Source organism: Amblyomma americanum, chromosome 7 (genome assembly GCF_052857255.1).
Source record: "Amblyomma americanum isolate KBUSLIRL-KWMA chromosome 7, ASM5285725v1, whole genome shotgun sequence".
NCBI classification, from domain to species: Eukaryota; Metazoa; Arthropoda; class Arachnida; order Ixodida; family Ixodidae; genus Amblyomma; species Amblyomma americanum.
The window spans coordinates 75,277,875-75,349,375 of record NC_135503.1 but is presented as its reverse complement, the minus strand read 5'-3'; the positions used below and the strand labels follow the sequence as shown (position 1 = coordinate 75,349,375).

The 71,501-nt window shown below is 45.9% G+C and overlaps 2 protein-coding genes and 1 long non-coding RNA gene across 6 annotated transcripts; all 3 read left to right on the top strand.

Annotated features, from left to right (window-relative positions):
• The first annotated feature begins 1,429 nt into the window (after positions 1 to 1,429).
• On the top strand, positions 1,430 to 34,828 carry LOC144099317 (venom serine carboxypeptidase-like). 4 transcript variants are annotated; one of them, XM_077632533.1, is made up of 7 exons: positions 1,452 to 1,637; positions 15,068 to 15,206; positions 16,313 to 16,424; positions 19,856 to 20,033; positions 28,021 to 28,362; positions 29,252 to 29,499; positions 32,519 to 34,828. In XM_077632533.1, the coding sequence occupies exons 3-7, from the start codon at positions 16,324 to 16,326 to the stop codon at positions 33,075 to 33,077; spliced, it is 1,428 nt and encodes a 475-aa protein (XP_077488659.1). In that variant the 5' UTR covers positions 1,452 to 1,637; positions 15,068 to 15,206; positions 16,313 to 16,323; the 3' UTR covers positions 33,078 to 34,828. The 4 variants fall into 4 exon arrangements, with proteins under 4 accessions (XP_077488658.1, XP_077488659.1, XP_077488661.1 ...); XM_077632535.1 differs by having other exon boundaries at positions 1,466 to 1,637; positions 15,111 to 15,206; XM_077632534.1 differs by having other exon boundaries at positions 1,466 to 1,637; positions 15,097 to 15,206.
• A 6,038-nt stretch (positions 34,829 to 40,866) lies between these two features.
• On the top strand, positions 40,867 to 44,462 carry LOC144097230 (uncharacterized). The gene is made up of 3 exons (XR_013306959.1): positions 40,867 to 40,932; positions 41,045 to 41,094; positions 44,384 to 44,462. It is a non-coding gene; the product is annotated as an uncharacterized LOC144097230 (long non-coding RNA).
• Positions 44,463 to 49,364: 4,902 nt separating this feature from the next.
• On the top strand, positions 49,365 to 69,846 carry LOC144097227 (uncharacterized). The gene is made up of 6 exons (XM_077629973.1): positions 49,365 to 49,447; positions 51,356 to 51,472; positions 54,729 to 54,788; positions 61,531 to 61,572; positions 65,689 to 65,742; positions 69,584 to 69,846. Exons 1-6 carry the CDS (start codon positions 49,391 to 49,393, stop codon positions 69,659 to 69,661), a joined length of 408 nt encoding a protein of 135 aa, XP_077486099.1. The 5' UTR covers positions 49,365 to 49,390; the 3' UTR covers positions 69,662 to 69,846.
• Positions 69,847 to 71,501: the final 1,655 nt, after the last annotated feature.

Below are 71,501 nucleotides of genomic sequence, written 5' to 3'. Positions count from 1 at the left end.
CGGCACGTGCTAACTTATGTATAAAGTACTTGCTAATTTTCGCTAGGTAAGGCGTGACAAGAGTGTGATCGCCGATGTCTGCTCAGTAATATTATGGCCGGGACCGTACCTTCGACTGATAGTGGCACAAAATATGCCTAGTCTGAGCCCAATTGAAGAAATCCGTGCTTTGTCGAATAGTCAACTGGAATGAATAAATTTCGTCTGAACTGCTACATCGTCTGAACGTTGGGCAAGCGCGCGAGAAAAAAATAGAGCCATAATTTAGCGTGGTCGAAGCTATTTTGGATGAGAAATCATTCTTCAATATTACCATAAATGTCCTGCAAATATGATTGAAGGATTGACGAAAAGTAAGTAGGTATGGGAGGTCTCACTTTCCTTCAATATCACTCTGCGCACTGATGTACATGAAACGTCGCGAATATGTCGCTCTCTTTTTTCTCAATAAATGTTAGTAAGCCAGATACTTGAAAGATGAGGCCTATGGGCGTAGACATTTAAACTTCATCGGGACGTCGTTGGGAGGTGTGCGGTTTGCTTAGGGGCGAGATGCATGCACGTACACCCGCAAAATGAAGTAGTGCTTGAGAAGGCGAGGTATCTCTTATGGATGCCGTCATCGCACTCTTCGCTTTGGTGGCTTGTCGATGGCTGTGGCGACGCCATCTTTTGAGGATCATCTCTTAACCTCAGCAACAAGGACTGTCGCCGACGGAATTTCGTCTAATGGGGCTAGTAAGTCTTTCGCCTTTAGAATACAGCTCGCAATGAAGAGAGTTCCAGCGTCTGAACGAGGCATTGATTTCACGGGACACTGCCATGTCTTTCGTCGTGTCTATATTGCAGTTGACTTCTCCGAATGCATTGCCTAGTGACGCCTAAAACACAGATTTCATGTAATTGTCGGAACAATTACTTTTCTCTACGTGCTCAGTAGCACAGCCTGGCAGGAGTGAAATTGGTGGAGCTCTACTTTTTTCCTTACCATAAGATGTAACGAACTTCCACAACCGTTTGGTATTGTGAAGGTTTCCGATCGCTTCGTCAATGTGATAGTGTCTACATTCGAGAAACTTTCCGCAAAGAAAACGGTGACAGTGTCGTATTACGTCGTAACGAGAAACTCCCCTCCCCATTCCGCACTGTTCACAGCTGTCAAGGCGATCAGCGAGAATGCGCCATGCAATGTTGCCACACATGGCAATCATAAATTACCGAACCGATGCTGTAAAAAACACCCGCCGGTTTAACCGCTATACTATAGTAACCGCGTTGACTGACTGCGGGGTTATTCGCACCGTGGGCGAAAGGGCGAGAGTGTCGACGTCGTGCGCGGTCGGTGTTGTCGGTTGCAATGCCCTTGCGAACCGCGACGCAGCTGCGTGGCTGTAGAATACCAAAGGGCATCCCCAGCGGTTGGGGAACGGGAGTGCAGCTGCTCGCCGCATAATACACGCCTGCCAGCAAAGGCACGGCTGCGCAGCTACGCAGTATACGGCTCCTCGAGTGCTGCGTGTGCTATACCCACGGGCTTCAGGACGCCCCCATACCGACGCTGTGTAAATCCCCCAACCCCTCTTCAGCAAGAAGCGTCATCAGATCAACGTCTCAGAGTTCTCTGCTTGGGGAAATGAGTGAGTGCAATTCATTTATATAGTTAGACGCAATACGTTTTGCTAGTCAATTATGTATGAGGAAAAGTGAAGAGAAGGTAATGGGCCTATGGTACATAATCTAAAGCGAACGGCAGATATATCTTCTTGTAAATTTGCTGCCATGTAGTGGATGGGCGGCTGGCCCAAAAAAGGGAGTTGACTGTAGACTTATGAGAGAGGCGTTTTGTTCGACAGTGTACAGCGCTGCTGTTGATGGTGGTTCTAGTTTCGCCCGCCTTCAGCTGCCATATGTTGCCGGACGTTCAGAGGACACGGGATCAGTTGCAGCCAAAGGAGTGCACATTCTCAAAGTAAAGCGCAATCTCTCCGCGCCTTCCCATTCATTTCCACCAAATCCTGGAAAAATTAAGGACATTAAACTTTTTGAGCGGACTCCCGCAAACTCAGTTATTGCAAGCTCGGTCTCAAAGTCTGCAAGACACATCCGAGTATCATGCGTACAAATAGAATTTCTTGGAATGCTCTCATGAGAGGGCTTGTACTGGTTGCTATCTTGGGAAGATGTTTTGCGAGTAATTGTGTGAAAACAAAAATTGTCTGTATGCTAACAGTGTCGTCAAAAATGATACAACCAATGACTGAGCGTTCCTTTTCCTATTCATTTTCTCCTTTTCTTAGCGTACAAAGTAGCACGCCAAAGCCTGTTGGGACGACCGACGTGTCCGCGTTTCATCACGTTAAAAAATATTTCTCTTCAAAACAGCCAAAACAAAAAAAAACCTTTGCCAAACTTTTCTGACAGTTAGGTTTCTTAACCTTCATGTGTGTCCACCCTCCGTTCATCAGAGTAGTGCAACTTGTTCTTAGAATCCCATCTCCCCGTTCGGTTCTTAATACACACTCCGTGTAAGAAGAGTTCCAACCCAGTTTCTTTCTTACAACAGCCGCGGATCTCCGCACTGAATAATTCGTTGTCCTCACCTTAATGTTGCAGGCTCGTGCGATAACGAATGCGTAACTCAGCGTCCACCGATAAGTTACGAGCATTTAGTTTCACTAGCGCATGCTGCTGAGTTGCTGTTCGCGAAGAGTTGGATTCAAGAGCCCGCGCTGCTTTTTAGATGGGTGCTTATAAGCCAAATTCTAAAAATAAACGAGAGAGGCAAGAAAGGAAAGCCTATAAAGCAGGACTCGAACTAAGGTTCACTGCACTGTTGATTAAACGAACTAATGCGCAGGAAGCAGAAATAAGAAGAGAGCTTTTACAGCATGCAACGCGCATATCAACAGTAGACTACATCACTCAAACAGTGCGTTTATAATTCGCTTGCAGACAGCGAAGAGCGCGCTTCTGGGCTATTTAAAATTCGCCATACTTCGCCAAATCCACCTGCCCAACCCTTAATGCGTTTAATGCAGACAACTACATCACGTGGCTGGCTCGCGCGAATTTTTTTTTTTTCTCCTTCTTCTTGGTCTGTTGGGATAACAGAACTGCGCAGACTGAAATATCAATGCGATGAGGTAGCTTTGTGTTATTATTGTAACCTCATAAGTTCATGGCTGTTTCTCCGTGTGAACAACCTACGCTAAAGAAAAAAAAATTAAAATACACAAAGAGCTGAGTGTTTCCAAGCCTACAGGTAAACAAGGAAGTTTAGAGTCTAGCCCAATCTGACTTCGCTATTAAACATTCAGGACCGAAGCCGCGTCGACAGCTGGCCATGCGGAGGCGACGTTTAAAACGGTCAAAAATATTACAGCCTTGTCAGACGCCCGCAAGAAATTATATTAAGGGCTGGAAGTCTCAAATTTGATAAAGATTTTTTTCCCTATAACGGCCGGTGCCACACGGTGTGAATTTAATGCCATTGGTAGTTATGACTTTAACGCCAGGAACGTATCCAATGTTATTGAGATGCGCCGTTTAATTCACGTTAAAGAGAATTAATTTTTGTTGTCAGCAAATCGCAAAAGTACCAGAAAAATTACGCGTTCGCAGACACGCCGAAGTTTGTTTCATGTTTCGATAAATCTAGCGCCTGTTTCACGCATGATTTCATTACGATGCATCTAATAACGAGATAAAGCTAGTTACTTGATAAAGCGTTCTGGTTGGGTTTTCAACGCAAAAAAAAAAAAAATGTAGACGAGAATATACTTTTCGTTAGAAAATGAATTATGGTTGGCTAATGGCACTGTAAACGGTAATGATACAAATGACGATAAGTTCTTTCATGCAGAACTGCACGGACGACATCAAAATGTGCTGCATGCGTGCGTAATATCATTTCTGGGCTGTCTCTAAAATTACCCGGCACAGTTCTTTGTAAAGCTCTGCCATCACAACAAGCATATGCTGCTGCTTGTAAAATTACAGGGTTGCGAGGTGCGAAGAAAAATCAAAAAGGAAAAATGATTAATTAGTGTGCAGTGTTGATTCTGCTAACTTTTCAAGACTGCGGAAATCCGGTCTGGGAAGGCGCTCAGAAATTAAACTTCCAGCCGCACCGTGTCCTCACACCGGCGGCGTCGCCAGGCCGCGACAACATGTGTTGTCTCGACTGCCACTCGGATCTGTTCATTCTGCCCCCCCCCCCCCCCCCAATGAAAATAAAACAAAGAAATATAAAGAGAGAAAACATATGTTACATTGAAAGTGGATCCATTTGTCTCACTCAGTGCTTGCCGAGGCTTTATTTTTCTGCTGCACGCCTGACGTCCGCGCAGCAGGAGAAGCAGGTGCTCTCGGCAGCACGCGTCGCGAGCGAGTAATTGCGCAGTCTCAAGCTATTAATTATCGTTATGGTTCTTCGTCGCTGCTTCCGTTCGGGGGACGCCTCACTCACTCGCTTCAACGAGTGCTTTCCGTTCCTCGAAAGCCTCGCGACTATAAGAGCTAACAGAATCTTTTTTTTTTTTTCTGGGGGGGGGGGGGGGGGGGGGGGCAGCTGGGCACACGCCATTTCCAGCCGTCCAACTTTGCTCTCTCTCCCACTGGCTCCTTCGCCTTTCTCGATGAAAACACGTCTTTTCTTTTGCTATACGTTCCCTCCTGCTTCGTGTCCAGCTGTGCGACATCGGTGTGGTCGGATGGATCGCCGTCGAAATCGAAGAACAATCGTTCGCGTTCAAGCGCAAAACCGGACAAGTTTTTTGGTGATCCTAGATTTGCATTATTTTCTTTTTTTTAATTGCGTTTCTTTCTCTGATTAAAAGCTGTTTCTGCGCTAGGAAAAGGAAATGTACGCGAATGTCGAAAATGTCGAAAATGGGGACCCAACGAGGGTGGTGTAAAAGTGGCCAGTGGCCAAAAGCGACGCATACAATACTTGTGCTTATGTCATGCTCCCGAACCCGCAAGAAACACGTTTGGCAAAGAAATTAGGGAATGCCGGATGGTGATGGTGGTGGTGGTGGTGGTGAAAACGTGGCTGATATTGACGCCTATGGACCTCCTTTGATACGGGTTCTTGTAAGCGGCTACGTCGCTCTTAATGCTTCTTCCACTTTTTCTGTTGTTTATTGTTTTATGAGACGCGACTATTGTCGCATACCAGATGTCGACTATGGTCAGCTTTTAAGTGCGAAGAGCTCCGAGACCAAACTGATTGAACGAACAAAGCAACGAATATAATTACTTTCGAGCCTGTTGTTTTAGTAATAATAATAATTGGTTTTGGGGGAAAGGAAATGGCGAAAGTATCTGTCTCATATATCGTTGGACACCTGAACCGCGCCATAAGGGAAGGGATAAAGGAGGGAGTGAAAGACGAAAGGAAGAAGAGGTGCCGTAATGGAGGGCTCCGGAATAATTTCGACCACCTGGGGATCTTTAACGTGCACTGGCATCGCACAGCACACGGGCCTGTTGTTTTAGTATTACTTCTTTCGTCATTTCGGAAAAACTAAACTCCACATGACTGCGGTGCATACATCACCTGAAATATATGCAGTATATCTAATGCCCCTATTCATGAGGCTCGATAATCTCCGATTTAGTCCCAAATAATGCTGCCTAGAGAGAGTAATGGATGCCGCTTTCCGTTAAGAAAGGTTAAAAAATATTTTTGTCGGAAAATTTTTTACTCTAGCGCGATTTGCTCTGCTTCGATTCGACCTGCCTCGCAAGAAGCAAATTAACTTGTGCTCAGAAACTTTTTTCGGAAAAATATGTGCTGTGCTTTGCTTCCAGGGTCACTTTTTACCCTCCTTGCAATCAGTCTATAGAGACTCCATTCGCATAACCGGAAGCAATTTAATGCGACAAGAATCATTTCTGCATTTTTTCACCGCTTTTTAATATCGCGAAAATAACTTATGTTTGGGGATGCACAAGAAAGTTTTGGCTTTCTTCGCCAGTTGGCTTTAAGATTTTTATTTAAATTGCCCACAAGATATACATTTTGTTGAAAGTCTTTTTATGTTATGATAGCGCATGCCGGAGCGAGCAGGTTGCGAGGAAAGAAGTTAATATTCTCCTATGTTTACCCTTTTAGTCGGCATGAGATGATTATCGAAGCAAAAAATATGTGAACGGAAATATTTACGCAGAATTTGGCACTCACAAACTTTGGCCGTTTATTTCTCCTAAGCGAAAAGAATCAAGTTTTTCATAAGTTTTTTGATAAGTTTCAAGTGTTCCGTTTTCTGTGCAAAGAATCTAAGCGGGCGACGAAAACCACGCAGATATATATAGTTTCCAGCTGAGAGAAGTGATTTGTATAGTTAAATTTCATCGTTGATATGTCATTTTAAAAAATAAAAATAATTTGCAGTCTTGTCCGGCATAACACAGAACATGGCCACACCAGGAATGTATTATTAGCACTCTGAGAAGCTTGCGTCGAAACGGGTCCAGCTTTCTCGGGCAAAAAATTTGAAAATTGAAAAAGTGTAAGACACTGCCATGAAAATATTGAAGGTAATGGTCCATTAATCAGATATGTAGCAAAATCTTTCTTTTAAAGTGTTTCCATCGATCGCGTCCAGCAGTTAAGACTGCCCTAGAAAACCAATGGCGCACGCTTTTGACGATATCAAAAACGTGAATAAAAAGAAACAAGACTGCCATCGGGTGATCTGGGGCTACATCGATTTTTATAGTGAAATTTTACATTATCTGAAAAAATGCGTTCATAAACAGTTCCTTGCTTAAAAATGCTTTTGTCCAGAAATGCTGGGTATGTCCCACAGAAGCCGATTGTCATTGTTGTTGTCCTCACAACAAATGTCACATACCCACACTGTGGGATCGGCCAGGAATCGGGAGGAATCCGTGAATACATCGAGGATATCTTCTCCTGTCTTTTTTCTTATGTTCATTTGAGGCCATCTGCATAATTTTTGTATTCTGCCTTCTCTAAGTGTGCTCGGACATGAAACCGCGAAGGAACGGATGATGATGATGATGATGAAAACATCTTAATTGGGACTAATGCAAGTAGTCGGTCCTCCTATTACGGGACTCTATTGGACCTTGCAGCTGCTCTTGCCTCTTCGGTCAGCTCCTGCTTAGCTTTCTTCTCGGAGCTGGACAGCATTCCACCCACCGTTCAATCGCCGGTTACTTTATCGTTTCTATTACTGCGTTGTCTTGGCAGGCCCATACCATACCATGTGGTATAGGTCCGCCTCTATGCCACAGTGTGCGCATTGGGGCTTATAGAGTTCTCGGTAGATTGCGCGAACATCCAGTTTCGCGTATTATTTTCTGTCTAGCCTCTAGTGTTGCAGAGTTTCTGAGTATGTGGTCGGCATTTCCGAGCCGTGAAGTGATGAATCATGACGTTTTTCCTCTGTTTTTCTTTGTCTGCTGTTCTTCTACTTCACTTGATACCGCTTTCCCTCCCTCCAAGCTCTCCTAGACACCACGCATAACGTATCTTCCCACGTATACCTGGCCGTGTATGCGGGTCATGCTGATAAAAGCATGGGTGCTGTTTATTTTTAACCAGGCGAGATTGGACACTGATTCTTATCAGCGTTAAATTTATTTCCATGCAATTACGCTGCCCGTCTGCCCAGGGACTAAATAAGAAAAAAAATAAATGAACGGACTTTTAAAAGCTGAAAAAGCAGACGTATAAAGCATTCTGGCATTACGATGGTCGACGCTGTAGCTGGGTCGCAGCAGGCGCCTTTAGACGGTCTCACGACTTGTTCGACTGTCAGCGAAAGTCAGAGCAATACAGTATGCGGCACCATAGAGTGTGCATGAAGTTATTGGCGCTGCTTATTTCAGAATTACTGAGTCGGCACGTCTTGTACGGGCTACAGATATCACGACCGAAGTTAACCAGCAAACATGCAGGAGCCGCCAGGCGTGGCACTGGAGCTCGCCCGGCGACTTCAGGCGGCTTGATAGTGCAGCTCCGCCTCACAGCATGCAGAGAGTGGACGTGCGAGATAAGGCGCCATGTTCTCTTCCTCCCCTACTCTCGTGTCAATTATCAGTCGCTACCTATTGTCGCTCTTGGCCGTGACTGCCGATAACGGGCCTGGAAAATAGCAAGCCGTCTCTCCATAATATCTCGGTCTGTGGTTCATTGCCGACCTGCTTTAGTAGCCAAATCCAGGCCTACAACGCGCACCTGAACAGGGGTGAACTTCAACCGGCACTGTTTGCAGCCTGTTTGAAGCTTTGTCATACGGGTACTCTACTGTAATCGCGCTGCAAAATCAGCGGAAACGCAATAAATTTAGTCGTTTTCCTTACCGATGATACAGAGGGAGCTGGAAGCCTGTGACGCTCCTGTACTGAATCCCATCGGCATTTATTTCAGCTTCGTCGTTTCGAACTCTACCCGAGCACTGGTACCACTGCTGCCATCTATGTCGTCACTGAATTCGACCGCCAACTGATCTCGTTCTTCTGGTAATCCAGGTTACCAGCATAATATTTCTAAATACTATTTGTTTTCTACATCATCGTCAATCGTTTAGTCTTACGTAACTACTATACGAGCTCCGTCCGTCATGCCGTCACTCCTGAGAAACAGAAGGTGTAAAGCTTACGGTTACAGCAAAAATTTTAAATCTGCCGCAAGGTTTCCATGACCAGACTTTAATCAAACTCGCGCATTTGTACCTCTGTCTTCGAACAAACCGTATACAGGTCACTCGCCGTTCATGCTGGTGCGGAAACGGTTGTGATGGAAATCGGTAGAAATGAATCGGCTTAGAAGCGTCCGACGAGTTTGCGTAGCTGTTCGTGCCGCCAACAACACAGCACGTCTGCCTAGACTTCATTTCACCGGACATACTCACGCAGAACACCACCTAAACATTAAGAGCACCGAAGCAAACTCCACAGACACCAACGATACACTGCGCACTCGAATGCGCCGGCTGTCGCCGGCCCATTCCGGAAACGAAGGAAATGCCGAGAGGCGGCGACACCCGTCCAGCTGTCCGGTCCCTATACCATACTCACTGAACGACATAAGATGCAGAGGGATATACTTAAGCAGCAGCGCTACCATTTAATACCATAGGTGTGCACGGGTATCTCGATACGTCGAGATGGGGCGAAGTTCATGGGGGCGAAGCGCTTCATCATCTTCTGGCGGGGGGGTGGATAGTATGGGACAAAACTTTGCACCCCCTTCCCTCCTCCCCCTCTCTGTTTTGCTCTCTGTGCACACATACGCTTAGCGATAAGTCATTTGGAGCGCACTACAGCGCAGCACGGTGGTCATGGACGCAGTGCTACCGTCTGTGCTGTTATCTTTTGCTCCTGCTTTTGTTTTACTGACGCCCTGAGGGCGATCACGATAACACGAGGGCAACACATGAGGAACTTATCTTTACTATCAGCAACAAATGAAACGCGAACATATTAGCTCATGGAGAGGAAATACAAGCGAGCTTCATTAACAGTTCTGAACGTCAGTGTTCGCGCCTATACGAAATGCCACTAGCCTGCTCTAAACTCGGACAGAAGTCAAGAAAAAAGCGGCTCTTCCCCGTCGAAGGCTCCCCTTCCAGCCAATGGCGTCTGTCGATTCTCATAACCTGCTGGTGTGACAATGCAGGTAGTGGAAGATTAAAGGGATAGCCTCCACCCTGCATTGTCGGGGATAGTTGCCTCCCTGCTTTGTCACGCCACTCCCTGCATTGTCACACTATCAAGTTGATGTTAACCGGCCGACGTCATTGGCTGGAAGGGGGTTTTTAGCGGGGAAAAGCCGCTTTTTTCTTGATTTTTATGCTGTTAAGCTTGCTCCGGTTTAATTGCTGTTCCTGTTTAGCTGCCTTATTCGCGTTTCATAGGTTGCTTATAGTACAGTCCTCACTGCGGAAGCAAACCTAGGTTGGTCTTTTTTTGCGTCGCGGAAAACGGCAGTGCCACAAAATGCGCTGGCAACAGAATCAACAGGAGGCAGGCTATATCTCCACGAGGCTCTTGCACCAAAGCTCGTAAGAAGGTTGGCTCTCGAGAAATGGTTCCAGCCCATGTGCTACAAGCCCGGAAACGCATTTTTTTCTTCACTTTTGCGGCAGCGCAGCACCTTCTGTGTTACGCGGTCACGAAAACCTCTCCTGAGTGCCAGGAGGCTTAAGCGCGCAAACTAGGGGCTTAGAAACCTCTTGCTAGCCTTAAGGTGCGTGCGAAACCAAACACCTCTGCTCGGATCAAATCTTGCTGCTATTAATATTTATCGACTTTCAAGGGCGCTCGGACAGCACTACACGGCGTGAAGGAGATAGGAAAAGACAGCACAGGGATGGATTGATTCGAGTGAAAAGTAAAACATGGAGCGCTTGATTCTTTTCTCCTTTCTTTTTTCTTTCTTCGCTCACTTTTTGCCTCACCGGAATGTCTAAACAACCGTTACAGACTGCTGTTGAGCAGTTTGGGGCTCGATTGCCCGCTGTGGCATTAGCATTTTGATAAACGCGAGGTCCAACACACGTGTTACACATATGCACCCATAGTTGTTACAAGTGGCACCTGCATCACCTGCAGGACTTAACCAGCCCATATTGATGCATCGCATTAGCATGAGCAGCGTGCTCCCGTGCACCTAGCAATGTAAAAATAAAGTCCATTTCGGAGCACTGAATAGGTAATAACATGTCTCGGCTTAGTTCCCGCTGGTTAACTAATGACCCGAGGCAGTCGAAAAGGTCTCAGTCTTTGAACTACTAAATTTTTTGTTGCACAGATGCAGCGTAGGCGGGCAAAAATATATTGCAGTCAATACCTTGATCGATAAAGGGATTTTCAGTTCGTACGCCTGGAGGTATATATATCTAGTATTTGCCGAAATATTCTGACGAGGTGGTGAGAACCGTAGGTTAGGCCGGCAGGAAAACGAGAAAATGCTTCAAGAGAGGTGAACTCGCACCCTCATGTTCGGAAACAAAATAGCCGTCGCTCTCGGTTGTGCTCAATTTAAAGGTGACCACAAATTTTCCAGATATGAGGCCTCTAACACACCTACGGCAATGTCGAACATCGTAGGAGTAGCTTGTCTACAATGATTTCTAGGTCGCCTCCTGGAATGAACAACAAATTGACAGAACCGCGTACAGGCCTCTTTGAAAAAATAACACGAAAAAAGAAAATTATATAGCCTCGGCGCATTATGAGTACACCAGCATTCTTCCATTGCACCTCCTTTGAAAAGCGGGCACTGGGCCTGAATTGAACTTGGGAACTCGTGTTTGTGCTAAGCATTCGAACGTAAAGACAATGAGCTGTCGTAGTGGAATTAAATGCATTAAGCTTCAAAAACGAGATCAGTGGGCGTCAGTACTACTCACAACTGCACCGAAATAGGGGACGCAGAAATTTCACACTCAAAAACTCAATTGCCCAAGATGAAAAAAAAAGGAAAAATGATCGAAAGTTTGTTTTCGAGAGAAGCTCTTCTCTTCACTGTAATACAGCAGTCCTACGGGGTGAAGAAGCCATCCGTGTACTGGGCCTTAGGTGGGCCCAAACATACCCATGTATTTCAGGATTTAACACCTGTTTTCCCACCAGTAATTTTGTGTTTGTTTTATACTGAACTAGAATAACGATTTTGAAGTCATGGACATTTTTATTGTTACATTTTTTTCGGTACCATAACTGTTTTTTGGCTTTGAAAGACTATCTCGCTTCTAGAATGGCGTATACTGCGTTGATATGCGCCATTTTGATTCAGTAACTTTGCGTGTTTGTGCCAATAAAGCTCTAAAATTTTAGCCTTCTATTTCTTCTAGTTTTATTATAATAATGTGTCAAATGTAACAAGCGAAATTTTAAGGTCATCATCCTCAGTCTGACTATGCCCAGCGCAAGGCCTCTCTCATATCGCTGCAATTAACCCTGTCCTGTGTCAGTTGCGGCCACCCTATCCTCGCAAACTTCCTAATCTCATCCACCCACCCAACTTTCAGCCGCCCCCTGCTACGCTTGCCTTCTCTTGGAACTCAGTCCGTTACGCTTGACGACCATCAGATACCGTGCTTTTGCATTACATGTCCTGCCCAAGCACATAACTTCTGCTTGGTTTCGACTAAGATGTCATTAACCCGCGTTTGTTCACTGACCCTGCATGTCTCTTAATATTGCACCTATTATTTTCCTTTCCATAGCTCACTGCGTTGTCTCTAGTTAAAGTTGAACCCTTTCATTAGCCTCCATGTTTCCGCCTCATAGGTTAGCACCGTTAATATACAAGTTTTAAATACATCTATTGAGGGATATTGGTAAACTGATATTTACGATCCGAGAGAACCTGGCAAATGCTCTCAAGGCCATTCTTATTCTTAGGTATTTCACTCTAGTCACCCAGATCTACAGTCACTACCTGCCCTAAGCATACGTATGCCCTTACCACTTCCAGCACCTCGCAAGTAATTGTAAGCTGCTGTTCCATTCCGAGACTGTTGAACATTACTTTGGTTTTCTGCATAATATTTTCGTACCAACCGTTCTGCTCTGCTGTCTAATTCATTGATCATGCTTCGCAGTACATTCTATTAGTGAAGTAACAAGGCAATGTCATCAGCGAATCGTAGATTAATAAGGTATTCTCTGTTAACTCTTATTCCCAACTGTTCCTAATTCAGGTCTTTGAATACCTCTTGCAAACAGGCGGTGAAAGGCGTGGGAGAGAATGTGTCTCGCTGCCTCACGCATTTCCTTATTGTAATTTTATTGCTGACTTTGGAGGACTATGGTGCCTGCGCAGCCGTTATAGATATCTTCAAATATTTTTGACATAAGGAACTTCTACACCCTGATTACGCAATGCCTGTATGACTGCTGAGGTTCCCACTGCGTCGAATGCTTTTTCGTAATCAATGAAGGCTATATATACCGGTTGGTTATATTCTGCGCATTTCTCCATCACCTGATTGATAGTGTGAATATAGTCTATTTATATAGTATATGGTTGTCCTGATTCTACTAACGATTACTTTTGTAAATACTTCGTCGCAACGGTGAGTAAGCTGATCGGTCTGTCATTTTTCAATTCCTTGACGGCTTCCTAATTATGGACTAACGCGATGTCAGCGTTCTTCCATGCTTCCAGTACGCCCGAGGTCATCAGGCATTGCGCGCGCAGGGTGGCTAGTCTTTCTGCGTCCTTCAACAGATATGCTGTTACGTGGTCCTCAACAGCTGCTTTTTCCCTTTGCATTGCTCCTAAGGCTTTCTTTAGCTTACTTCGTAGTTCGTTGCTGGTGAGATGTCCCTTTGTTGTGCGCTACTGCCACTCTCATCAACGCCCTAATTACATTGGCTATTTTATATATCTATGTAAAACTCTTTGACTACTTTAACTACCTTATCTATATTGATAATGACAATGCCTCTTTGTCTCTTAAAGCATATATATGGCTTTTACCTATGCCTAGTTTCCTCTTCACCGCTTTTAGACTACCTTCTTTCTTTAGAGCATGCTCGATTCTCTCCACATTTAACTTCTTTATGTCGGCTACCATACGCTTATTTCTTCTATATCTTCTAAAGCTCTGCCAGTTCTATTCTGTCTGTGCGGTTATAGGCTTTCATGCTCTGGTGTTTCTTAATCAGATCTTTAGTCTCCTGAGATAGCTTGCCGGTATCCTGTCTTACCAACCTACCGCCTACTTCTACGGTGCACTCCGTACTGATAGCTGTGACATTATAGTTAATTGCTCGAACACCAATGTCGCCGTCCTCAGATAAAGCCGAATATCTGTTCTGCAGTGATGTCGCGAATTCTTCTACATTCACTCTTACGGATAACTCGTTGATGAGCGTCGGCCTAACAAGTTATCGTTCTTTCTTTTCCTCCTTTCTGTCATATTTTGCAATATTTAAGGTTAAAGGCAAAATGTGTACCGTCTTTGCCAAATGTAACCAGGCTGCCCGGTTTGCTTCTCACTTGTATAGCGGAACCGTTATCGCACCCATCAAGCTATAAATCACTGCGTGCTAAGGAGAGCCCTTTCCCTCACCTTCCAATACCTTTTTGGTTTTTAGGGAAGCCCTAGGGGCTCCACTATATTAGAGAGAAGCAAACCATGTAGCCTGGTGACTTTTGGCCAAGATTGCAGTTACATTTAAGTCTCGGAAGAGACAAATTTCGCTGAAACATATTTTTATTAGCCACCAGCCATGCAGTAAATAGCAGTGACACATTTACGCATATTTCCTTGTCAGTTTGCTTCTATGGCCACTTCGTGATCTCTCCAAGTGAGGTCAACCGAGCACTCAGGTAGTCAACCGAACTTCGTAAATTTAGCCTCATCGGTCAACTAGCACGACTTCACATTGCCCCCAAAAGCAAGCAGAAAGCGACATCATCACGATGAAAGTACAGCGCCGCTGTCTTCCTCACTTGTAACCCGATTCTTCTCTCCCCTGCTACTCCTCACTCGCCACCGTCACAGACGAACGCCACCGGCGCCACATTTACCGTGAACATGTATCGCACGCAACTGTCGAAGTAATGCCAGCGTTAGGACATTATGAAGCAGACATTAAGGCGTAGTTGGTGTTACATCAACGAAGGGAACTGCACTTGTACAACGGCTGATTCCATAAATCTATCGTTAGAGATTTAACGTAATAAAAATTTAAGCCCCTTTCGGCCCTACTTCGCACAACCTTGATCCGCTCTCTCAAACTACGGGAATACATACTCTCGGGGTGTTCCTCGCAGAGGTATGTTATACTATTAAGTTAGTGTCAAAGTCTTCAGACGGCACGCATGCCAGCAGCTGGGCTGTTCAGCGGCCTTTTCTTGTCTTCAGGCTCAGGGCACCGCAAGCAAGCGCCATCTGTGGAGAGTAATCTCCGGAATGTATTGTTCTCCGAGGCTTCTAAACGCCTGTACCTCCCGCACGCTGCGAAGAATCGTGCCTTTTTCTTTGTTTGTGAATCCGATGAGCGGCTGATATCCCCAGTGTTATTTTCCTTCGCTCTAATCATTCCTATCTTTGTCTTCTTGTTTTCGCAGTTCTCCCGGCATAATGAACAAGAGAACAGGTTTCAATTAACAGGCTGGAAGCGTACGCGGAAGCCTTTTCGACGGATGGTTGCTCCGCTCACCATGGCATTAAGAAGACTGAACGCGCTTCGTCAGTGATGCAGAACAAGTAAGTTTGAAGCCCCGGCTCCCTCGCGCCAGACGTCTTTGTTCGCCGAAGTTTGCAGAGCTCTGAAAGGGCCGTACTGGAATGATGTCGTCGCCTGATTTGCCACGCGGTCGGTTGATTGAACTCCTTCAGCACTGCTATGTTCCGCATGTGTTCTTCACTAATGTATGCTGATTGAATTTACTCTCCTGGGTTAACGTATCATGAAAGTTGTGCTGAGGAAATAAAGCACTAGCGACACGCTATTATCGTGCAAATTAAAAACGCCGAGCCCTAGCGCTTGGTGTCAGACTCTATCTCTCGTCGTAAAACAAAGTAAGATTTAAGAAGGCACATGCTGTAAGCATTCTCTTCACACCTCTTTTTATTAAAGCCCTCTAAAGATGACGATCAGTCTTTGAAAGAGGAATACAGCTAGGCTGAGGCGCGAGCAGAACACTTTTGCAAAGTGCGTTACCATGATAATGACTCAAAGTGTTTTATGTTTTTTGTACGCAGAACTGGTTGGCAATACGAGTGCATGAACTCGGCTAACTAAATGCGATGGACTGCCCGGATCCATCCATTGTGCCCTGAAAAAATTTGTAGTAAAGCGCGAGATGGGACGGTGGGTGAGCGAGATGCTTGATTAAGAGCGCAAAACACACATAAAAACGATCTATGTGCGCCACACGGTAATAATGGGTCCTTTAAACAACCCAAAAGACGCGGACGCAGAAGGGACACACCCTTCAGCGTCCGCGTGTTTTGGGCTGTTTAAAAGAAGTATGAACCACCAACTAGCCCGCACGTCTACCGTTGTAATAATATGATGTTAAAAATCTAAGCACTAGTAGCGCCAGAAAAATCGTTCGGCTTATTTCCTCTCATCATTCTGAACCCTTCGTATTATTTTAGCAATAACATTGTTCATCAACAAACTAAGCCTATTAGAATATTGTGACAAGCCGTACTGTGCCGCGCAGCTCTGAAAACCTCCATTTCGCTTCCTTCCCCCCCCCCCCCCCCCCTCTCAATATCTTGGCTGCTTCCTCCTGCATAAATCTTCGTGATTTTTTTTTTCGTCTCACTGTTCTGCTTTGTTCTTACACTTCTCGTCTCTACAGCCCTTAGTGAGATGAACACCATATTCCTGCTTCTGTTTGTCGTCTGGACGGTGCTGTTCACAACACGCCACGTGACGCGTCGAAAGGACTCGCTCACCGAGGAGGAAAGCCGGTATGTAAGGATGCAGCGCCTGCTTTCCTGTACACGAACTCCTTTCATTGATGTAACGTAGAACGAACGGAGCTTGCTTGAAAGGAAAACAAAACTTTTATCAAAGTAGCGAAACTTGTTGATTGCGCAGGGATGCCGCGAGTAGAATCTCCTAATGCAAAGAATATTTTTCAGTCTCCATGTGAGACACCGGAACTATTAAGTAGAACGATTTGTTTCTGAGCTAGTTGGTAGTTCATGATGCAAGAGAAATACAACCGACAAATAAACGCCGCACAGTAAAGAACACACACACACAATGCTGACATGCCTTGTGTACGTATCTTCTTGACTGTGGGTCGCTTATTTCTCGGCTGTAGTTCATTTAACAACAAAAAATTGGCTTCTTAAAGCCTAGGAGGTTTCCAACCTCCTCTTGTCATACCGCGAGCGGTCAGAAATTGAGCATGTGCTGCTACTACCAGGTGCTGGCGACGCTCAGCCGAGGGACGGGGCTTGAGCTAACTTCCCTCTATTTTTTTTACAATGGTTTATTTTTTCTTCCTGTCTTCTCTCACTTCCTTCTTCCATTTTTCCTTGTCTCTCTCTATGGTTATTACTTAATAACAATAATAATAATAATAATATTAATAATAATATTAATAATAATAATAATAATAATAATAATAATAATAATAATAATAATAATAATAATAATAATAATAATAATAATAATAATAATAATAATAATAATAATAATAATTGGTCTTGGGGGAAAGGAAATGGCGCAGTATCTGTCTCATATATCGTTGGACACCTGAACCGCGCCGTAAGGGAAGGGATAAAGGAGGGAGTGAAAGAAGAAAGGAAGAAAGAGGTGCCGTAGTGGAGGGCTTCGGAATAATTTCGACCACCTGGGGATCTTTAACGTGCACTGACATCGCACAGCATACGGGCGCCTTAGTGTTTTTCAGCCATAAGAACGCAGCCACCGTTTTTATGGAGGAAAAACGCTAAGGCGTCCGTGTGCTGTGCTGTTTCTAATTTTTCTTGCCTTCCCTTTAGCTGAGCTTTTTTTCCTCTTACATCTTTCTGACTCTCCTCCCCCTTTGGTGGCGCAGTAGCTCTTGACAGCCGCGGCCGTCGCCGCCAGACTATAACTGCACAAGAAAGGTATCGACGATGAAATTGCGGATAATTACGGGTAAACAATGCACCCTGGGACAGTAATTCATTCGCACACGTAACCAGTTTTAAGTGTCCCTGTACAATTTTTCGCTATGACAGTCCTTCGTTCGAAACTCTTTCGCAAACTAACCTCCAATTTGACTGTCACATGTGAACTATATGCAACGAGAAATCGTATGACACCACCCGAAATGCTATACAGCAAATGGTTCCGTCCCAATTTTGGTACGAATGTCGTGAAAACTGGTGCCACAAGGAGGTCGGCCAGTGGATACTATATATAGACTAACGGCATGTATAGGATTGCCTGCAGTGGGGGATCTCGGCTTGCTGTGTGCATCATACGGCCGCTCGATGACGTGATGCTATTTTTCTTGCAATCGCTGGGGTTTTCTATACCATCTCGAGTAACGCACACTCACACGCCGCTGGCCTTTCTCTTAATGGGACTAGTAATGCGTTCGCATGTATAAACGCTATGGGCAATATAACGGCGCACAACGTCGCATCGGGTTTCACCAAACTCGGCGCCTTTCTCCTATAGTATAGTAATGCCGAAAGTTAGGTGAGTTCGTTATTCGCTTTTTGGAACTTTGCACCAGCGTCAAGAACGCAGACATAGAAGTTATATAGCCCATAAGAGAACCGCAGGACATCAACTAGTTCTTTACTGCAGAATGAGACACATATAAAGAAACACAAGCAACAGCATGGAAAATAGGAGTTGTTACGATGTTCCACTCTCGTGCAGAAATTGCTGCGTGGTCTAAATTAGTGGCAGGTGCCTGAACGATAGGTTTCGAAAGCACCGCGATGCAGTGCAAGACTATAGGGGCGGCTGGCCACCTAGCTGAACATTGCGAAAAATGCCGGATATTTCAGACACAGTTTAACGCCACACTGATCTGTGCAAAGGGAAGCGCACAGCTAAGTAGAGAGATTTTGGAATCATCTTGGGACAAAAAACAAGCTGATAACTGTACTGCTTCTCTGGCGCTATCAAGGAAAGAAACTGCATGTTTAGGTACCTCTTGGTGCGGTGGGCACTTGGGCTAGCCAGCCACTCACGTTGCCCCTTATTCGTCACCACCCCACATTGCGTTTTTGTTTTTTCGTTCGGTAAAGAACCGATTGATAACCAGAGATTTTGGTTGGCTGCCCTCAAATAAAGTTGGCACACACCCACTGCGCGGGAGTGGACAAGACACGGGTGGTGAACTGCAGGAAACAGGAGCCTTTTTTAGAGGGGAAGAAAGGAGTAATAATAAGGTTTTTCTGTGAGTTAAATTTCTTCATCTTTGTCGTCGTCTTTCACGCTGGGGCAAAGTCTGGGGGCCTTTATCCTCTCGATGCGCGCATACCTCCTCGAGAGTCTTAAAAGTCTCTTTAACAGGCTTAAAGAGCCTGTATATTGTAGTCAAGAAGGCAGGAAGACATTGAAGACAGGTAAGGCAAGTCAAGCATGTACGTATTGTCACGAAGCTCATCATTTCTACGCATACACCGCTCCTTCATCACAGGGTGAAAAGTTTTCGGCGCATGCACATTAAACATATCTCTCGCAAACAACTGCATTTTTTTTTTCTGAAGGAGCCTGCCTGAAACAAATTGTACAGGAGGCAAAAACCAGCAAGTGAAATGAAGAATTCCGCTTTAAATCTTGCTTTTGGCATTCTTGCAGACGAGTGGCTCCATCGCAGTAACAGCGGTATCGGCGGATGTTTCTTTAATCACTGCCGACTTCCATGAAGAACAGAGTTTTAAAACTTGCCCACGATGCTGAGAAATAGAACGAGCGCTGTCGTTGTCGTAAATTACTTATAAGTGAACATAATGCACACTGACAAGTATACAGGTTTCTTGACGTAAAAGGGGCCAAAATAAAATGCCATTCTTTTTCATTCTTTATCAAAAAGATGTGAGGAAGTAGTAGTGCCAGACTCCTTTCTCTAGAGAGTATCGCTTTCTGACGGAAGATTGGGCTCTTGCCATTCAGTTGCGATCCTTAACAAGCAAAACAAGCTCAGCTATTTCACAAGGCACAAAAAGACTGTTCAAAGTTCAAACCAGAAGTGAACCAATATTATGCTGTCGTGGGCGCCCGACAAGTCCTTCTACTATGCAGGAATTCTTTTCCGCTAAACGCTGGTCTTAGAGCGGGTATTCCTGTCCACATGTACGGCTTCGCTCAGTGTCGTCAACAGTTGAATGCTTATGGAGATTCATTTTCTCTTCCTTTTCTCCAACTTGCTCTTCTTGTGCAGGAAGCTCGATGAACCCCTGTTCTTGACACCGCTTCTGGAGAGCAACGGCACGGAGCAGGCGCGGCGCCTGAGTAGGGTCACTCTCTTCGAAGAGTACGGCGTCGAAGCGCACTCGGGCTACGTCACGGTCGACAAGGGCTACGGCAGCCATCTTTTCTTTCTCCTGACAAAGGCGAAGGTATGCGTCTTCGACCTGGCACAACGACGAACGCTCGCTGCCTGGCACAGTGGGGAAGGGAGTGCGGTTTTATTTTCTAGAGGTGCACTCATGCCAGTGAACTTTTGCACGTAGCATAAGCTTGAGTTGACTCATTGTTCGGGCGTCGAGCACGGGCAGTGCTGGAGCCGATCGCCGGTTTTTGTGCCAGATAAGTATCTATAGGACTTAAAACAAGGAGAGAAATTGGTACATGCATGCAACTCTAATGATCTTCACAGCGAAAATGGCACCGCTGTTTGCGATTAACTAGCTCCAAGAGAAATATATGTACTTCTCGCCATGTTTGATCATGAATTCGCCACCCGGCACAACAAAAAAAAAACAGATAAGCTCATGTTCTAACTACGGGGCCGATCAGTCATTCGGAAATTGACTAAATCGTTTGTTTGTTTTTATTTCTTTAGGGAAACGGTTTTATGAAGGCAGCGATATTCACCACAGGAATTGTGTGAAGGCTCCTTACTGAAAAACAAAAAGAAACCTATCATAAACGATCGTTCAGGTGTTGGCAATGCAAAACTGAAGACGGGAACGAAAGGTGAAATTTGTGAACGATGATAAGTTTCGAAACAATGTGCTGTAGTCAAAACATTATTGTCGTTATATTTGAAGTTCAAGCGCTAGAAAAGTAGTTTTTGCATGAATGAAATCATGTAACTCAGTGCTTAATAACTTGATTCACCGATTTGTTGCGAACTAAAGGGCTGAAAATGCAAGTGAGGACGATACAGTGCGTTGTAGGGGATGGCATAAAGTTATGTAGGGGGTTCAAATTAAGAAGTTTGCGGGGATACGGTGGGCGCAGCAGGCAAAGGACGGGATTAATTGGAAAGACACGGAAGAGGCCTTTGCCCTACAGTAGACTGCGTATTCATGATGATGATTATGATGATTTCATTGTTCAGTTTACGCAAAAAGAGCCCCAATAATTTTCAAAGAAACAGCTGTTGATATGGCCAACTTTCAGATAAGTTTCTGCCACTCCCTCTGTTGCGTGGTGAAAGAATCGAGGGTGCATAGCAGATCGAGGCAACATAACTTGCTTGCAAGAGAGCTTAACGTCGCCAACTATTCAAAGATAAGATAGTCTTGCCAATCTATCGAAGCCCATCCAACAGCCAACGAGGGACTGACTGCGCAGGAAAGACGGTTCAGAGGGCCTTCCCCTAAACGACTTCAAGGAATACCTGAAAGCTTAGCGAGGATCAGCGGTGAGTCCGATGCTCAATAATGCGGAGGGCCCTCGTCCGCTCGTCTACGGTGGCGCCACCTGGTCGCATCAGCTGCCACTGCGACGCCCGTGTACTTACCTTATAGTATGCTTCCGTCTGCAACAGATCGACATCAGTTTTGTTTAGATGAGCGAAAAAGGGCAAAGTTTTATTCTGTTTTTTGAGGTTAAGCATATTGCGGAGAAAAAATTCCAGCTAGGGGCTGAATATTTACACGACGTAATTACTGGCGCAAAAAAAAAGAAATACATCAACCACGGAACCAGACCGACAGGACGTGGGGTAGACGTCGACTCGTATGTCCTGTCGCTCTCTCGTTACTTGATCCATGATCTGGCAATTATGTCGTGTGGTTCTGATTATCAGCAAGTCTAGCTCTCTCCTTTGAGAGAATCTTCGCCGTATACGGTCATCAATTGTTACCACAATGACCTCGCATTCTTCACGATCCGTAGGCCACATTTACGATCCATAGGCGAACATTTACAAGTATGAGTTTATATAAATGCTTCCGTAATCTTCAGCTTACGTTAAACCTCAGACCATTCACCATTTCTCTCATCTATTTATTCTGTAATGAATGCACCCTCTCCATTCATCCGTTTATTATGATATTTGGAATGTTGACGGTTAGGCGCATTCTGGCACATGACAATAGTTTCCAGATAATAATGCACTGCCGGCTCGGCGTTATAATACATAAAGCAATGCGCAATTCGGGTACAAATATCCCCGATCGTCGTATTAAGTCCTCTACAATTTATAAAAAAGAAATGACGAGTTTAGACAAAGGTTGTTTTTGCCCGTATATTATCCTGCCAAACGTACACAAAGTGAGGATATTATTGTTGTCAATATCTTAAATACCTAATGTCAATAACAACTTTTCAAACCCAGCAGTTGGTATCGTGTCCAACATTTCTAGACAAAAATTTTTAATATTGAAAAATTATAAAGTGCTGTTATAGAAATACTGAAGGTCCATTCTTCCGATGTGTAGCAAAAACTTTATTTTAAATGTTTTCTTCGCTCGCATGGAGCAGTTAAGACTGCCATAGAAATCCAATGGGGAGCGCTTTTGCTATTAGAAAAAACGTTTGTAGCACCCTCTCTTGGGCGGTGCCGACAACCCGGCTAGCGCGCGCCACCCTGCGAAGAGAATAAAGACGGCACCTGGTCGAGGCTCGTGCAGCCACGGCTGGCAGTTCTGTTCTGGTGTCGGTTCGTAGCAGTGGTCTCGTTTCTTTCACTATTGAGGCGTTAAGCCTACATTGGTGACCTAGGACGAGCCATGACCGATCCCGCAACATCCACGCAGCAGGATTCGCGTCCGCAGGACGTCTCGTCGCTGCAGGTTCGCCTTCCACCTTTCTGGCCCCAGAACCCGCAAGTTTGGTTCCACCAGGTTGAGGCGCAATTTTGCCTAGCCCGCATCACGTCGGAGACGACGCTCTACTACCATGTTGCCTAAAGCCTGCCTCCTGACGTTTCCGGTGAGCTCTCCGACGTTCTCTCCGCCCCCATGGGTGCTACACCATATCAGCACCTGAAAACCAAGGTGCTGGAGAGATTTATGCCGTCAGACCGCACCTGCCTCCAGCAGCTCCTTACCAGGGAAGACCTTGGCGCCCCTCCCAGCTTCTGCGCCGCATGCAACAGCTTCTCGGGGAGCGCGACATCACCAACCCCTCCGCGTTGCTTCGAGAGCTTTTCCTCCAACGCCTTCCCCAGCCCATCCGCCTCGTACTTGCGGCGGCCGGTGAAGTCATCCTCGACCGCCTGGCTGAGCTCGCCGATAACGTTCATGAGGCCACCTCCCCGTCCGTCACTGCTGTTTTGCCGCCAAGAGACCTAGCGATTTCGCGCCTTGAAGCCCGTCTCGAGGAGCTTGCCGCCTCAGTCGCCTCATTCCGGAGCCGACCTCTGGAGACCCGTCCGTCTCGTCTTGATCATCGCACTCTTTCGCGCTCACGTCAAGCTCGGAGTCCCAGCCCTACATCTCTCTGCTGGTACCACAGGCGTTTTCGCCACCGGGCCACGAAGTGTACACCGCCCTGTTCGTGGCCGGGAAACGCCCGCCGGGATCACTAACGGCGGCGTGTGGCTCCCCCAGTCATTCGAGCCGCCTGTTCATGGTCACTGACAAGTTCTCCGGCACCCGGTTTCTTATCGACACGGGCGCGGAAATTAGCGTGGTTCCACCGACTAAGGCAGATCGTTCCAAGCCATCAGGACTGTCGCTCCGTGCTGCCAACGCCTCGTCTATACCCACGTATGGGCTACGATCTCTCACCCTCGACTTCGGCCTACGCCGCACTTTTCGATGGGTCTTCGTCATCGCAGACGTGGTTCGCCCGATCATCGGCTCAGACTTCCTCTCCTACTTCGACTAAGACGTCAGCGTGCGGCATCGTCGCCTTACCGACGGTCTGACTCATCTCTCCATCTCGGGAGTCTCGTCCGACCTTGCTCCCATGGGCATTCGCACGCTGATACTTTCCTCTCAGTTCGAAAAAGTGTTGGCGGATTTCCCGGAGCTCACTAAGCCATGCAACCTCACTCAGGCGCCTAAACATACTGTGACACACCACATCGTCACCCGGGGTCCACCCGCAGCTGCTCGACCGCGCCGCTTGTTTGGAGACCGTCTAGCAATCTCCAAACGAGAGTTTGACCACATGCTGGAGCTCGGCATTATTCGCCCGTCGTCCAGCGCGTGGGCGTCTCCGCTGCATCTAGTGCGCAAACGTGATCCCGGTGACTGGCGTCCCTGCGGCGACTATCGGGCGTTGAATGCCAACACTGTCCACGACAGCTATCCGCTGCCCCACATCCAGGACTTGACATCGAGCCTCGCCGGCTGCGCCATTTTTAGCAAAGTTGACCTGGTTAAGGCGTATCACCAAATTCCCATTGAACCCGTCGACATACCTAAGACCGCCATCACGACGCCCTTTGGTTTGTTTGAGTACGTCCAGATGGCTTTAGGACTACGCAATTCGGCTCAAACCTTCCAGCGGTTCATGGCTGAGGTCACGCGGGGCCTACCGAGTGTATTCGCGTACCTCATGATCATGAGCAAGACCTACGTGCTTTGTTCAAGCGTCTACAGCACTACGGCCTGGTTGTGAATGCCTCCAAGTGTGTTTTCGGTGCTTCTGAGCTCGAGTTTTTGGGTCATCACATATCCTCAGTGGGTATCCGCCCTCTCGCGTCCCACGTCCAGATCATCGAGAATTTCCCCTGCCCACAACCCTGCGCCTCCTGCGACAATTCCTGGGGCTGGTGAATTTCTCCCGCCGCTTTATCCCGCACTGTGCAGAGCTACTTCGCCCGCTCACCGACCTCCTCCGGTCAACCGCTGGCCCGTCCTCCGCAATCTCTTGGTCATCAGAAGCCCAGGCCGTCTTTACTGCCGCGAAGCAAGCTGTCGCTAACGCCGTGCTTCTAGTCCATCCGCGCAACGACGCCCCTACGAGATTGATGGTGGATGCCTCCAGCGTGGCCATCGAAGCCGTCTTACAGCAGTACATTAACTCCGAGTGGACACCATTGTCTTTTTACTCTCGGAAGCTACTTCCTGCTGAGACCCGCTACAGCGTCTTCGGTCGAGAGCTCCTAGCCATCTACTCCGCTATCCAGCACTTTCGGCATTTTGTAGAAGAATGCAAGTTTCACGTGCTAACCGATCATAAACCGCTGGCATATGTGTTCCGGACCAACTCATCGAAGTACGTGTCACGTGAACTCCGTCAGCTCGCTTATATCTCGGAGTTTACTACCGACATCCGGCATGTGAAAGGTGCAGCCAATACCACCGCTGACGCCCTCTCTCGTATAGTCGCGGTAGACGCTCCATCTTCCACCGTCGACTGGTCCGCATTCTCTTCTGCCCAGCAGAATGACGATGAGCTCGCCGCTCTTCGAGCGAACCCTCGTTCTCTCCGATTACGGCTTGTGCCCCATCATTGCTCGCCTGAGCCCTTGTGGTGCGATGTTTCAACGGACTTTCCTCGCCCTTTTGTTCCAGCTTCACTACGTCGCCCTATCTTCCATTCTCTCCATGACATATGCCATCCAGGCATTCGGGCTACTCAGCGCCTTCTCACCCAGCGCTATGTTTGGCCCGGAATCAACGCTAATGTGCGTGCTTGGACGCGCCGGTGCCTACCCTGTCAGTTGACCAAGATCTGTCGACATACCAAGACACTTTCCCAGGCCTTTCTACCCCCTGGCCGTCGTTTCGACCATGTTCATCTCGACATCGTGGGCCCTCTACCCATCTCTCGAGGCTACCGCTATATCTTGACCATAGTCGACCGCTTCACTCGCTGGCCGGAGACAGTCCCCATTCCTGATATCACCGCAGAGACTGTTTCACGCGCCTTCATTTCTGCGTGGGTATCTCGATTTGGTTTTCCTGGCACTGTGACAACCGACCGTGCACGCCAGTTTGAGTCCTCCCTGTTTGCTTCACTTAATAATATTCTCGGCGCCAGGCATTGCCGTACCGCTGCATATCACCCGTGTGCTAACGGCATGGTGGAACGCCTTCACCACCAATTGAAGGCCGCCCTCACTGCCCGCCTCAATTGCGCCTCCTGGGTCGACTGCTTGCCCCTTGCGCTGCTTGGTCTAAGGGCCGTCATCCGAGAAGACTTACAGTGCTCAGCTGCAGAGCTCGTGTATGGAAGTGATTTGCGTCTTCCAAGCGACTTCTTTACATCCCAGCAGCTTCCAGCCCAGCCCCAAGAATTCCTCCAACGTTTTCTGGACTGCGTTAAACACCTCCGGCCTACTCCCCCACGTCCGTCCCGCCACCATACCATTTTCGTACACCCCGACCTGGCCACTTCGACCCACGTTTTTGTGCGCCGCGACGCTGTCCGAGCTCCACTCACACCAGCTTATGACGGACCTTTCCGCGTTCTCCGCCGCACCCCGAAAACTGCCACCATCCTCCAAAACGGCCGCGAAGAGACCGTCAGTCTAGACCGCCTTAAACCGGCTTACATGGAGACGGCCCTGGAACGACTCCCAGCGCCGCCTGAACTAGTGCTCGAGTGCTATCGCCGGTCCTCCGTCCGTTTAGACTTCCAGTCTAGGCGGAGGGCCCTGTAGCACCCTCTCTTGGGCGGCGCCGACAACCCGGCTAGCGCGCGCCACCCTGCGAAGAGAATAAAGACGGCACCTGGTCGTGGCTCGTGCAGCTACGGCTGGCAGTTCTGTTCCGGTGTCGGCTCGTAGCAGTGGTCTCGTTTCCTTCGCGCCTGAGGCGTTAAGCCTACACGTTAATAGCAAAAAGATGCAAGCCTGTGGACGGATGATCTGTGGGTATATACATTGTTGTAGTGAAATCTTATATGTAAAATTTGCGTTCATATAAACTCTTCATCGTTCCAAAATGCTTTTTTCACAACTGTTTGGTATGCATGTTTATATTTTCTGCTTAGACGTGGGCGTATTTCCAGAGTTTTTAATTAGAATTTTCGCAGCGCGCCTGCGTGCGAGAGGACGTGTTTCAGTCAATCCAAATTCTCGACCCATTGCGCGCATTCGAGCACGGAAGACAGAGACGGCTGGCGCCAAACGTCTCCTCTGTCAACTGCGAAGAGCAACAAACAGCAACTTCAATATCTGTTCATGAAATCGAAGAAGCACTGCACGCAGCATCTACGGCACACTAAGCATTATAGTTTCGCGTCACTCATCGCGGTTTTACACGCGTAATTACTGGAGCCACGGCAGAAATTCAAGACGGATAGCACTGAACAGAAAAGTGCTACGACAATTCTTTCACATGCAGTGGTCTGTACAAATGCTACTGCCTGTGAGCTTGCAATGAAAGAATGCACGCCAAACGCACTGACTAAAACGTTCATTAATTTGAGCTAAATGATGAAACTGAAGGCAACAATTACAGACTCGCTTTGTGCCCGGTTGATTGCATAACCTAAACTAAAAACTGTTGTAATGCATTACTGGCGTAAGTTTATTTTTAATCGGGTAAGCCTAATATTGAGCACTCTGCATATCATGAAATGTAATCATGCTACATAAAATGTAATAGCCCGGACGATGTATGAGCCGTTATTCGGTTTAAAATTATAACAAGTGACGTAAAAAAATTCAGGGGGGTACTTTATTGACCTAAAGTGCAGGGAGGCGAAAGCCTTTAGCGCGGTGTTGCTGCTTGTGTCACTGATGTGTGGTTAAGATCTTAATTAAGTACACAATCGTTCGTGAATCTTAAATGCTGGAGACACTGGACGGGGTTTGGGAGGCATCCGTCTGATTCGACGCCTTTCCGCACTCTCCAGCGTCCTAGACAAGAACTACATATGCGTTGGCAGGAAGTAGCTATTTGTTAGCACGCTCGGCTGCGGAACGGAAAGGTGGTGGTACGGATCCAATCGAGCATAGAGTTTTTTTTCTTATCGAGTTGAAGAGCGTAACGGACGGACGGACGCGAGCATGAGCCATTAAAGGCTTTCACCATAACATGTGCTTTAATTGGAGTATGCATTAAATCCACATGCACTCAGGCCTGCCTCTTAGGCTGCCTCTTAAACCTGCGTATCCCAATGGGTTTGAGGGGCAACAGTTTCTGTGAATGCTAACGCGTCACATTAGGACTAAGCCTAACAATCAAAAGGTTGCTGCTTGAATCTCAGAAAGAATGCTGTTCAGCCACATCGTTCGCTCCCGCGCAGCACCAGCCCGACACGGCGCCCCTGATCCTGTGGACTTTCGGCGGTCCCGGCGTGTCTTCGTTGCTCGGGCCTCTCCTCTTCAACGGCCCCGCGGTCGTAGATGCGCTGGGACAACTGAGAGCTGCCCCGGGCGGCTGCATGCAGTCCTTTGCGCACGTCCTCTACCTGGACCACCCCGTGGGCAGCGGCTACAGCTTCGCCGAGCACGAAGAAGATGACAGGCCTTTCGCCAAGAGCGTGGACGATGCCGTCGACGGCGTGGACGAGTTCCTGCGCCAGTTCGAGATGCTGTTCCCGGAGTTCCGGGGCCGCCAGTTCTATTTCGCCGGGGATCGTATTCGGGTTAGCCGCCACAGTTTAAACTTTTCAACAAGTATGTTTGCAGGCAGGGCGGATGGCCGGACAGTGCTGGAATACCGGCCGTGGTTCTGACGCGATTGATGCAATTGATTTTTGATCAATAAGCATCTTCCTTGCCTTCCGTTTGGCGTACCGGCAGCGGGATTGCAAGGGGTGGCTTAGCGTTGTGATCTTTGCGTATATTTACTCAAGGTTAGCAATATCTTCACACCATTTCATTAACACGAAACAACAGAAGTGCCAGCTTTGACACACTTGTTTTTTTTAATAACTGCGCTTAGTAACTGCAAGACGAGTGAACGCACGACATAGCCTTGAAATGAAGCTAATAGTTGGGAAGTCATTCATTTATCAAAGAGACATGCAGTGCACTCAGAAAAGATCCCGCTTCCTAAATTTTCTGCACTGCTTCGCGAAAACGAGAAGGGCCCAGTCCTTCAGACGGCGCCGATAAAAGATTTATAATCTTTTTAAATCTTTTATTATGCGATGATGATGATTACGAATTTTTATCTATGGCCAAAGAGCACCATAGAACGATGCATTTTCAACTTCTCAAGGTGGGGTCAAAGACCCATTTCCCAAGCATTTTACCCTAAGCGAGCCGAGCACCAGACCAGGGGAAAGCTTATAATTGTACCCATTGTATAGCCGGTGGGTATATATACCATTCGGCACTGGGAATCCAACCCCGCAACTCCCGCATGAGAGGTGGATGCTCAGACGACTAGGACACCGCTGCGGCGATTATCAGAATACATTATGGTGATGTTCCTGAAGGACTTTTTTACTATGGCGATTATTGCTTACTGCGAGCTGGGCATATTCGGCGTCCGTCTGCTTCACATCACGTCCTCGGTCGGCCTCGCAGCACGGGACGCCTTCGGCTATGCCCACCGGTACCCACATCACGGGAACGAGGACGAGCATGAAGTTGGCCGGAGTCATGAGCGGCGCCGGCTTCATCGCGCCGCTTCTGAGGACGGCGAACCCGGCCAAATTCCTCCTCAAACTCGGCCTCATCGACACCGAGGGGCGCCGACTGCTGGACGAGAAGTTTGGCCAAATGAAAGAGTCCGTGGAGGACCAAGAGATACTCGTGGCACTGCTGCTGCTTAGGTGAGAGGGAGCATTAATACATTCACTTCTCGCTGCGGTCTTCCATCGACGGGATATATTGCTCGACAGTCGGTGATTGATTGATTGATTGATTGATTGATTGATTGGTTGATTGATTGATTGATTGATTGATTGATTGAATGATTGATTGGGTGGGTGGCTGATCGATCGGTAGATTGATTGACTGATTGATTGATGTAGCAGTCTTTCAACTGCCACGTCCTTTATATCACACTGACTAACGCAGCAGTCATGTAAATAAACAAACGCTTGTAATGTTTCTCCTCACTGTAATATTTAAATTGAATCGGGCGAACAAGCATAACGGCACGAATCGAAAAGAGAAAAAACTGCATAATTTATGCACTGGCTTGCTCGATACAATTGACTGACAAAATGCTAACAATTTTGCGAAGCTACCTGGGTTCCACCAGAACGTAGCTGTTACGCAGCTTTCACAGCTAATTAAGAAGCTTCCATCAAGCCTGACTTTGTCAGGCGCTTTGCCACGTTCTGGCATCGCAAGAAAAAAAAATGTGGCTCCCGACTCTCTCTGGCGCACGAATTTGCGTGTTTTTAGACTTAGGGTGCGAAATCTGCCGTTGTGGTGCAAAACATAGCCGAAAATGAAATCCCGGCACGGTTGGAAAGAAGCATGCACCTAAAGCGTTTTAGCGCTATCATGAAGCTGCTTAAATTCTGGTTTCTTTTTCTGGGTCCAGAAAAACGAAGGTTTGGTTTAGGGTTTGGTTTAGGGGGTTTAACGTCCCAAAGCGACTCAGGCTATGAGAGACGCCGTAGTGAAGGGCTCCGGAAATTTCGACCACCTGGGGTTCTTTAACGTGCACTGACATCGCACAGTACACGGGCCTCTAGAATTTCGCCTCCCATCGAAATTCGACCGCCGCGGCCGGGACCGAACCCGCGTCTTTCGGGCCGGCAGCCGAGCGCCGTAACTACTCAGCCACCGCGGCGGCTTAGAAAAAACGAAGGTCGTTTTGCGAGCAGGCACTTATTGGCGCGGTGATCGTATTAAGTTTTTTTTTAATATTTCCTTGCAGCGTCTCAACTCGCCCGAGATATCGCAAATCCATAAATGTCGGCTGTCCTGTCAAATAGACCTGTTTTGGCGCAGTGGTTTAGATAGCTGTTGAAGAACCGCCTTTCAGGCACGCAGCCAGAAATTTTTTTCGGAGGGGCCCGAGGCAGTTGAATAGGACGAAGCCCAGGAGGGGCGGGCCCATGCCTGACAAGAACACTGCGGGGGGGGGGGGGGGTTATGCGCGATTTTGGGGGGTGGCCGGGCACCCTTGCACCCCCCCCCCCCCTCCCCCCCCCCCCCCCCCCCCCCTGGATACATCCTTGCCGCCTTTGCAAAAGAGAGACATAACATGGTCACTGGTAGCACATTGTATTTCCTGCCACGACAGGTTTGAAAGATTTCTTTGCTGACCAGACGAGGCGCACTCTTTGTGCGTTGAACGTGTTACAGTCTTGTTTGCTTTTTGGGGTCAAAGGTCAAGAAAGAGCTCAAAATAGTTCGTAAAAGGTGGCATATATTATATTTTTATAGCAACGAATAGGACAAACAGCTTTAAAAGTACAAACTCGTTTTCTGACTCTACCTCTACCCGAAATGCGGTCTGCACTATGCCTACTAACCCAATTGCAACATGGCCCAAGGATTTAAAAACAAACTTGCATATGTTACTGCATTGAAATCATCCGCATTTTTGCAGTCGAGCAGAGGCAGAATAGGCTTTTTTCTTAAGAGTAATGCAATTGACTAGCTTGATGAAACACCCTAACTCTGCTGAGACAGATTCATTCTGAGCGTTTTTTTTTTTCAAACGGAAGAATGCGAAAGAAATTAAAATAATGAAAATTTATTTTGAGGAAAAGGAAGACGCAGTAGTTGCCTCATTCTCTTTGGACATCTCGGCCACACCATCATGGGAAGGAATGAAAGAGAGAATGAAAGAAGGAAGAGAGAATGAGGAGCCGTTGTAGAAGACTCCGAAATAACTTGTACCCACCTGGGAATCTTAAATTTGCATTAACTTCGCATAAATTCCTGCAATAGCACTGTACTCCTATAAGGATGGCGGGAGTAGTGCAAAGGAAATGCGCGCCAACTGCCTCACTCCGGATGAGGGCCTGAATGGTGGCGTGAACTAACGAAGGAGGGTTGTGAAAGAAGGGAGAGAGAGAGAGGAAAGTACTAATACATACGGTGGCGCCTCCACGAGTGATCCATTCACACACGTTCACGAGCAACCACAAAGACCTGAAAGCTTATCGCTCACGCTCGATGCTTTCGTTTCATTCCCACAGAAAGTAATCACAGCGGTAAGTATATAATCACTTCTGTGGCGCGAAAGGGGGCACGCCATGTCAGCGCCCACCTAGGTGGGATGTTCCAGGCTACGAGGGTGTCCAAAACATGAACTATGGCCGTAGACATTTATGATTTCGAGGCATTTTGTTAAAAGCATAGGAGAGACACAATGATGACACAGCTACGATAAATTAATTATAGGTAGTTTGTCTAACGCACTCCACCTTTTCTGATTGATATTTATAGACTAGGCCATATGAGTAAAAATTGATTAACTACCTTCAACATATTAATTTCATTACCTCGAATCAAATTTGACTTTGCTCTTTTGACCGCCCGCTAACCACCCTGTTTTAGTTTTAAGTGTCGCTATCGGCACCTGTGCCAGACGGTGTCGAAAGGCTGTCACTTTTTGCCCCCTTTCAGCGGGTGAAAAGCTGCATAAGCTCGACCTTTCATTTCATTTCGTTTTATTCCAGCATCAACGTTTCAGATGCTGAGGCCCGTGAACAAAAGCCTCTAGCACGGCTTGATGTGCTCCACAGTCCCTAAATATGACATTTGCAACAAACGAGGATACAAAAACAACGTATCAGACATGCTTATCTTCTTATGCTTATCTTCTGGTGCTTATTTGATGCTTATCTTCCGCGTAACGCTGTTTTCTTCTTCACTTCCCAGGGAGGTCTTTTTCGGGACCGAAACGGGAACCCCTTCCCTGTTCCAGGAGCTCACGGGGTTCCAACACCGGGGGTCTGCACTCCGTTCGACGGAGCCTGCGGAGTTCGCTGCCTATCGCAGTACGTCGCCAGCGGACGACTTCAAGAGGGCCGTACACGCCGGCGTCAACGCAACTCCGGAGCGACAGCGTAGCTTCGTCACCCACAGCCTGTACGCGTACGACGCCTTCAAGGACATCACGGATATGGTACAAACAGTGCTGGACCACCATCGCGTGCTCCTGTACGGAGGAAACATGGACGTCGTCTACCCGTCCGACGCAATGTACCGTTTCCTGCCGGTCCCTTCACTGGAGTGGCGACAGAGAGTTCGCGAAAGCGAGGCGAAGGCCGTACACAAACTTTTCGGGCACGGGAGAAGTGGTGGCTACCAGTTGCAGGTTCGCAACCTCAGCTACGCTTTGCTCGTGAATGCGGGCCACTACGTGTCCTTCGACAATCGCCGGGCCGTCGCCGACCTGTACAAAGACTTCGTGCGCGCTAACGTGACCCCTACTTAACCAGCGTCGCTTGTGATTAATTGCTTATTGCATGGTCGAATGATTGTTACTAAACGGGCGGAAAAACCGCTCACGTTGTCTTGAAAATTGGACACTTGTGGTGTGTATAGGGATGTGTGAAGTGTTGACCTTTTAACGCGCTAATTAATTCGTCGCCCATTTAGTTTTAGACACGTTATGTTACGATGTGCATGTAAACTTCCGTCGTACACCGAGGACGCTGTGGTCAAGTGTCTGCACGTATTAAATACCAATGACAACCACAGTCCCCCCTATCCCCCGCTATCCACGTATTACTAAGAGAATCCCCTGTTTTAAGTGCGTGATAACTTAGGTGGGCGGGATAGCCTGTTTGGTAGAGGCGGCACTTTGTTAAAGGTCAAATGTTTTAGGGGAATCCCCCAAGGTTGAGTAGATTTGTAATAAGGGAGTAAGTGCTCATTTGCATCCACCCAAGAATACTACATAATGTGCAATGAATAACTATATTTCAATATTTTTCCATCTAATAATTTACAAGGTTGTAATACTGAATCAGTAAAATACTAGAGGAAACCTTTTTTAAGCAGTGTTAAACTCAGAAGCGTTTATGTTCAACAAATGTTTAATTTAGACTGCCAACGGTTGTCTGACCTGCACGTGCAGTATACTGCTTAATTTCGTTTTTTTTAATTGTTTAATTCCAACTTCCTGTTTATTGCAAGTAACATTTGATCATCTTCACATCACATTCTTTTTATTGGGCTCCGCCTAATTCAGATTACGCATAAGTCGAACAGGATTGAATAACCGAACTTTGACGACACAATGTACTGCGGTTGTTTCTCAATATAGTCATGAGAAAAATGATGTATAAATTTGCAGTTCTGTGTTGTTGTGTGTGTTTGATAAAGAAGTAGTTATACAACTGAGATTTTTTTTAGTATTTGACGAATGTTTACCCAAATATAGTAGGAGTATATACATAATACGACCCGGCCACAGTGCTTCAGATAAAATTTTTATTGCCTTGTTGGTAAAAATCATAACACCATAATTTATAAACGTTTATAATACAGTGTACAATTTTCATTTCGTCAGACCTGAAATTCGGGCCCGGATCTGAGCGAATTCATGCGTAGTCAATCCCGGGAGGGTACGTACAAGTGGGAACGTTTGTCAACATGAGGGTCCACCTTCATGTTCGTAAACAAACACACCTGTATGTGTTTTATAGTTTTTATTCTATGCGACCTGGCTATGAGGTCTTAATTCCCGGTTGTTGAAGTATGAGTTAATCCAAGTGAGCAGGACTATACCAAGGGCTGTTCAAAAACGTTTATCATATGGCAGAACATTAGGTGCGTTTCGCTTTGTAATGACACTTTTGGGGCATAGTAATAGCTACGACATATGGTGGAAGGTGATAGATGAGAGAAACAACTCGATATATTTTTTTCTTTTGTAAATAAGAAACCAATAAGAAGAACCCTAGCCTTACTTGGGAATGCTAATGGAGAAATCCGGGCTGTCGTAAGCCTCACTGTCTTTTGCTAATAATTATTGCTGCCAATTACTAGATATGTTTTGGTCAAACCTTGTTCTTCATAAGCGCACTTGTATTCACTTTTTAGCAGTGGCTGTTTTTGCCTCGTGCCAAGTGCTGACTTGTAAGGGTGGTGAGGCCCGTCAAGCGGTGTATCATCCACTGCTTTTTTTCTCACCATGCCCAGTTTGCATGTACAAACTGAAATAAGGATTGATTGATTGATTGATACATCTCGTCTATATACACAACGCCGGTATCTCGGCGTTGCTAAAAAAAAAACGACCAAGGGTAAACAGCAAGACAAAAGTCTAAGAGCACAAAGAGTACAGCATCACAGATAAAGGCAACTCGTCAGTTTTCCCAATTACGCACGCAATTTTCATGCGCTCTAGTGATTCTTTTCGCAGTTCTTCGAATTTGCAACTAATTACGCTTCTCTGTTTGCTCTTTCCTGTCTTGTGAACACGCCGGTGGGTCTGTTTGAGAAATACAGCGGCTTCGGCAGGTACGCGGGACATTGCGCTTAATTTTTATTTGCTACGACCACACGTGCATTGAGTTCACTGGAGCATTGACCGTGCAACTAATTTGCGCTCGCTGCTTGGGTATTGAGTTCGTTCCTTAAAGCTCTTATCACTTCATTATTTTGAGTGAAATAGGAAGGAGAATTTGCTCCTTTTGCATTTGCATTTGCTCCTTGGGGGTTGTGAAGGTTTTATGCCCTCAGGCAATAAACATCGCTTAAAAAAAAAACTGCACGTGGCGGTGGCATGCAACATGGAGGAGGGGTCTGCTTATAGTAGTATGCAGCAGTCAGGAAGCGAACACTTTACTTATGGTGCAGTGAGGCAATGGAAATAGGGCGTAGGAACAACCAGTTACCGTGAAAAAACAAATTACGAGGAGAACAAGAATGGGTTGTTGTGCATGCCGCAGACACTGTAAATTGACGTTGAGCAGTTTATTAATAACCCGCAAAAAAGAAAGACGGCAGTTGTATCCTGCCGGTACTAGCTATATGTGTTAGGAGCTTGGAGGTTAGCTAAATGTTTTGAAACACAGATTGAGGAAAATGCAGTGAGCTTGGGAAAGGAATTTTTTTTTCCTTTGTTTGTTTCTTAGAACATGTCTGAGGGAGGGCTGAAGCTAAAGGCGTAATAGCGCCTGACGGGGTGGTGGTGGTGGTAGTGGTTTTATTAAAAATAATAGTAAAAAGGAAGGAAAAGATTTTTAAAGGAAAAAAATTTTTGAAGGAAAAAATTCAGCAGAAAAATTCAATTACTACATTTCGGCAAGCGGCGTTGCACTTGTGAGCAAACAAAATTTGCTCATCAGCAAAAGAATGCAAACAAACGCAATCGCATAAAAAGCACATATGCAAATGCACTTCACTGCATATGTTGTACAAAACAATGTTGTACAATGCACTTCACTACATATGTTGTACAAAACGAACATTCTTTAAAAAATAAAAAAGAACACAACAACGCGAGTGACAAAGCTATTGCACCAGGAACGGGAAAAAAAATCTTCCGTCGGATTGGACAGACAAAAACAAAGAAACGCGCAGAATATATAATCTTGTCTTGCTTCCTTCTTGCTAGGGAACTACACGCACATGAAATCACACAATACAGGGTTCAATAATACAGGGTTTAATTTAAGAGAAAATTAAAAATAAGGCCAGAGCAAATAGATAACAAACAAGAGTTAACGGCTGCAGCAAATGGTCTCAGGTGATAAATAGTAACGCGGAGAAAACAAACATTCAATGCATAAAAGAGGATCGGCGCTTTAGAAAACGGCCGAAGGACCTCAAAACACTATTCCAAAGGACACCGCTCCATCTCGCTCGCGACAGGAAACACTGGACTACGCCAGCTATTGAAGGACCGAGACGAGAACTTATCGAGGAAACAGGAATCGTCGAATATTGAAGGAAACGGACTGGTCTCCGACGTGCGCACGCGTCAAGGTCCTTCCAAACACTTCTCCTCCGCTCACCCTGGTAGGGCCACATTTCACGCCGCTGACACGCGGTTTTCGGCATTTCAGAAGCGCCGCTCTTTGAACTTCTCTATGAATGCATCGGCTCACGAGAGGCGGGCACGGCATATTCTACGTGGCCTGGCTGACCCCCCTCATTCCCGCCGCAGCAACTCCACGGAGTGATACGCGCCGCACAACCGATACCGCCTCGTGGCAGCATCCTCGCTCGTTTCGCTCTACAGCGGCCTCGCGTGTCTATACAGACCGACCGGCAAAGAATCATGCTTGATTGCAGCCTCAAAGGAACGCGAAGGAGGGACGCCTTTCTTCGCCCACTCCTCCCTCCGTACGGGACTGTCTTCCCGGCGCGCATGCATCTTTGTATAAGCGCGCGAAGAACTCCCGAAGGACCTGGGTCAACGGCAGCCACGGAGCCAATTTCCATTTCGGTGCCACCGAACGAACTGCCTTCTCTCCTCATGGGGAAGAACTGAGAAGAGTTGGAAGAGTATAGGGGGGTGAGGTTGCGGGGGTTTCTTTCCCATTGGCCGCGCAATTTACCACGAGCTTTCTTCTTCATAGGGAAAGAAAAAAATAGGGAAGAACTGTTCCGGTTGGGGGCTGTGGGTGGGGAAGAAGGTGCATCGATTCCATCCGGCTCGCAGAGCCAATGTCTGCCTCTCCGCCGCGGCGTCTCGCGGTTCAATATGTGGACACGCTCACCCTCTGATGGCGGGCATCGAGCACTCCTCGGCGGCTTGTTTCTTCTTGCCCCGTCACACCGGCCTCAATTGCGCCTCTATTGCAGGCCTCGAAAGAGCGGGCCGCAATGCCGTCTTCTGCCGGGGACAAGGTATTTGTATGGCGCACTATGCGGTTCTGGTCGCTGTTCCGCGTCGCGCGGTTATTGACCGGCACGGCCTATCGCAGTCACGAGGTTATTTGTTGCTACGCGGTGTCTAAGGAACCTCGGTCCCTTGGGAGCACGGCCTCTTGCTATCTTTTTGTTCCTAGCAGTCCTGAAGGGAACGAAAGGTGTTGGACCCATCGCGGAAACAACCCGGATAAGGTCCGGGGCATGGACTGTTTTAGGACGTGAGAAATAAACTGCGGAAAAAGAGACGGGGGAAGATAATCTTCTCTTTCGCGCAGTTTACGTTTACCAACTGACTTCGCGCGGGTGTTTACCTAAGCCTTTTAGGAAGCTAGACACGTAATTAGGCATCTAATTAAGCGCAAATTACGTACAAGAGAAGCCAGGGTTTGCTGAATGCATCTTTTTTTTATCACAACGTGCACTAATCGGCACTAATCTGTGGTTTTATTTTGAGTCCAGAACACCTTCGTATCATTTGTCACGTGACATGCATAACCTCAGGTAAACCAGCGTCTCATTTAGAGGCTAGAAGCGTTTCTGCGAATATTCCTCTCGTAAACCATGGTTGTTCTGGGACCGCATTCACGCAGGCTCGCTTCCCGCCACCAGGAGATAATAATGAAAAAAAAACAATGTGTGGGGCTTGTGCAACCAAGTTCTAACTGGGGCGTAATTAGAGCCAAATTTTGATTTACAACAGAGTGCGAACCGTACCAGGGCCTGCACACCGCCCGCCCCATACTTTGGCTTTTCTGGAGTGCACGCCTGCGCAATGTATCCGGCAGAGCTGTTTTCTTCATCTCAGTCGATAACTAATGGTCTCTGTCTCTGCCGGGCTTATTAATATGGTAGCGCTGCTACTTAAATTATGCAACTTAAGCAGTCAGATGTACCGAGGGCTAGGAGATCGATGACCAGCGTCTGCAGTATAATGGTTACTTCGTTTTAATTACCGGCAAAACGAATAACACTTAATTATTATGCGGAGAAGGCAGATGCACACCCACCTTTGGTCCCAGGACAGTCAATGTACAATGAAGGTGCGCACGGAAATGGTAATGCGAGACTGCAGAGCGCCATTATGGTACTGTAATGTACGGGACATCCTTTAAGGGACGTTGTGCGTCTCGCAACGCCAAGCCTATAGCCGCGTTTACATGAATGCGACAACAGCGTATCGCATCAAGTTTTTAGCGCATCGCATTCATGTAAACGGTGATAATGCGTTAGGAAAGCGCGTCGCATCAATGAGCCAGACGGGGGTAGATCTAGAATGGCAAGTCGTCTTCAGCGGTGAATGAAAAGAGGTTTGGAGGTCCCCCCCCCCCCCCCCCCGGCCGGATAACAAAGCAGAGACTTCGCTCAAGATGGGGGTGACTTGACCCCTCTGCCGCATGCAATGGGCGATGGGTCACTGTTCCGCCAGACTTGAAGCGGTACGTGTTAACAGTAGGGCATTGGCCTCGCGTGATACGCTAGGAAATGCGATGCGGTACTGTCGGATGCTTGTAAACGCGGCTTATGTGTCATTACACGACAATGATGCCTCTCTAGCACTGCTTCTGTTATGCATACGAACCAGGCACTCCGCAGCTGATATAGCACCAGACGTCAGCTGTTCGTCATCCACTCTCACTACTGATCCAAACTGCCAAGCATGTTTTTTCCTTATAAGTTAAAGAAGACTGCCAGAGGAGTCGTGCTCATGCCGTATTCAATACCCGCAAAAAAATTTATTCACATCAAAATCCCTTTTCTGTCCACAATACATGTTTTCATTATCTATTCTGCACCGTTTCGTACAAAAAAAACCTACCCAAACTTTGACCTCAAAAACATATGAAGAACAACAGTAAGCTAGCAAGGATGCATCAGCTGGTATATAGTCTGCACTAGAAAAGCGGAAATCCTTTGAAGCACGCAAATTTAATAGAGCTGCGCTGTGAATGGGCGGTTTTTGAAGATTTCTTCTAGTGTCATTTGAATTGAAAAGTGTGAAAAATTTCAAAAATCAGTAAAAGACGAACATACCTATATAACTGATTGCAAAGCTTCATTCGCCACTTTGAGGCATTCGAACAACGAGTATCTCTTGTACCACAGATTTTATTTGCCTTACATGCGTGTGTGCATGTTAAAAAATCACATTCGTATTTTTTTTTCTCTTCACTGCGTGGAACAAGTTACTGCTCAACTGCGCCACAAATGCGTACCAGGGCGCTTCATGCCCATGGCGCTGAACACCACGACAGATGAAGAAACGACAGCTTCAGCATGTTTTCCTCTTTGAGCAAGGCAGCACAACTATCAGCTGACACAATGGCTTGTTTAGGCGCTCAGACAAAAGAAAAATAAAGCAGAACACCGAAAACACCAACCCGTCTTGTTCGGCAGTAAACCCTAATTTCGGTACGCCTGATTTCGCTTTCTCACATCAGCCTTCGTACGGAAGCTCAGGGTGTTGACCGCCATAGCTCGCAATTAACCCTCCGGTCTCATCTGTACTGCGGGGTAATGTGGTTTGCCACTGCCTGCTGTAAGGAAATTTGGGCTTGTATGTGTTCTTTGTTCTTGGCCGTGTTGCTTCGGCAGACGCGTCGTGTATGGGCAACGTAAATTAACCAGTTTTTACCTTACTACGTAAAGACAGCGCTGACTAGTACCTTAATGTGAAAAAAAAGAAGTAAAAAAGGAGACACTAGCAACCAAAAGGGGCTCATTTTTCTTCGTCTATGTTGGTCTTGCTCCTGACCAGACCATTGTACGGTGGCGAAGTCGACGTTTATCGCGTGACCTTCTGACACTGATCGGCAATTTTTTCTCGTCCTCTCCTTGCTTGCACTCAGGCATGTCTATTGCCGGCTTACGCTCCACAATGCTTGTCGACTTCAACGTGTCCTTACTGTACTTTCTCCTTCTAAAGCGTAAACAAGGCCGCCTGGCGCGACACAGGGAAGAAGACGATGAAACTATCCGGGAAAGGCGACGATGAGAAGAGCGTGAAAACTGCAATGGCCGTTCGTTATTTCTTCTTCTACTTTCGGTCTTATTTGCTTTCGCAAGTTGCGCAAGTTAGCGCACAGCGCGAAGCACTGTTGATTGGAAAACCGCACATACCTGTCGTCTTACGCCGCCAGTACAACCGGGTGATAAACGCAAATTGCAAATTACTACACTGCAAAAGTAACGAATTCGTGACGGCACGAGAGACAGCCTATGAGAAGCTGTACTAGGTCATAGCAGGAGCTTATCAGTTCTTGCCTTTGTTCTGTACCGACTCAGCGATAGCGTCGCTTTGAATTAAGTGTTCCCGTATGTCTTGATTATACCCCATCGCTTGTTGCAAGGATACGAGATGTCTCGTGCGGTGGCCGGCGCGTTCCAGGAGCAGTACAGCGAAGAAAAGGCAGAAGAAGCCATTGACCAGCGGCGGCGTCAAGAAGCTACTGGACCAGTCATGTGTAAGTACTTGATGCGAGCCTCCATTACGCTTACAAGGTGCACATGTTCCTCTGAAGCATTTCGCTGAGCTAATTCGGATGTTTTGTTTTCTTTTCTCTGATTTTTTTTCAGCGAGTCTAACCACGTCGAAGGGGTTTATCTTTGTGGCTTTTGTTTACGCCGTGAGTATCTGCGGGCTAAGCTAAATCTCTAGTTAATATTACGCGTTTACCAGCCAGAACGACTTTGGAAGAAAGGCCCCTGCAAGCACAGGCGTAGAGAAATTGGCGCTGCGCGTTCCCTACTGTTCCATATAGAGAGAGTATCGCGCTCAAACAAAACTCAGGCCACTCATTAAGTTTAATTATCTCTTAACAGGCTGTTTATGAAATGTGGACCATCTCAGCAGAAGCGAAATAAACTTGCTGCGCGGCGTCTTGTTCATAAAATCATCTCGCGACGGAATTAATGAACTGTACGAAATAAAACAGTAGACCACATTAACTCGCAATTTTGACAAGTCTGGAACGGGACACAAGCAGCTAATCTTTGTCACACGTAGTACTTTCAACCGAACGGTGTTACAAAAAAAAAGCAAATGTCCTCAGAACCGGTTTCGGGATATGAGAGTCAAATACAGTAGAATGTCATCAATTTGAGCAAGCTTAATTGGAAGGTCCCGTTTTCCCAAACTGACGTTGTTGCCCCGTCAACATTACGTGTATTAGTGTCGCATATTGCGATGCAGGCGCTTGACACCACGAAATATGCCACACCACAGCTTGAGCCAAAGCTCGGTAATAATTTTTGCCGGAAGGAAAAACCATCTTATTCTCTTTTCCTTCTGAGCCATTGCCTGCCGTTAGCACCAAATTATTTTGGAACAATGGAAATCTCCCCCGTTTTACAGTTGTGCACGGTGTTTCCATTCAAATATGCTTCCCTTGCTGTAGTTATTCATTAGTTTGCACGGCACAAGATCCAAAGAAGGTACTTGGTCGGTTTTTGGTGAGTTCATGAGTGTTTTCGCACCAAACCTGACATGGTTATTACCAGTCACTGGCTACAAGTTTATAATTGAATGAGGCGTCTATCGGTTATAGTTTAAAATTTAACAATTAACACTGACTTAATCACTCTAATAGTTCACATGAATCACCTGTTTTCTGACGTCTACCTGCACTTGTATTACTATGCTGCAAAAAGTCTCCCTTTACCTAAAAAAACAGTTGTTAAAATTAGTGATCGTCCTATCCCTGAATCACCATGTATACCCATGTTTTCTTGGTACCTGGTTGTTTAGGTTTGTACGTGTTTTTGTTGTTTGTTTGATTTCTCACCCCTTTCAGGGCCCTTATATCGGTCTTTGCTTCCAGTATCAACAGAAGGAACGAGTTAGCGACGAGCTGCGTTCCTTTGATAAATCGGTTACAAATTGGGGACAGCGAACGCCAGGGGACCATACGGACATCAACGACAAAATGTATTGCGCAAAATATGGGCAACAATCTCACGGTAGAAATGCTGCTAATGCAGCCCTCCTTTTTAATGAAGGAAAATCATATTTCTACATTCCGTGTTGTGCGATAAAAACTCATGCAGTTAGGGAAGAGTCCTACTTTAATCTTCTGTTAATTCCCAGATTCATGGGAACTCTAAACGTTCGCAACAAGCGTTCATAGACATCAGAAGCTGCGTGCGTTTTAGTCGCTCGCTTCGAAAATAGTAAAATTGCAGTTGCAGCGCCCTCAGTTCGCCGAACTTACACCCGTGCCACGCGCGCACAAGAAATTGCAGTAAATGGTTATGGCCTTAAGTTTGTTAATGCCATTATTTTCGGAGTTGGTGCTACACGTCCACATTTAATGTCATTACACGAAAGTCACGAGGACGATATTGCTTGCAAGGCAGTGAAAAATTTCACCTAAATATAAAACAGTGCTAATGAGCACTATATCTCGGGAATGTTATTCAAGTGCAGTATGAAATTATTTCGCAGAAAATACCACTGTTTTGGCTTAATTCGAAAAATTAGTCATTGACTCGCGTGTCAGCACACAAGTCGAGAGTATCTGTCAGAAGTTCTAGAAAAAATGGCGCCCTTCGCATCAAAAATGCAATAGGCCTGGCTCATCTGACTGAAAGTTATGAATTAACCATTTACTACTGGTAAGGAAGTTGTTACTAACAAAGTTAGATGCTTTTCTGCGTATGGCATGGGGACGAGAGTACGCATTTGCTCCGGCGGCGAATGAGTTGTGGCAAACTCAGTAGGTCGTGAATGGCAGTAAGGCTAATGCCATTAAATTTATGAGCATGGCACAGCTCGAATGCATTCAAACTTAAGGCAGTAAACACTTAATGGCGTTAAGTTTGTGCGTGTGGCACAGGTATTAAACTGACATTATAAAAGGATTTTATCACCCAGGCGTACTGCGCCAAGAAAGAAGGCAACACGGGCGCTTGTGTCGTTCTTTTTTTTATTGTGTACAGTACGTCTGAGCGCTAAAATCCTATTATAATGTCTGACAACCAACTAGCCCGGCAGATAACTCTTTTGAACTCATACTGATTTTTGCGAAACGATTGCTAAATACAATGAGAAAGACAGGAGTCGAGAGGCAAGAACGGTGTCCACCGTCGTCTTTCTCCAATTTAGCTCAAGCGGCAACCGTCTACTTCGCCGTGACTCCTGTCTACGGGCTTTTGCCAGTTTGCCAGTCGTGTGAAAGCTGGAACAACTGGAAGCCCATGGACGGCATCCGGCGCCCAGTTGCTTGAGTTAAGGCGGAACAGAAGCACTTGCCATTTTGCGCTTAACCAGGCCAGGTAAATGCAGTGGGTGCAGTACGTTACTTTTCCAATTCATTGTTGCCTGGACGTTCCTCAAATCTACGAAATTAAATAAATGGTTTCTCTTAAAAAAAAAGAAACAGCGTACAGGACAGGACAAGAAATAGACAACTGGACGAGCGCTGACCATCAACTTACGTATTATTTTGAGAAAGCGGGAACATTTAGGCTTTGAAGGGTTGGGAACAAATATAAAAAACAATACTAACAGGCACAACTCATCATAAGAAAGGGAGAGGGAAGGGGCGTGCTGCGCTCAACTGCTAACAAGGGGCTGAAGACGTGTGTGGTAAGAATAAAAACCAGAAAACACAAAAACAGAAACAAGAGGACCAACAAAAAAGTTATGTAAACAGCGACAACAAAAAGGCTAACGTGCGGCTTAACGCGTGTCAAGGAACTGCAGCATATTAGCCTTTTCATATATAGTTATTCAGCCCTTTAGCTTTTTTTGTTGTCGCTGGCTACAAACCTTTTTTGTTAGCCGTTTTGTCGCTGGTTTTGTGTTTTCTTGGTTTTATTCTTGCATGCCCGCAGCGTCCGCGTTTTTGCCTAGCGTGTCTGCACAATATGTACGCCGTCTTATGCTTATCCCGCTGCCCAATGTGCCGGTCGCAGGTGGCCAACACATTTGGTATCATGGAGGCGATCGTCATCAGTGCAGTTCCCAGCGTCCAGGACCTGCCCTATCCCAGACGTGAGTCTTTTAGTGTGCACACATTCACGTCCGCTGTTTTGTGGGCGAAATCCTGCTCACCGTTTACAAGCGTGTGGAATTAGCACGCACCTCTGGCGAAAACAGCGAATTTTTTGCCTGACATTGTCGCCAGCCTTCTCGCATATATGGCAAGAGAAAAGATCTCGATTCTGCAGAACATTCCTCGCGATAACATCGACGAACTTTGAGTCGATAGAATTCCAGTGAAATTCCGCTGAACATCACCACAAAATTGTTTCCAACTGACAGTCCTAACTTGGATCTCGCGACTGTTGCTCACGTGATACAGCTGTAACGAGGCTGTCTGTGAGATGCGGTGGAGTAGGACAGGGTTGCCTATTCATGGGGCGGGGTAGATACGGGAGGGAAGGGACGTGGACGCTCTATATATGCCATTGCAAAAATTTCTTTAGACAGTCTATAGACTGTCCATACAATTTTGCCTATAATGTCTATAGATTAGTCCTAAAGTCTATAGGCGATACAAATCCTATAAACAGTCTATAGACCACCTATAGCTCTATGGTAGACTTTTTTCTGCAGACAGTATACATACTATGAACTTACAAAAGAGAGTTTCTATACAATGTATAGATCATTTTCAAAGTGTAGGACACAGAGCTCAGAAAGTGATTTTGTGGCTTGACTTAAGATGGCAGGTGCGTGCGATTCCTTGCAAATTGAACAGAGGTTAGAACGTTTGAGCGACGATAAGAAGGGAAGACAGTGAAGTCAAAGTTTCAAGTCCGCCCGCAAGAAAAGAAGCGACAAGAACTGCCCTCTTCGCTGGACGGCAGTCAAAGAATGAGTATAGAGTGGATTGGAAACCTGCAAGACTAAGGAAAAATGGCGAGTCGACATGGCTGTTCTCTAAGCCAAGAAGCTTACGATGTATTATGAAAATGGCACGACAAAGGGAGGGTATATATAAGCTCGTTTATAAAACTAAAATTTGACATAAAGAGAAGGATGTGCTGAAAGTTTACACTCTTATTAGTTATGTAGTTTTGTTATTATTTTATTCAGATTATTTGCTGAATATTTACAAAACTTCATCAGTCGAGCCAGTGCCTGCCGCAGTAGTACAGCTGTTGTGGCGTCCTCCCATTGAACACGAGGTTGCAGCAAGTGTTTGTGCACTACGATTTCTGTGGACGTTGAAAAACTCCAGGTATTGTAAATTCCCGTAATTTCCGCTTTAGCGTATGCGGTCCCTACGCGTTTAGAAGCTGAAATTTTGTGCTTTGCGGGCTCAGGGACTACACTGTTTTTTTCCGCATCTCCGAATGTTGCATAAAATCCTCTGAGCCTATTTTTTTTCAAGTTTTGTGAATCTTGCACTTTGCGTGTACATACATTTTTATCCTCTGTTGCGCACCTTTCTCCTGCGCAGTATGTTTTGGGCTTGGACAATCTAGTAAAAAGAATTTTTTTTCAGGAAAATTTGAGCCCAGCGGACAATACAACATGTCAAAACTGCACACCGAAAATTACGGTTATTAGCAGCCATCGAATATGACGTGCCTCTAAGCTAAGACGTAGCTCAATGGACACGTAGGATTCCCCCCCCCCCCCACACACACACGCGCGCACGCACACGCACACGCGCACACACACGCAGACGCACACACACACGCACACACACGCACGCACACGCACAGAGAAAAATTCGAGATCTTTCGTGACGCCCGGCATAAAGATATGAAAGTGACAAGCCTACACAGTAAACAGAAAGGAGTAAACAGAGAGTAAACTGTCCTCTAGCGCTGTCACTTTCAACGGAGTTCTCTAGAGGACAGCTTACTCTCTTTTTACTCCCATATAGGGGTATTGGTTTTTACAGTGTATAGTACACTTCCCTCCCCTTTTCGCAACTAGAAAAAAAATAAGCGCGCTCTTAGTTTCGTTTCGACCACGTGACCAGCGAAAACGCTTTCTCGACAGCAGCCGCATTCCTTTCTACCTGTACCTAAATAAGTCGCGTCAGCTGGAAGACGCAGTTTTAGGCTGAGACAACTCTGAGCTTAGCTGTCGCCTTTTCAATGATGGTTGTCTGCTTCCTCATGCACGGAGCTTAGACTGTACATGGGGACTCCCGGATATTCCTTTGTATAGAACGAATCCTAGAGTGGGTTGACGGACACGGGGGAAGTCTTTCGCACTATACTTTTCTTTGCCGTCGGCCATGGACTGCGCGGCCCGAAATGGGACGTCCGCCGAACGACAGCCCGCACTGCACATTCTTCCACAAAGTATTTCGGCGGTGTACTCGAAAAGTTACGCTTCGGGCTGCCAGCCAGAAGTTCCGTAGTTTTATCTCCCGCTCGAACACGGTGTCTTTCTTAATTTTTTTCTTGGTTTTCCTAGTCTATTCTGGACAACAGACACCCACCAGAGAACTACTGTAAGCTGTCCCTGGCAGAACAATTAATAGCATAATTATCAGCTTACTACGCCCACTGCAGGACAAAAGACTTCCCCTGTCCCTCCAAATAGCCCTGTCCCGTGTCAACTGCAGCCATCTTATCCCCGCGAACTTCCTAATCTCATCCGCATACCTGGCTCCTTGCGGCCCACTGCTAAGCTTGCCCTCTCTTAGAATCCAGTCCGTTACTCTAAGCGACCATCGGTTAACCTGCATCGCATTACACACCCTTGCCGACTTCTTGATTTCGACCAGGTCGTCATTAACTCGCGTTTATTCCCTAACCCATTCTGCTCTCTTTCTGTCTCTTAACCTTACACCTATCACCTCCCTTTCCATAGCTCTCTGTGCTGGCCTCAGTTTAGCTTCAACCGTGAGCTCAGTATTCAAAGCGTTCCATAGGGTAAATCCAACTGACCTGAGTCCTGCAAAGGGTATCCGTTACCTGCAACTAAGCAAGTCTCTACCGCAATGCATACTGCACACGCGAATGTGTGTCACGCGTCGCTGGTATATATAGATACTTGCTCGGCCGGAGAGCCAGCTGACCAGCACGGCGGACGCGCGTCCTTGTATACGCTTAACGGCGGCGCCCGGGAATTCGAAAGTGCCGGTCGAAGGCTAACTGGCGGCGCAGCGACTAAATAAATAAGCGGCCAATTTACGACCCCGGCCGGCCATAAACGAGTTAGCCCAAGCGCGGCGAGACGCATTGACTGCGTGAAACTTTGACGAAGCACGGCCCATTGTGTCGCGCCCTTCTCGTTAGTTTCGCACGACACGCCATAGACAACTCGCTAGATTCCGCTGAAGCAGTTCGCGGTCGAACTACTACGCCCCCCCCCCCCCCCCCAAACCCCCGCCTCAGTTTAGTTGGCGAGAAGGTAAACGGGAAGGGTACTGGAGGCTGAATTGTGGGTCACGAACAGTATACCGGTCTGGTTTCCATAGTGTATATCTGTATATGAGACTATCTCCAGGGTAAGTGGCGTCGTAATAGTGACATGCTGGTCAATGAGAACTTTCAAGCACGGAGCCAGCAGCAGTCATGAAGAGCTTAACGCTCCCCAGCCAAGTTGAGTAACCAGGTCGATTGGGTTACTCAGGTAACTGCTTTACCCAGGCTGTTTCGTCCAATGTTACCTGCGGTCACGATAATATGCGGGCTGCGGCAGTGTACGCTTGCGAGGCTACTCAGGTTAACGCAGATGCCCAAATTTAATAAATGGGTATTATCTTTTGTTCTATTTTATTTATTTTTGCTCACTCTATCTTCACCTGCCAACCTACCACCACCGGGGAAATTTCTTCCCTCTTGTTTCGCGCCACAAGACTGACAATCTGCAACCTGAAGCAAGGGTCCCTCTCTCTAAAGAGCTTTTTTCCAAACTGCGCTCTGCGCTCTAGCGTCTGGTAGCGGGTAAACTTTAGCCACGGACCAATTAACGTTCACTCTTAAAACAGCGAGAAAGACACGACAGATGCGGGCAGCGCTCCTGGTGCCTCTTTCTTTCAGCCCCGTCCATAGCGCTGTTTTAGCCCGCTCCCTACAGCGGCCATTGCACATTGTTAGCCCGGTATCGATGGGTAGGAACGCCACTTAAAACGCTTCCGCGCTGTTATTGAGCATTCAGCGCCATCTTAGTTGAACCTAGGGAACTACAATTTAACCCTTTAACCGCCACTAAATCGCAAAATTGTTTTGGCAGTTTTTGTCGAAAATGACTGCTGTTAGGCGTAAAATACGCGCTAAAGGCGCGAAATGTGTTTCAGGAACAACCATCGCCCTCTAGTGATGAAAATTCCAACCAGCCCCAGTGCCGACCGTGACTCGTCTTCGCCAGTGGGAGCTTCTCAACATCGGGTCGGACGGGCGTGACTCGTCGTTCACAAACTGTACTATTTCCCATGTCTACTACAGCTCGGCTAAAGAAAAAAGGAAAGAAAGTAAGAAAGAAAGAAAGAAAGAAAGAAAGAAAGAAAGGAAGGAAGGAAGGAAGAAAGAAAGAAAGAAAGAAAGAAAAGAAAGAAAGGAAGAAAGGAAGAAGGAAAGAAAGAAAGGAAGAAAGAAAGAAAGAAAAGAAAGAAAGAAAGGAAGAAAGGAGGGAAGAAAGAAAGAAAGAAAGAAAGAAAAGAAAGGAAGAGAAGAAAGAAAGAAAGAAAGAAAGAAAGAAAGAAAGAAAGAAAGAAAGAAAGAAAGAAAGAAAGAAAGAAAGAAAGAAAGAAAGAAAGAAAGAAAGAAAGGAAGAAAGGAAACGCCTGCGTCGGCGTCTCGTATTCGCGTTAGCTGCATAGAAGCTCCCACCAACACACCAGGTGGGGCGCTCGTCTTCTAATCCAGCTGGCGCCGAGTGGCATCTAACACTTTTTGAAGCTTCCAGAGCTGTTGACATCTTATTTGGAGGAGTGTTTAGACTCTCTCAAGGTATCCCTTTCTTCCCTCCTTGCAGCGATGATGCTGTACGCGTACACGTTCAAAGGCATGGAGGCGTCGTTCAACTGCTTCTCCGCCATGGTGCTGCTGTTCGGCGCCGTCGGGGTGAGTGCAGTGAAGGTCACGAGGGTCAGATCCGTTCTCAATCCCCTCGAAACGCACCTCGCAGTAATGCGCCCCTGTTTTAAAGATGTCAAATTAGCCCAGTTCGCACCGATTCATAGCCGAATTGCTCCAGAGAAACGAAAGCTGCAGCCACGTAATGACAGGGCGACAGCCGCTGACGCCGTGTCCTTTTTTTTTTAGTGTGTTCGCACTTATAGTGGCCGATCGCCACATTTAGCCGTTGTTTGTTTGTTTGTTTGTTTGTTTGTTTGTTTGTTTGTTTGAAGCCTGTTTTGTGGCAGTCTGTGCACCTACCGGGCTGTCAGCAACCTGCCCAGGTGTGTGTAATACCAGGCGTTTCAGGGAAGCCGGCCTGTAATTTTTAAAAATAGGCCTTTTCCTTTTTAAGACGGCTTCTGCGGCCGAAACTGATATTATTCTGCAGCTGAATAATATCAGTGTCGGCGGACATCAGAAAACATATGAATAAAGCTTAGTATTTTGACGGTTAATTGATTTCTAGTAATTAACTTCATAACTATTACATTTAGACGCCTGGTTGTCCTTAGAGATTTCGAGCCAATCATTAACAATTACTAATAATGATTATAATTACTGACAATAGTAATTAAAACCCAATTACAGTCGGCACTGTGGCTCGAAAAAAAATTAGCTATTTCGTCTAGCTAAGGGCACTAGAAAGGTTGCTTTGCCTCCATGCTTCTCAAAAGCGCATGTATTTTGGCCCGATGTAGCCAAAATTTGTTGGGCCATAGCGGCGAGGGTAATCGCGTTTTCAGAATTCCAAAAACTGATATAGCCATTACTACCGACCGGTTACAAATCTCTGTCTCCAAACCAGTTGCCAAACTGTGATAGTTAAAAAGTTAATTATCATAAATTAGTTAAGCGCCTGACTAGATAACTTTATTCACCTGCTTGCTGATGTCCGCCGACACTAGTATTATTCTTCCGCAGAAGCTGTCTTGATAGCGCAAAAAGCCTATTTTTAAAAATTAGTGGCCGGCTTCCTCGAAACACCTGATATATAGGCAGGGCATACATACACGCGCCTGGCAACCTGCCCACCGTGGCACTTGGCAGTTCAAGTGATGATCGGTTGCGAGAAGCTAGCGAGGTAGAGCAACCTGTGTTTCACAAGTCCCACCGGTGGCAGCACCTGTCAACGCAGGGCAGTGGCGTATCGCTGCATCGCTGCCCCATTGCGCCAGGTGTGGCATGAGGACTCCCAGGGATCTACGAATGTAAATAAATAGAATAGCCGCAGCGGTGGCTCAGTGGTTATGGCGCTCGGCTGCCGGCCCGAAAGACGCGGGTTCGATCCCGGCCGCGGCGGTCGAATTTCGATGGAGGCGAAATTCTAGAGGCCCGTGTACTGTGCGATGTCAGTGCACGTTAAAGAACCCCAGGTGGTCGAAATTTCCGGAGCCCTTCACTACAGCGTCTCTCATAGCCTGAGTCGCTAGGGGACGTTAAACCCACATAAACAAAAGTAAAGCAGAGAGTGAAGAATTCCGCGTATAGGAACATCACACGCTTTTAGCACACCGGAGACGTAATAGCGGAGACGCCGGCTGCGAAAGCGCACTGGCCCCGCCTGATGCCAACAATGCCACTGCACGTGCGATGGAGGGGTCTGGTAAACCTGTATACGTCTCCCCAGCGTCGTATTTCAAAACTAGCCGTTTTATAATACATGAGAGTTCTTTCCTCAATCCCCAAAAGGCCTCGTAGTTTTCTTCTTGCTCCGCAAGGAGCTTTTCAATTACTTTCTGGTCATTATTTTGCCAATTAATTCTCGCGCTGCGAAAATGCGGACAGTTACTATCACGCGGAAGAAGGAGTTCATAAACTAGCGCTGTTCACCACCACCACGCCCACCTGCAGAGAATCAAGCCGGCGCTGACGGTGTTCCTCTGGTGGAACATCTTTTCGACATTCGCCTGCTTGCCGCTCAACATCACCCTCTTCCACGCCAAGACTGGCGACGAACAGCTGGAGCTGGTAAGCAGGGATCTGCCGTGGAACCTCTTCGGGCCGGGGGCGGATTTATCGGTCCGTCTTGCAGATGGCACGCTCTATTCGTACAATGCACTTCTTAAATGTTGCGCGAAAAAATCCAGCAGCGAAGAACAAAGGCAGGGCAGGCTTTATTTTTGCCTTTGTGCGTGTCATTGATCTGCTGTTCTGTTTCATTAAGCATGTGAAACAAAAAGCCTAGCAGGATGTACTGAGCATTTCTTAAACTTTCTTCGTCAAAAAAAAAAATGAAAGGGGGGGGGGGGGGGCGAAGGTGAGTGGGGTAGCAGGGGGTTTTCAAAGGAAAAATCTCGCAAAAAAAAAAAGGCAGTCAGTTCCCCTCTTCCGCTTTCATTCGCTATCCCATTCGCATTCGGGACACCCATGCTGTGTTTGTTGTCACCCGCCGATACCAATTCCTGAACCACGTCTCCATCGCTGAGCCGTCTCGTCCATCCCACGCACTAGTCACCCGTCATCCTATTCATGATTTCATCATCATCTACAGGCAGGTGTATTTTGCTAATTTATAGAGTAGAATTTTTTTCTATAGAGGTATTGATTTATACAATAGATTTATTTTTAAAATAGACTTATTTTTATAGATTGATCGCTCAATTAATTAATTGGCTGTTTGGTCAAATAACTGATAGCTTTATCTGTTAATTACTCTAAACAAATATCTCATAACGGTGCAGTAATCACTAATTCCAAGATTATTGCAAAACACTTTAACCAATATTTTCACAGTGCTTTCTCCGTTCCCGCTGAACCTTCATTTTCAACTTTCCCATCACATTTCCCGAATGTCACTGATTTGATTTCGCATGAAGGAGCGCTGAACATGCTGCTCAGACTTAAAGTTAAATCTTCACCGGGACCTGATGTTATACCAGGCGCATTCCTTCGCCATTTCGCTGAAACACTGAGCAAATTTCTGGTAGTTATATTTCAAGCTTCAATTGCGTCCATACCTGATGATTGGAAGACTGCGCGTGTGGTGCCCGTCCTGAAGAAGGGTGACCCACTTTCTTTATCCAACTACGGCCCCATATCTATATTAGGCTCTTCTTGCAAGTTCATGGAGCACAACGTGGCTAACCTCATTTAAAAATTTCTTCAAGAAAATAACATTCTGTCGCAGCACCAGCATGTCTTTAGGAAAGGATTTTCTACGATTACTCAGTTACTCACCATATTTCACTTTCTTGCTTCCGTCGTGGATAGGGCCGGCCAGGCAGATTTAATTTTCTTGGAATTTCAGCAAAGCTTTCGACCTAGTACCCCCATAATAAATTAATTGAGAAACTTCAACTGATAGGACTGCCAGATTTTATTATTGCTTGGGTATCAATGTATTTAACACAACGCCAACAATACGTAACTATTAACGGAGATGATTCTGGTGCTCTTCCGGTCACATCTGGTGTCCCTCAGGGCAGTGTGCTTGGGCCGCTGCTGTTTTTGATATATTGCAACGACATTGTAGATGTGGTTGATGAACCTGTACAGATTTGCATGTATGCTGATGACTGTATTATTTTCAATGAGATCCGGTTAGCTGTCGATCAGGCAGTACTAAACACGTCCCTTAAGTATCCACGCATGGTGTAATCGATGGGGCATGAAACTTAACATTGAAAAGACTGTCCTACTACGTGTCACAAGAAAACTTAATCCATTCATATGCTCTTTTTTTCTAGGCTCCGGAGAAATTACTCAAGTAAACGAATATAAATATATCGGTGTTACATTGGGCAATAAATTTCGCTTTCAAAAAAAAAAAGCAACCTAAGCTGGAACACTCATATTTCTAACCCTTGCTCGTCTGCCTTACGTAAACTTTGTTTGTTGCGCCATAAACTAAAAGATACACCACTTCAGGTTAATAGACTGGCATAAGAAACTCTTATGAGGACTAAATTGGAATATGCATGCATTGCATGGGATCCGTATACTGTTAGTAACATAAAAGCACTTGAGCGGATCCAAAGGAAAGCTGTGCGATTCATGTTTTCGCAATACAATCGAACTGCTTCAGTCTCTGCATTAATGCATTCGAATTTAATACCAACCCTTCAGTCCCGGCGCAAGTTTCTTCTGTTGAAATTCTTATTTTTGTTACTTAACCGCAAACTTGGAATAAATTCTTCACCGTATCTTATACTTCAGAACACCAGACGAGCTCGACACTCCCACCCCCTTTCTCTGACCCCGTACTTTGCAAAGACTAACTTATTTCAGCACTCTCTTTCCATGACTGGAACAGCTTACCAGCTTCGTGTGTACAGTCTCTTGACCTGATAAGTGAATATTGTTAGTTTTTTTTTCTCTGCTTGTTGTGTTAGCTTGTTTTTTGCCTTTTCATGTCATTTCCTGCTGCTCGTGCTCTGTTTGCATTTTGGTATTTTTGCTCAATTTGTGATCTGTTTCTGTAATCCACTGCTGCTTGGGCCTCACAGCCTGCAGTATATCATAAAAATAAATAAATTGATTGGTCGATTGAAAATTGATTAATGTACTGAATAAATGATTGACTGGCTTGTTAAATAGTTTGTAAATTTGTTATTTATTTGCCTGTAGATTATTAATGTATTTGTTTATTGATTGATTGATTGAAAGGGACACTGAGGACAACTCTATACAATTTGTGTTTAGAGTAAAGTTTGATTCCCTGGCTGTGCCTAGCTATAATTGTGTTTGGCAACAAACGTGGCGCATTTGTTGGCGAGAAAACCACATCTAAAAATATTCCCGCCATTGGATTCAACCTCGTGACGTCAAGAGGAAAAATTACTCCGTGATCACCAGTTAGAAGCCATAGCAGTGTAGCCCTACCTCAGAGTTCAGCGATAAAGGAACTGACAAATACGCAGCGAAATTTGCTTGCGAAAACGGCCGTTGATGGCCACACCAGTATATCAATTTTTAATGCTTTATAGCGTATGAACGCTTCGGTACTTAAATAGTTCATGCAAAACTGCGGCAATCTCTTGATAAAAGCCGACTTAAGATAGCCTTCAGTGTCCCTTTAACTGGAATCGGAACAACAGTGCACATGCATTTTTGCACCTCACTCACGTAGAAATGGAACCGACGAGGCTGGACTCGAACCGAAGAGCTCGGGTTCAGCCACCGCCGCGAGATAATGGATGATTGTACCGTCTAGCGATGCCTACTCGTCGGGCTCCTCGTTCGTGCTCTACGAGGAGTACCTGTGTTTTCTTCTCTTTATCAACAGAAAAGAAGAATTGTCGTCAAGCGCAATCAAACCACCACAACTCCGCCACCCGACGCATTTGTAAGTGTGCGAGAATGCCTTATCTTTGCTCTATTTTTATGCGCACGCAGAATATTTCCTAGCGTAATCTTTAACAACGAAGGACAAGAAAAAAAACTGCGGAACACTAGAGCTCTGATTTAAAGGTATGACGCAACGAATTTAAAGGTATTCCGTTATTTTATTTTTCTTTATTTACCAAACGGCCTCCCTTTGACCAAGTCGAACGAACGTTCCTCAGTGGTCGAGGGGTAGTGCGCCGGGCACGCTACCCAAAGAGCAGCGGATCGAGCGCAATTGCTTTTCTTTTTCCAGGGGCCCTACGTAATGGCGTTGCAATGACGTCACGACCCTGCAGACCAATGATGAATTGCCTAGTGCCGCCATCACTGTTGTAGTGTGTAATCGTTGCGGGGTGTTTGATTTACCCGCGAGAGGTCACGTGGCTTTGACGTCACGACCCTCTCGACCAACCAGGCTTCCTCGACACGCCAACAACTACGGCGGTTTCTCCGCTGAACGAGACCCTGAGCGCTATCGGGTTGAAAAGCAGTCGAACACGTGACCTTCTCCGTTCGCCTGATTCTCGGTCAGTGCACTGACTGTTTCCCCAAGCAGTGCCGGGATCTGCTCTGCTCCAGTGCGCACGGGCTCCAGTGTCGGTCCACGGCATTTATCGACCTGAACACAACAAAAACTGGGTGGCGAGCAAACGGCGGGGAGAAGAAATAAAGTCTTTAAATGTGCACTCTAAACACGAATACTGCTACATGGGAGTAAAAAAAGAAGTAAACTGTCCTACAATACACTTCTTTTATAAAAGAGAGGCGCTAGAGGACGGCATACTCTTTTTGGCTCCTCTCTGTTTAGAGTGTAATATAGGCGTTACACGGCAGTGTTCAGCGTCCGAGCAATGCTCAGTTCAAGGTAAACAGTAAGAATAAACTTCAGCTGATGAGTTTGTGAAATTGTGCTCGTCTCTACGCAGCTTCTGTGTACACACTCTTCACAAGTCTTAGAAATTTAGTACGGCGGCGTTAAAGAGGACTCCTTCTGCTGGCCGCCTAGATGAAATCACTCCTGTTTTAAAACTTCTCTATAAATTCGCGCTTGTTTCTAAATGGTGGAGACCTCGTGTAAGCGTGCCATTCATTACTTGATAATGTAAAGGCATAAAGGAGACGTGATGAAGAAAAGCTGAGCGGTAGACGGTCGATGCACGCTTTGGAGAGAAATTAAAATAAATGTCGACTACAGTGAATACTCCTGTACGAAAGTAAATTACAAAAGTAGGCGCCAAGTTTTCTGCATTCACCACTAAAGGTTAGCAAGATCCAGCGACTGCCATGCTGCTGGATCAGAAAACAAGCTAAAAAGTTACTGTCGCTTGATTTTTAACTCAACAGTTTTGTTAAATACAAACACAGAATTACAGTCGTGTCCGCTTGCGGGCCCCGCCTCAGTGGCTCAATTGTTAGGGCGCTCGGCTGCTGATCTGGAGTTCCCGGGTTCGAATCCGACCGCGGCGGCTGCGTTTCGATGCAGGCAAAACGCTAAAGCGCCCGTGTGCTGTGCGATGTCAGTGCACGTTAACGATCCCCAGGCGGTCGAAATTATTCCGGAGCCCTCCACTACCGCACCTCTTTTTTTCTTTCTTCTTTAACTCCCTCCTTTATCCCTTCCCTTACGGCGCGGTTCAGGTGTCCGCCGATATGTGAGACAGATACTGTGCCATTTCCTTTCGACAAAAACCAAACCGCTTGCGGAAGAAGAGAACAATGAGGTCGCCTGTTCCGCGCACTGTTTTCTCGGTGCAATTAGCGAAGCCTGTGTTATCTGTTAGCAGTGATTGGATGGAAGGAAAGTATCCATTCTATTTGATTCTTTTCTGCCCGTCGCCTGACTGTTATGCTATAAACAGAAATGAGTAAACATGGAGCTTGCTCACTCCATTTCATATAATGCATTGCGCTATAGGACAGATTACTCCTTTTTTATTCGCATAAATGTGCGTTCCTGTTTAGTGTGTGCCATTCACAGAGGGGACATGGGGCTAATACCGAAGTGCAAAAAAATCTGAATGAAATGGAATTCAAATAAAATCAACGTATGATCCCCCACCCTTTCCGTGGATAACAAAACATCATATATGCATAGACGCATGCCGTAATAAGGTCTGTCATTGCAAAATAGAGTCATGCTTAAAGATCTTCGCGCATGAAATATACCCGTAATGTTTGTTAACATATAGCGCCTCGTAATTAGGCCCTTCTAGTGCGGCCCAGACATCTTTTTAGATATATAGGCCGGGTGCCTGATAAATGGACCGTCATTGTCCTGCAAGCGTTTAGCTAAACTCTAAGCAGAAATGAGTAAAAAAGGAGTAGACTGTCCTCTAGTGCAACCCCGTTTATAGAAAGTGTATTGGAGGACAGCACACTCCTTTTAACTTCTATATAGATATATTCGTGTTTAGAGTGTACAACAGAAAAACCTCCTGTTCTCATGCTTTCTCTGTCTTCGCTGGCATCAGAAAAATCGCGCAACGACGCCTAGCGGCTAGTCTGTCTTGTTACCTGCAAATATTCATGTAACAGCGCTCCTAAGGTATATGTTTAGAGGAAAACTATGAGGCCAACGTATGAATGTGCCGTCGAAGCACTTGCGAGGTAGCAAACGTTGCTGTTCCATGCATTCCGATCCTCCTTGGACTAGTTCGCGGCGCCGCCGTAGCGTGGCGTCCATTTCTTGAAAATCGCCAATAGTGCAGGGCTAGCGGATGCCCTCATTACCAAAACGTTCGAAAAGGTGAGTGCAGAGGCCCAACTATCCCCTTATGAAGTGCAGAGCTTCAAGGGTGCCACAGGTGCTTCAGAGCATGACCGAAATGAAGCATTGTGACCGTTTAAAATAAATTTTACATCTGTGCGGCTGCACTTAAGCGCAAGCGTTAACTGTGCGAAACTTGGGAGCTGCGTGCAACTAGGTGTCTCTTTGTTTGCTGTTCTCCGCTCGAGCGGCCGGCACGAGACTCACGCCGGCTCTAGTATAGCAGCACTTTCTTTATCGTCCCCCGCGATGTATTGTTTCAATTCCCTGCGGAATTCTTTAAACTCAAAGATATGCATGGTACACGTTCCACAAATCACAGAAAAAGCGCGCATATAAGCCAGCGGTCGTAACAGCAGTCGGACGGCCTCCAGTGTGACTGGAGGAGGTTAAACCGGGCTTCCGCGGCTACGAGAAAAGGGTTGGGAGAACTGAAGTCTCGCTGGACGTAACGCCGCTGCAAGAGCGCTCTCCATCCTCGAAGCCAGGTGGCCAACCCATTGATCCAAGCGCCTTCGCCGCTTAGTCTTCGCTCTGCAAAGCAACACAAGAGAAATTTCAACACCCACACACAAGTACTCACGTAGTGCGTTCACATAAAGATAGCAAAGAAGGGAGGGCCGCCAAGTAAAGACGCCGGGGATTCGAAAGCGTTTTACGGCTTCTCTTTTTACGAGGCCAAGTCGGCAAACTGCGACGTGGTGTATATATATTCGCCCCGTTACGGTTAAGAGTTCAGGAGTCTGGCAGCGCGAAGAGTTGTACTCACTTCACTTCTTGCCCTTCGTGCTCGCTTCCTTTCGAAGCGCTGAATATTCCAAGAGGTTTTAATTAAGGGGAACAGGAAAGCGGACTCGCCGCTTTACGGCCGACCCGCCTTTTGCCGATTCTTCACGCCTCGTTAGGGAAGTCGGGGCCGAGCGCCCCCGCCGGCTACGAGACGACTCGGCGCGGCAGTAAATCTCTATCCGGGCTGTTTCTTCGCCGTGGGTCCTGGCTTGCCGGGCCTCCTTACTTTTTATGCGCTGCTTGGTGATAACCTGTCTGGTTTCCCTACCCCCTTGCCTATCCTCCTCTTCTCTGAAGCCTTTCCCCCTTCTTTTCGCCTCTGATCTCTGAGCCCAGATCTGAAGAGGGAAAAAATAAATATAAAATATTACATCAGTTGCTCGTTCGGCACTCTAAATAAGCTATGTTCTCGTTTCAAGAGTTTCTTCCCTTCTGTGACGAAAGTACTTCCTCTTTTCTTTCCTCTTTTCTTGTTCGTGTCTTTCACTTTATCTCTCTTCCTCCTCTGTTTTTCTTTCGGCCTCAGCGAGAGATGTCAGGGTGGCCTAATGTGTCGTCGTTCCTTCTCTGTCTATCTCTCGCTTTTTCGGTTCTGCTTTCCTTTCTTTCTCGCAAAGCCCTCGCCGAACGAAGTGCAGACGCCGTCTCCTGCTAGTCGTCTGGCTGCAGTCGCTAGAAAAATCGAAACACAGTAACAGCCCTGTGCAGTTTCTTGTCAGAGACCACAAGAAGGCAAACAACAACTTCTGCGAAGGAGCACGCCGGAAGAGCCTCTTTAACCACGAAGACAGAACTCGGTGAAAGAGCAAGTTCCCTAGTTTTCGGTGGTTTGCCAAGGAGTCTAGCCGATCCGGGCTAGACTGCTCGATAAATGTTACCGGAAAACGTCGTGGAAGCGCCGCGGCCGTGTGTTGTCCTGAAGTCTTAACTGGCCACGTCTGGAGAACTAGATCTATGTTTAGAGTCTTGCGGAGTGTCTCGCTTAGTTTATGCGCCCACCGTAAAAGGCAGAGTTCGCAAGAACGTGGACTGCTAATGTCGCCGCAACTTTTATGGTTCTGTTATTTTTATTTTTGTACTGCATCAATGATAGGCTGTTTATTTGGTTGTTAAGTTATGTATTTGGAGTGACAGCGATGGCGAAGAGGTAGAGCATCCGCCTCGCGCGCGAGAGGGCGGGGATTACAATTTTGGGCAGCACAACTTTCCGCCCGATAAAAAAAAAATCACGAGCTGTTTGGTTTGGGGGTAATCACGAATTATCATGCGGTAGCACGGTTGGCCCTTGTTTTACAAGGTTTATCTTCACTTTCTATGATTTTGCTTGAGTTGAACTGGCTCACCATAGATGATATGCCATATAACGTAAGTTTGCGCGACATTGCACCCTCTTAGACTTGCACTGCAGTAGAACTGGTCGTTCTATACGTTCCTAGTTTCCTGGGAGTCCTCACATACCACTCCTGGAGCAGTGGTGCAGGGGTTAAGCGACGCGCCACTGCCCTGCGACGGAAGGTGCTGCCATCTGTGGGGCTTGTGAGACTCTGGTTGCCCTTCCCGAGGAACCTCTGGAGACTAATCATTAATAGAACTACCACCTGTTATGGTGGGCAGTTTGCTCATGATCCGGTGGACAGGTTGAGATGACGTAACAAGGTCACGCGACCTAGATGGCCCATCTGCCACCCAGGCGGTTGTCACCAAGCTCTTTCAGGTCGTGGATAGACCAGGAGAACAATGGGACAACGGTGGGAAGGTTCCAGAAGTAGACTTTAGACAGACAATGGCTTTTCGGCGGAGTTGGAGCCCTAGTGCTAGTTCACTAAAAAGAATCCGAATGCCAATAGAATTCAATAGCCAGACATACGGTGCAGCTTGATCCCGGCAGCCAGATCCGACAGCGCATTCTATTAGCAGAACTGGATTTCGCCACCCTGGTGTTGTACTTCGTCACCGCCCATATGAATACATCAGGAAGTTTGCGGGGATAAGGTAGCAGCAGCTGGCGCAAGACAGGGTTAATTGGAGGGATATAAGAGGGGCTTTTGTCTCCTAGAGGAAGTAGTTAAGGGCACTGTAATTGAAAATTTGCGCTGGTCTTGACGCGTTTCCTCTTGTGTTCCTGTCAGTTTCCTTTTTACGCCTTTCAGTTCTCTTTTTTATTTTGTGGAAGTTATTAATAACTATTACGAAGAGTCCACTGCGTTTTTGCTCTCCCGTTGCAATTCTTGCATTTCCCGCGAACCGTTGACGCCACTCTTGTGGCGCTCTCACTGTGAGCAAAGAGGTTGAAAGAGCGAGGCGAGCGCTCAAACTGGTTTCGCGTGATTCAGCAATCACCTATTTAAGGTTACTTGTAATTTGTTTTCCGTGCGCTTACTCTACAATACGCCCAGGAAGCTGCAAGTCGTTTGGAAGTAAATGATACATGACTTCTTAGTTTAAAAATCCCGCTTTTTCATGACCTCGTAATTTTATGCGATCCGCCGCTCATTTAATATGACCATCACTTTGAGGTAATAAAGTGAGGTTAAGTGAAGCAAGGTCAAGTGAAGCAACGCGCTTTTCAAGTCAAAATGAACTGAGGCGCTACCATGTGAAATTAATCATGCATACTCTGCCCATGTGTAAGCCTTTCAGCGCCATATTTGTACAGTGAATATAATGAGGCCTTGAGTTTCCGATATTTTAGCATACTACTGCGATGAGGGCACTCAACCACGTTTCATTACTTTCGATGTTGAAGGTGCCCGATAGCCCGAGGGCGTCCCGTTGCTTTCACATCCGCCTAAACCGGCATTCACGTTGTTATTGATTTAAATAATTTTCTTTGCTCTTTTATTTCCGACAATGTTTCGCCTTATTTTCGTTTGCCCAGCATTTTCTTGAGACGTCTTCGCTTTATCTAGAGGCCACACTTTAATAAGCTGCTTCTTTTATTTTCGGCACACGTCAGAGCCACCGATATTTATTGTTTTGTTTTAGTTGCTTCAACCGGTACACTTTGGCTTTACACCTGACAGCTATTGTTCCAGCCGCAAAAGAATAGCAGCTGCTCGGGGCAAAAGCTAATTTCGACCAATACGCTCCACGTATTTTCTTGTTGTTATTGTTTCTCTCAACACTGTGTTTTGCTTTCTTGCAGGACCTGACGTCCATCGCCCGCTTCTTCTCCCAGTTCGCGACTGTAAGTGTTTTATTTATAGAATACTGTAATACTTATGACTTCGCTAAAAGAAGAGGGAAAGATAACATTCGTAAACAATTTGTCGAAGTTGTAGATAATGAAGAGCAATTCATCGCATGCATACAGATTTTATTAAGTGCTGAAAAAAAGTGTGATCTAGAAAAGGTGGTAACGAGTAGTTTGGCTTCCATTCTCTCGCTCTCTCTCTCTCTTTTATTTATTTCCAGCCCTCCATTAAAGAATTATAATGTGAAACCCACAACGTTGCCAGATTCAAGCCTCTGTAATGCAACAATTGCAAAATTAATTGGAGATCCATCATGTACATTGCCCATCTATTGTCCTGCACTTAGATGTCAATGAATTGATTGTTATTATTATTATTATTATTATTATTATTATTATTATTATTATTATTATTATTATTATTATTATTATTATTATTATTATTATTATTATTATTATTATATTATTATTATTATTATTATTATTATTATTATTATTATTATTATTATTATTATTATTATTATTATTATTATTATTATTATTATTATTATTATTATTATTATCAATTGGACTCTTCAATTCTATTCAGAGAATAGAGAATAGAATAGCACTTCATTCGAAGTGCGTACTCCTCAGGAAGGAGGCCAAAAGGCACACTGCCTGACAAGAGCTTTCCTATGAATGTACAAACAGCATAACATATGAGTCAGCACTTGTTGGCATAATGACAAAGAAATAAACTCATGGTCATAAAAAGAATGCGCTAAAAGAACAAATGAATACCTTTATAAGGATACGTTGCATGGAGAAAAAGTAGTCAAAAATACAGCATACCGCTGGTAACAACAGCAGCACTATATAAATGTAAGAAAAACGAAGAACTGCTTAAAAGAAGCGAGGAGATACTACTTGAAACTTGGGAAAAATTTAACGCGCTACAGCCACACAAGACCACCATAAACAAAACATAATCTGCTTTACTGACACAGTGCATGTTCACTTCCTAAATTAATTCCGACAGACAACACGGAATACCAAAGGACAAAACCAGTCATGCAACTAACACTTGCTTGACTTTCCTCTTGTACATTTCACGATTTTTACACTGATTGATAACTTACTGAATGTTATTATTTTCATTCAAAAATGCGACTTACGTTTTGTGATGGTTCTGAAACCGTTATTTATTTTATTTTTAATGTCCGCCACACCGACTGGCAGATATCGACTCTAGCACGGGATGCGTGGCATTGCCTGAGCAAGTGACGAAGGAGGAGAAAACAGCCTTAAAAGAGTATTGGAGTAAACCTTTATCCTTATACAGGTCGCAATTCATACACGCCTTCTACGGTCTGTCAAAGACCTGTTCAGTTGCTCAAGCCGCTTACGGAACTGTGTTTAGCTTACGCAGAAATTTCTTGCGCAAACACTCAAGGAAAGAGCTAAACGCCTGAGCTTGAAACAAGACGAGGAAAAGACAAGGCTCTATCTTATTTTTCCAGTAGGTCTAGTATCTCAATGGGGACCCAAGGCTGTATAGCAAAAGCTCTTTAGGCATCAGCGAAAAAAAACAACTGACAAACGAGAGGAACCTTCTATCAATTTATCGCGCTTTTGAGGTCAACAATCTTTCTATACAAGAATAGTTATGATGAAGTCGTGCTGCAATGTCAGCGCGATGAATCAATATGTTTATGTAGAACCTAGTATGCCGATTCGAGGTTTTAGACGGGCCTTCTAAAAGCAAGTTTGTTGTGCTGCAAATGTGGTAAAAAAAAGTGAAAAAGCTAACCTTGTTTTAGACGCCAAATCTGCTGTCTTCCTCCCCGCACCCTCCCCCGCCTCCCCTTTTCTTTCCCAGAAAGCGACAAAGGAAAGGAGGCCCTCCTTTGTGCCCACAGACAGGACTCATACCCGAAGAAGCAATTAGGTGAACTTGGTGTACGAACGAACGCTAATCGCGATCATTGAGGCCTCTCCAATACATTACTTCTCACATCGTCTAGCTCCGAACGCGGTTCCTTCATCCCCTATGGATGTACATCAAACAGCGCTTGTAGAAAGCCAGTCTGCTGCCACCTAAACATCCTTCCAACACAGTCCTGCCCAAATAATTTCAATTGCACTCTCCAAATATTACATTGGCTTTTCCGCTTCATTTCAGCCCTCGACTTCCTCGAAAACTTTGATTTAATCAAAGTTCTTGTAAAATTGCTAGCCTGGCTGCCTTAGAAGCTTGCTTTTCCTCTATTAGTTCTGTTATGCGGCTAAGTATACTTTAAAGGTTGTGGTAAGATGAAGTGCACGGAAAGTTCGCGATTTTTTAATCAAAAAGCGCCCTTTAGATATATTCCAGTATTCTATTTTCCAAACATTAAAGAAACTGAGCAGGAAGTTTATTTCTGGTCTTTGAAGTACAAAGCGAAAAATCAGAGTTCATCGACGCGCTGTTGGCGAACTCGCTTTTCGAAGCAAATATGCAGCGCTGAACAGAACTCTGATTGGGGAATGGAAAACGACGTTGCAAGCATCGTTTTTACCGATAGCTGATACATATAAACAGTTATGTACAGAGCAAAGCGTTTCATATCATTTATCAGTCATTTGTATCAAACAAATGAAATATTGGGCGTAATTAAGTGTGCCCAGAAGTAAACATTCACCACGTAATATTTTGAAGCTTTTGAAGAAAACATTGTGTGAAAAAATCATTTATGTACTTTTGAGAATGTTTCGAAATTATTTTTCTTAACACTGCTCGCCTGAATGGGGCGGTAGCCAATGCCAGCTATAGAAGAACCGCGGCTAATCGTGGGGTGTCATGAACTTGTACCTCTGCGTCATTTTCGACCAGCTACACTCGCCTTCAGTGACATTCGCTGCAGAATGCGCTCGCCTCGAAGTGAGCTCAGAGAACTCACTCCACTTGGGTTAAACACTTTTCATGTTGTATAGGTGAGTAGTCAGCTTCCCTCAGCGGCGAAAATTCTTGCACAATGATAACGTGGGCCTTACTTTAGGAGAACAGTCAGGGCAGTGTCGGAATCGTATAATCCGAGCAGATTTGCGCTCACCATCTGAGTACACATCTGCCGCGTAGAACGCTGTCAGCGCTGCACTTAATCCCCACCTCAAGGATGTTGGCGAACCTGATCATGTGTTATTTTTTAGGCAAGACTGAGCTAGAACCGCATGCGCATTTGCATGCTCTTAGATGGCGCTCCCACTGCACCTAAGGCAGTTGAAACTTGTTATAACGAAGCTAAAGCGGCCCGTCGATTACTTCGTTATAGCCGTAGCTTCTTTATAACCCGTGTTAACCGAGCTTTCAAGAAGAATTGTCATTCTGTCGTTATATTTATTATTTTTTATCGTTATAACAAGGTTCGATTGTCTATCGCCAGCAGTTCGTCATGCCGCTGCCTGAGGAAACGTCTGTTGAGAACAGCGAGGCACAGCGGCTTCACCATACGAATATAGCAAACGAGGAGGCTGTAGGTTCTTGCGTCGTGTTCTATCATGCAGGATATAAGGAAAGTGCAAAACTCAACAAACGTACTTAGATCAAGCCATTCTATATTCTTAGTTGTTCTCACGCGTGCGCGCTTGTGCGTTCATCGTGCTACATCAGTTTCCTCTTTAGTACGTTACTGTAAGAAAGGCATGATCCGTATGACACTTTTCTTCGCCAAGTAGCGGCGTGCCGCCAAGATGACATTTCACGAGGCGAAGTGCGCTTGTTGGAAGCGATACTGAAATAGCCACTCTGGCATCCGTATAAGAAGGGAAAGTGAGAGAATGGTTCGGCGCGCGGGGTTGTCTCAGAGGAACGTCATGATACGCACTTGCCTTCAAAGCGTCTGCGGCATTGTGCATTTGCTAAAAAAAGCTTGTGACGCGTATACAGTTTGCACTGTACTGTTCAGTGCGTGTAGTGGCTTTGTGTAGAAAGCGGCTTCTGTTTCGCACAGTTCAGCGAGGGATGAACATTTTTTTCTGGCTAAAAAAAAGATACCAAAGACCCAACTTTTCTGAGTGTAGGATCTTTCCGCGTCGAGTGATATGAACTGTTTCTTCCGTCGGCACTGACCATATTCATCTTCGATTCAGGTCGAGTACTTCTACGCCCGAATAGGCATCACCGTGGTGGCGACTTTGGCTAAGGTGAGTCCCCAGCAGTGCGCCATTCGTGCTGGGCGGTTCTACTTGACTTTGAGCACGCGCCGAGAAATGTTTACGATGTAGCATTTACATTGAGAACATTACGCAGCAAAATGCACATGAGCATGCTGCAACATAAGTTTTTAATGAATATGCGTCCAGCTTAACATCTGTTTAGTGAGCTCCAGGGCTTAAAAGGACCTTGATGACATTTTGTTTGCTGTAAAAATGGATTCTTTCGCTCTTTACGATTTTTTTATGTTTATACGACAGCAAAATACGAATATATTGCTGAGAAAATTGCTTTGGAAATTTTCAAATTTGAAAAGAACCGGTAAGGAATCCGTGATCGTCGCTGGGAGCTGAATGATGGTGTTGCCTGGCTTCTTGACACAAAAAACAGTATCGATGCACCACACATGTTTTTGCAAAATATAGCCGCTGGTGGCGACATCTGTATTTAGCCTTTTGACCTTTTTGTAGCTAATAAAACCTCAGTTTTCAGTGAAAGTGGCCTCTTCTGAATGCGGTTATTCGTCGACACAAGCCAACTTCAATTGGCCCTAAGTGCCAGTTTAATAACGTGCATGGTACGAAATACATGCCTTGTGAACAGTTTTTTCCTGGTTTTTGTTCAACGCATAATTAAAAAGTGATAATTTATGGCTATGCTATGCGCCGTCTTAAGTTCATTACTGTAACAATCTGCGTCTCAGCACATTTGAATGAGGAGGTTTCCTTTTTTGTTTTCGAACGCACAAGTTGCACGTTCATATTTGTTAGTTCCTTTTTTCACATGGCTATATTGAGAGAACAGGGTTTATTAGAGGTGTAGGGAAGAGGCCTTTGTCCTGCTGTGGACGTAGTTAGGCTGATGATCATGATGAGGAGGAGGGTGATTGAGAGCACTCTATATCTACAAAGTGATAATTTGTTACCGGAACGTCGCAGGGTGTCGTAGTCGCTACAACTCAAACACTGACGTCAGAAATGATTGCGCACGCGTGTGTGGCATCGAACCACACATGGGTGCTGGGCACTCGTCTACTGATCCGGAGTTCCCGGGTTCGAACCCGACCGCGGCGGCTGCGTTTTTATGGAGGAAAAACGCTAAGGCGCCCGTGTGCTGTGCGATGTCAGTGCACGTTAAAATCCCCAGGTGGTCGAAATTATTCCGGAGCCCTCCACTACGGCACCTCTTTCTTCCTTTCTTCTTTCACTCCCTACTTTACCCTTCCCTTACGGCGCGGTTCGGGTGTCCAACGATATATGAAACAGATACTGCGCCACTTCCTTTCCCCAAAAACCAATTATTACTATTATTACTGGGCACTAGCCGTCAGTGGTAACGGTCAAGCCAACGCCTACTCTATCTCAATGCCAGCCGCTTTGCAATTGGGCCCGTTTGGACGCCTCTGTTAGTTCACTCACCATGGAGTGGCGCCACGTAGGTGGAGGCTAACGAATGAAAAAAGCGAAAAAAAAAGAAGCTATAGGGGGCTTGATCTGCCGAAACAGGCTAATTTGGCTGGCACTCAAACCAAAGCGGCGTTGCTAGAGCTAACTCGTTAACGTATATTCCATGTCTAACATTCTCGGACAAAAAATCTGAATATTAAAAAATTGTAAGGCGCCGTTACGAAAACATGGAAGGTAGTGGTTCATTCTTCCGATGTGTAGCACAATCTTTCATTCGCAGTGCTTCCATCGCTCGCATCAAGCAGTTAAGACTGCCTTAGAAACCCAATAGGGAACGCTTTTGACGAGGGCAAAAACGTTAAAAGAAAAAAAACTGTGGTAATCTGCGGATTTATTGATTGCCATAGTGAAATCTTACAATATATAAAAAAACTGCGTTCATAAACTCTTTCGCTTTCATAAATTCTTTCGTCCAGAATTGCTGGGTATGCGCTTTACAACCGTACGTATACTATATGGGCGGAAAAAGTGAACGAACGGTACAAGTGGATACAAAAATTTATCTCTTGAAACCTAGCTCAGCAGTAACGGTTAATTATGCCCGTGGCTGCTAAGCTATCTCCATGGTTCGTTTTACTTTCTTTCCGGTGGTACGCTTTTTTTACAGGTGAAAGTGTCACTATGCAACGTGATTAGTTGTACGTGTTTTTGCTATCGTTACACTCTTCCCGCCAGTATGACTGCCGCATTTCGAGGCCTTGGAGGTAGTGAATAAAAATAAATAAATGGTTCGATTGTTGAAGTAGTCGGGGTGAAGCTTGCGCATGCTGACTGGCTAGTTAAAAACACCGAGTTGTAAATGCATTCTTGTGCAACATGACAAAGTTTTCACTGCGGCCACCGATCGCTTAGCGCCCTTGGCGGTTCTGCAGTTAATCGTCCATAGCTTGGCGTGAAATATTTTCTCGGAAATATTATAGAGTCTGCGCACACCGTTCATGGACTCCGATTGCTGCTGTTGTTGGTTTGTTAAGGTAACATACTAAAAAAATGTCCTCATAATTTGTGCATTATTCATTTGTTTCATATAGTAGAGGCGAAGGATTTCTTGATGGAGGGTTGCGAAGGAGCTTACCCGGCCGTTTAGCAATGTCCTCTGTCCTGAAAAAAAAATTCATTTAGTAGGAAGGTGCTTTCAGGAAAAACAAGTCCATTGATGATCGGTCAAAGGACTTGTTTTTCCCGCCGCGGTGCTCAGTGGTTACCCACCGCTGTGGCTCAGTGGTTAGGGCGCTCTGTTACTGATCCGGAGTTCCCGGGTTCGAACCCGACCGCGGCGGCTGCGTTTTTATGGAGGAAAAACGCTAAGGCGCCCGTGTGCTGTGCGATGTCAGTGCACGTTAAAGATCCCCACGTGGTCGAAATTATTCCGGAGCCCTCCACTACGGCACCTCTTTCGTCGTTTCTTTATTCACTCCCTCCTTTATTCCTTCCCTTACTGCGCGGTTCAGGTGCCCAACGATATATGAGACAGATACTGCGTCATTTCCTTTCCCCCAAAACAAATTATTATTATTATTATTATTATTATTATTATTATTATTATTATTATTATTATTATTATTATTATTATTATTATTATTATTATTATTATTATTATTATTATTATTATTATTATTATTATTATTATTATTATTATTATTATTATTATTGATGATGATGATGATGATGCTCGGTGGATAGTGGGCGTTGTCAAGTGGTGCTAAACGGTCTTGTTCTTCTTAAAGAGGCGCTATGTTCAAAAGCTGATAATTGGTTTTTGTGGAAAGGAAAATGGCGCAGTATCTGTCTCATATATCGTTGGACACCTGAACCGCGCCGTAAGGGAAGGGATAAGAGAGGGAGTGAAAGAAGAAGGGAAGAAGGAGGTGCCGTAGTAGACAATTTACGCTTTTTAACAACGATAGGATTATCCAATAAAGTACTTATTTCACCAAGCATAGATCTTTTTTTTAATTTATTGAGCTTAATAGCGAGTGGTCGCAACATTTGTCGAAGCAGCGGTCACATGTAGGGGAAAATAATTTCGAGCAGTGAACAGTTTACTGTTTGTACGCGAAGACTTGTAGCATGTAGTGTTGGAGTAAATTTGGGGTATATCACATAATTTTCCGCTCAACCGAATTCCACCGCCTGGTGTAGAGAAAGCATCAACGGGAACCATTGCTATCTGCAGACACGTCAAGTTTATCCGTTGTTCTCATGTTCATAGAAAACGCTGAAAACGTGGAGCTGCTAGGGGTGGTGTACACCATTCTTGCTACCAGCAGTACATGGTGTACTGTCACCTTTTGGCGCAGGTTACTAGGATGTACGTGAACGCCCTTTTTAATCTCTGCTTTTTTTTACCCATCTCCCTTCGCAGATGTACGTGTTGTACGACTACATCGGCTTCTACTGGTCGATACAAGGGTTTCCCTACAGCTACCAGCTACCGGAATGAACAAGTTTCTTTCGCCGAAAGAGACGGGCTAAAGGATTGCTGCGCTTACCTGTGTACTTTTATTTCTTATTTAGATATATTTTCTTCGTTTGAACGTACTCTTCTGAGTAAAGTTGCCCATCAGTGAAGCAGGCTGCGCAGGTTGGGCCAACATAGGCTGAATGTAGGCTTGTCGGTAAGGCACTTTACGGCTCCTTAAATCTTTTTTTTTTCAAAAACAGTTGCTACACTTGTGCTCGAATATTTTAGTGCTATAATGTTTACGTATTCGTCTACGTAGTAGATACAACTTTGTGCGAGACCCTCAGCCACCTTGGTTTTGGACTTACATGGAATAAGAAAAAAAACTTCGTTGGTTCGGACGTGTCCATCAGCTATTCACTGCTCCTTGCCGACTGAAGACAGCTCGGAGCGTCACCAGCACTTCTAAAACTTTCCAGCGATTGTGCCGTTGGCTACCACTGGCATCACTGAAACGACGCCTCAGAAGGATATTTGTGGAGAATGCAGCCTTGGACTCGCAACCGTTGTCATTGTTACTCGTTGCATCGCATGCACTCCTCCCTGTCACTGGGACTACAGGTGCACATTTGGGCAAAGAAGATTTGCCAGCGAAGCACCTGCTTTCCATTTTAGTTATGCACGCTTTTCCGTATGTAACTGCACTACGCTTTTCTGAATCGGCTCCGTGGTGCCCGGGGTGGACTTATGGATGAGGCTGGAGTAGAAATGGAAGGGCACGATGCCACTCATCTCAATCACCGCCTACCGCTTTTCTTCTCTCGCAGATAAGCATTTAGCGACTGCTTCGAGGCTTAAACTGTGCCTCCTGAACTGCTCAACATGCAGCAATGTTTCGATCCACTTTTATCAATACGTGATGCGTTCAACACGCTGCCTAACATCTCATTTTGACGTTGGAGATGAACACTGGCCTTTCTTTTCATCGCTGAGATTAGATTACATGTTTGAAAAGCTAAAAAAACCTGGTTTCTCGTTTCGTGCATAACAAATGACAATTTTTCCGCGTTTAACGAGGTGGTGGGCGCGGGGAGAGCTTTTGAAAAACTCTTTTGAGCCGCTCGGGTATTTTTTCCGCCTCCGGGCTCGATGCTAAGCTGCGGCCCGAGAATAATCCAGATGGAGCCCCCTGCATAATGTATGACTATCAGGCGCGCTCAGATGTCCGCCTCTGATCAGCCTCGAAAAACACCGGACTGTGAAACGGGGCTCGTGGATGATAAATTGAATCGGCAGCTGCATGCCTGTGCATTATAGAAATCTCCTGCTAGCATTTCGTTGACAATCATTGGGTGTAACCACTTAGAGCGCTCGCTGAGTTCTTCCACTCGTTCTCGTTGAATGAATTTTTCACCAGCGCTGATCGTATTTGTTCTGTCGCTGAAGCCTTAAATCAAGGCACAATGTATCGTAGTGAGCTGTGCATGAACAGGGTCCTTGTTTCTAGGTTTTTAATTTTTCCAGAATTGGGGGGGGGGGGGGTAAAAATCGGACGATACTTTTTAGTTCAAATACTGATACGGATGGGGTTATTCATCAAAATTTCCATAAAGTGGGCTCTTTGGATGCTTTGTTTGCAGCAAAAGACAATTTACTACAATCGCTTGTTTTTGTGCGGGACACAAAATGCCCTACTTTTTGCTCAATATTTCACCAACAACATGGAATGACAGCTTTGCGCAGAACAAGATTCACCAAATTAGATTTTTTCTCGTTTGTTACAATTACTTCGTCTCGTAAACTGTCAGTCTATACAGCACAGAGCATGCATGGAAGGCCTGCCTGACACGTACACTGCGAAAACAGTCATTAAACATCA

Bases quoted from the DNA above. Each gene is read 5' to 3' on its own strand.
- LOC144097227 (XM_077629973.1), top strand. From the start codon at position 49,391: ATGGAGGCGTCGTTCAACTGCTTCTCCGCCATGGTGCTGCTGTTCGGC. The intron at 51,473-54,728 runs GTAAGCAGGGAT...CTTTATCAACAG, and splicing joins GCGACGAACAGCTGGAGCTG to AAAAGAAGAATTGTCGTCAA. The intron at 54,789-61,530 runs GTAAGTGTGCGA...GCTTTCTTGCAG, and splicing joins CTCCGCCACCCGACGCATTT to GACCTGACGTCCATCGCCCG.
- LOC144099317 (XM_077632532.1), top strand. The intron at 16,425-19,855 runs GTATGTAAGGAT...CTTCTTGTGCAG, and splicing joins CTCACCGAGGAGGAAAGCCG to GAAGCTCGATGAACCCCTGT. The intron at 20,034-28,020 runs GTATGCGTCTTC...GCTCCCGCGCAG, and splicing joins TTCTCCTGACAAAGGCGAAG to CACCAGCCCGACACGGCGCC.